The sequence below is a fragment of the Thermobia domestica genome, chromosome 1, assembly GCF_964235325.1.
Source record: "Thermobia domestica chromosome 1, izTheDome1.hap1.1, whole genome shotgun sequence".
NCBI classification, from domain to species: Eukaryota; Metazoa; Arthropoda; class Insecta; order Zygentoma; family Lepismatidae; genus Thermobia; species Thermobia domestica.
This window is the reverse complement of record NC_137454.1, coordinates 147,069,753-147,141,841: the sequence shown is the minus strand read 5'-3', so window position 1 is coordinate 147,141,841 and position 72,089 is coordinate 147,069,753. Positions and strand designations below refer to the sequence as shown.

The 72,089-nt window shown below is 36.3% G+C and overlaps 1 protein-coding gene across 7 annotated transcripts; it reads left to right on the top strand.

Annotated features, from left to right (window-relative positions):
- Window positions 1-21,401: 21,401 nt before the first annotated feature.
- Window positions 21,402-71,269, top strand: LOC145689854 (uncharacterized). 7 transcript variants are annotated; one of them, XM_081764175.1, is made up of 4 exons: window positions 55,241-55,351; window positions 59,468-59,546; window positions 69,624-70,056; window positions 70,853-71,269. In XM_081764175.1, the coding sequence occupies exons 2-4, from the start codon at window positions 59,541-59,543 to the stop codon at window positions 70,876-70,878; spliced, it is 465 nt and encodes a 154-aa protein (XP_081620301.1). In that variant the 5' UTR covers window positions 55,241-55,351; window positions 59,468-59,540; the 3' UTR covers window positions 70,879-71,269. The 7 variants fall into 7 exon arrangements, with proteins under 7 accessions (XP_081620293.1, XP_081620265.1, XP_081620249.1 ...); XM_081764167.1 differs by lacking the exons at window positions 55,241-55,351; window positions 59,468-59,546 and adding an exon at window positions 21,402-21,837; XM_081764139.1 differs by lacking the exon at window positions 59,468-59,546 and having other exon boundaries at window positions 54,929-55,438; window positions 69,624-70,010; window positions 70,537-71,269.
- Window positions 71,270-72,089: the final 820 nt, after the last annotated feature.

The following is a 72,089-nucleotide window of genomic DNA, read 5'->3' as shown; positions in this document are numbered from 1 at the left end:
AGTTTTGTTCCAATTCTTCGTGTAAATTTAGGCACTTCTGGCATACTGTTATTAGCACTTTTGATATTTCATGATCAAAGGTTTGGAGGGGCCTGTGCCCCACCTAACCGTTTTTTCCAGGAAAATACAAAACACGTACTTCCTAATTTTATGTCCGCAATATCTGTTCACAATTTCGTTCACTTTGGCCCACTTGTTTTTGCCTTTCGGGCGTCAACTTTCAAAATTTTGGGTGAGGGCTTTTTCCCCCTAAAACCGTTTTTCAGCAAAAAATAAAGAAGCACTTATTTGTTTATTTTATGTGTAGTATCCACCTGCCAAATTTTATCAAAATCGGAGTGTTACACTTGGGAAGTGTTACTTGTTAGAATTATAACAACAACGTATTGTCCACAGTTTGGACACTGACTCAAAGTAATCTGACATAAAAGAACCTCAAAAGGGAAAAAGTAGGTTTATTAAAAAGTGCTTGAGGTTTGGTAAGGGACAGCTTCCAGGACCTCACGCTGGATACGTCACTGAGTCAATGCATTGTATTTGTTTCTTGCAAAACATGATAATTAGATGCGTAATATGTAAAATTATATCATAGTTTGACTTTTAATAGGTCTTTCCTTAATACATCCATATTATCCGGCGTTCTGCCTGCCTGTTTCATGTCGGATAAGCGAAACTCTACTGTATTTTCAAAGATAGCATATACACAGGGGCTAGAGGTCTGCACGGGCCGGAATTTTTAGAACGGACCCGGCCCGGCCCCTTTAATTTATAATCTATAGGCATTAGCGGATTAAGGGCGGAGCCAATGGAGCCCAGGCTTCGGGGCCCCAAGCTCAGGGGGCCCTTTAAAATCCCTCTGTTTAATACTAAAATATAGTAATCAACTTATTATATTATAGGCTTCAGACCGATGCTACTTTTTTTCCCGCTCGTTACGCTCGCGGTATCGCTAGATTTAAGTCTTTCTATCAGCAGCATTTACCTGTTAATAATGAATGCAATTATTTAATTGTTAATAATGAATTTAACTAAACTAATTATTCTAAACTTGGAGCACATTCAAATATTACAGCATAGTTCTCGGTAGTTCCATAAGCCTATGAGGCTGTGGAAGGCAGAAAAGAAAATTTATGCACTGGAACTATTCTTAACATAGGGCCCCCTTAAAACAGTCGGTTCTAGGTCCCCAAAAGCCTTAATCCGCCCCTGTCTATAAGCAATATTTCACGAAAAGCTGGTATTTTTTAACAAATGTGTTCGTCATCAAGTTTTCATAAAGTAGTCCCTTTCTCCTTTAAGTAATTTCAGAGCCCACGGTGTTTCAGTGGTAGAGCGTTCACCTCTGGTGCATGGAGTCCTTGGTTCGATCTATGCTCGCGCCAAGTGAACCTTGTGCTGGACAAACACTGTGCTTGGTTTTTCTCGAGGTTTTCCCGTTTTATCCCACTTTCTTCACTCGATCATTTCATTCATTTCTTATCATCACTGTCTCCTTTAGCCTATCCGGCATAATCGTGGTACGTAAAACTTAAAGATTTCATTTCAAATCATTTAATCAAAAAACAGTTGCAGGAAGTATGTAATTTCGAATAAAACAAACTACGAGGGCTATCCAGAAAGTAGATTACGTTTTGGAATAAAAAATCAACAAAGTATAGGAAACAAATTTTATTATATACAGATGAAAGCCACACACAAATACTACTTTTCGACATAGTCACCATTCAAATTAAGGCATTTATCGTAGCGATGTACGAGCTTGGAAATTCCTTCGTCGAAAAATTCGGCCGCCTGCGACTTCAACCACTTCGTTACCTCTTCTTGCAGCTGTTCGTCGTCATCAAAACGCTGCATAGCCAGCCACTTCTTCATTGCTGGGAATAGGTGGAAGTCGCTCGGTGCCAGGTCGGGACTGTACGGCGGATGAGGAAACAACTCCCACTGAAAAGATTCAAGAACTTCACGCGTGACATTTGCCGTGTGGGGCCGGGCGTTGTCGTGAATCAACAAGATCTTAGAGCTCAACATTCCTCTGCGCTTGTTTTGAATTGCTCTTCTGAGGTTTTGCAGAGTTTGGCAATACCTTTGAGCGTTTATTGTAGTGCCTCTTTCCAGGAAGTCCACCAAAATCACACCTTTTCTGTCCCAAAAAACAGTCGCCATCATCTTCCTTGCCGACATTGTTTGCATGCATTTCTTGGGTTTTTGGGGAGAACCTGTGTGCCCCCACTGCATTGATTGCAATTTCGTTTCACAGTTCACGTGTTTCACCCATGTTTCGTCACCAGTAACGATGCGATCGAGTAAAGAGTCACCATCCTTATTGTAGGCGTCCAAAAAGTGCAACGCTGCAGCCATTCGCTGATTTTTGTGGTCCTCTGTCAAGATTTTTGGAATCCATCTTGCACAAAACTTGTGGTAACCAAGCTTTTCGCTGATGATTTCGTGCAACAAACTTCGCGAAATTTGTGGAAAACTCAAAGAAAGTTCCGTTATTGTGAACTTTCGATTTTCACGGACTTTAACATCGACTTTTTCGACAAGTTCGGCAGTCACTTTGCTGGGTCTCCCACTTGGATCTTCGTCGTGAACATTGGTTCGGCCATTTTTAAATCTTATGACCCACTGTCGCACTCCACCTTCAGTGATAATGTTGTCCCCATACACTTCACACAGCTGCCGATAGATTTCTATCGGTTTACAGTTTTTTGCTGTCAGAAACCTTATTACTGCACGCACCTCGCAGCTCGCGGGATTTTCAATTAACGCAGACATTTCAAACCGTCACAGTATCTTAACGGAGCACAGCACGAACCTCTCACTAGCACGGCTAGATGCCGACTGAGCTGCGCAACGCTCCCCAAGATGGCCGCGCTAGCCCCGCCCCTAGCGGACACAGACGAAAACGTAATCTACTTTCTGGATAGCCCTCGTACTATATACAATTCTGAGTATATTATTCTTTTATGAAATTCTCGCGAACCTTATTTCTAAATCGAAGGGTAAGAAGACTAAATTCACTCTATTATTATTATAGATCCATTTCAATTGAAGCAGTTGGAATAGTTGGAAAAAAATAATAATAATAAAAACATACCCTATATTCCAGTGTGCCACAATCGGTATAACGCGGCACACTGGTGTGTCCAGCAAAGTGAACTGTGTGACGCAAACTTTTTCCTATTATTTGCAAGAATATTTTTCGAGCTTCTGTTATTATTATTATTATTATTATTATTATTATTATTATTATTATTATTATTATTATTATTATTATTATCAACGATTCTTCCATGGATCAGCTGTCTGTATACGGTTAAGCAACCACAAGTATCACATTGAGGGAATGAGTATAATTATTTACTTTAATAGTAATACAAAATCTATTTGCTTGTATATTCTACGTCAAATCTCTTGGACGAATAACTGCATCCGTCTAGAAAGCTAGGACTAACAACAAAGGGATCCGAAGTTGTGACCACACACCGCCCCAAATCGTGAGTGCCACAAGTTCCCTTCTACGCCTTAGCACAATAAGGGCTGTTGCGTTCAGGGAGAGAGAGAAACAACTTAATTCCATTGCAGTTATATGCTTATTAAATGTTAACTTATATTTATAAATTATGTAAGTGATCGTATCGTTTTCTGTTTATTATTATTATTATTATTATTATTATTATTATTATTAATTCTTATTATTATACATTTCTTATTACGTTGATTGCCATGTGTATGGAATTCCATACACACGGCTCTCCTGTGCAGTAGAGCGTGATTATTTTCCATACGCAAACAATGTAGATATTCCAAGTTTGTTGTGTTCGTTCTATAGCTGTGTATGTAATTTGATACATATGGCGTAGAAATCAAAATTTAATGTCCATGCCACGTATATGCAAAACCATACACAAAGACATTTATGAACAAAGACATTGAGTTTGAGTTTAACGTCTCGCTCAGCAAAGAAGCTATATGAGACGTCGGCCTACTGATTAACGTGGACTCCGAAGCACGTGAGCTCTCGCCGAGAATCGAAGCCGGGTCTTCCACGCCAAAGGCGCGTACGATAACCGCTTAGCCACTAAGGAGCTCATGAACAGAGACATTTAAAACAAAGGCGAAAACAAAGATGTGTGATGTGATTTTGAGTTTAACGTCCCTTTCAGCAGCGAGGCTATATGAGACGTGGACCTACTGATTAACGTAGAATCCGAACCACATGAGCTCCCGCCGGACGAAAACAAAGGCCTTTGGAATTGACAATAATCGTTTGGACATTTCAGTCGCACCTACCTAATATTAACAACGTTTCTACGATAATTTCGTAACAAGGCCCAAAAGTAAAGTACCCATTTGTCATATTTTCGTTAGAAATAACTCGATCCATATATTAGAATTATTAAGGATATAATTGTATGTGAACTATAAGCAAAAGCGTCTGAGTAATTTCTGAGAAAATCATGAAAAAAGTCACCCCCAAGAATAAATTATCCCTTGTGGATCTTTTCAGGACAAACGAGCTATGCTATATTGTTAGTGTTTTCGTAAAACATTTATTTATGAAATACAAACACAATCGCCTGAGTCGTTCTTGAGAAAATAGCAGGGTAAAACTTACTGTCAAAAGTAATATACCATTTCTAGTTTTTCCGGATGAGGGAATTATACCATATAGCTAGGTTATTTATGTCACATGTATTTATAAAATATGAACAACAAACATCTCCTGAGTGTTTTTTAGGAAGGTCATCGGGAAAAGCTTACCCCCAAAGGTAAACCCTTCTATCTGTAATTTTGACAGTATATCGAGTAATTTTTAAGCAAATCGTCGGGAAAAAATCACTGTCAAAGTATCTCTTTTGGATTTTTCTTTTCGGAACAAGCGAGTTATACCATATTGTAAGATTATTACAGAAAATATTTTACTGAAATTAGAACAAGTTTGTCTCAGTTATTACTGAGAAAATTGTCCAAAAAAATTCAACCCTTGAGAAAACCACTTCTTCTGTATGTTATCGGAATAAACGATTTATGCTGTATGTTAGTTTATTAATGAAACATTTCTTTACGAAATATGAACAAAATTGCATGAGGCGTTAATGGGAAAACTATCGGGGTAAAGCTCACCCTAAGATTAAGCTACTCCTTCGAACGAGTTGTTTGTTAGGTTATTAATGATACGTTTATTTATGAAATGTGGTTGAGAAAATTCTGCAAAAAGAACGCATACCATACAGTAAATTACACCATATATATTTTTTCAGAAAAATTATTCATATGCGGTGGAGATTCGTTAATAAAATATATATTTATAAAAAGTAAATAAAATCGTCACAGCTTTTTTACTCGAGAAAATTGAATTGTTTTAAATTGTTATCCTTCAGTAAATTACCCTTACTTTTAGATGTCGGACATAAAATTCGAAAGATAGTATGTTATTAAAACGTTTCGGTCCAGATACGTTGAACAGTATGGCCTCTATTTGAGTGCCTGTAAAAGCGTGACGAACCGAGAGACGAATAGATGGACAGACATCGAAAAATCATTTTTTCGATATGTAGGAGCCATGTAACTTGAATTCATTGAAATCTGGTATTTGGTTTTTATAACTATAACCACACTTTCTTCTTTCGTCGCTCGAATGTGAAAACAAATAGGCCTACACCGACACGTAATGTGATAATTTGTAATCCCAAAAATTTAATTTGTTATGTTTAATGTGTTGTCACGCTAGAAAAAGAAGCTTATGCATGTTAGATCATTTTATTATCAGTTTTTGACGCTACTGTATAATTCGTCGGAAGCATTCGTGTTATTTACAGAGAGAGCTGTAAAATTTAGTTTTGTTTAAAGAAAGCATTCTTGATTTTTTTTACACAGACTTGCATTTATTGCACTTGTTGATATGAAACAAAAGGGGAGAGAGAGAGAGAGAGTCAATACTCTAAAAAGGAACACACACACACAGAAACACTAGAACAGACAACGAGCTATGGCTGTGATTGTGTTCGTCACGCTGTGTGTAAAGCTGCAGGTCGCGCTTGTTTTGTTTTTTACAGACACTCGCAGTGAGTTGAAGTTTGAAGTTACTTCTGCTGTGTTAAAAAAAAAACGGAGAGGGAATGATTAAGCATACCATACCATAAACTAAAAACAATCGTTATTAGTAATAAATAGTAAGCTAATTCTGAATAAATACGTCATCAGAAAAACAAAAAGTTATTTCATTATTATATTGTTTCGGTTCTTATTAACATAAAAATTATATACTTTCTACAATGTTTTGTAAAGAAAAAAATTGAACAGGATCGGGTGGGATTCGATCTGGGGTCAAAACAGTATAAGAATTACTAATCCGTCACTCTACCCACTTGATCACACAGACTTTCTTTTGTTGCTTATCTTTTTCTTAAGAAATAAATGCTCATGGCTATAGAGCATGTCACTTCCAAACTTAAGACAACAGTTTTTCTCTTTGTTTATATATTTCCAGACAACATCTTAGTTACAGAAGCTAATTTATATTTGGCAGACAATTTACACCCTAGATTTAAGCCAATAAATGCAATATTTTATTCCACTTTCCTGTTCCTTGATTCAACTGTTCCCCTGTTCTGTTACCAATTCTGTAATTCCCTCTGCAATCGTGCTGTGCTACTCCAAAAATTCCCTCGAAAACATTATTGCCAGTATACACAAAATCGAACATAATTTTGTTTTTTGCTTATATTTTTATTATTTTATTATATTTTTTGGAAATATCTCCTTAGATGGATTGCTTTCTATTATCTCCACATACTAATAACTGAATTTTACCCATAAACATAAGGAAAATGAAATAATTGCGAAAAATCGTGAGTTACAGTATATGCGCAATTTTTTTTGCGCATGGGAGTACATAGGCCATTAGTTGGAGCATGTATATCCAAGATTGTGTGTGTTTGTTAGCTTTATGGAAAGCAATAGTGTCCAAGGAGATGAAGACATAACCAACTCAAGGCAAAACATCATCAGGAAAAGGAATAGTGGACGGAAACCAACTTTTGATGAGAGTAATCATTGAAATTTAAGATTAATGTCGTGACGATCTTTAGAGTTAACGATACCCAACCGAGTTGGTCATTCAAGCAAGATCTTCGACAACCTACTCGTACAATCACAGTTCAAACGATAATTACATAATCTCAACACTCGAGGTAGATAGAGCTTGTGTATGGGAGATGCAAGGAATATGCCCAAAGAAGACATTCGTACTGCCTACTTTGCCTTTAGCATAGCGGCAGCTCCCTCTTTCTATGAAGCACAATTTCATGATACCCTTATTATTAATCTAAAAGGAACGAATTATTCCCAGTGGTTATGTGGATATTTATTTTCAATGAGGGGCCGCGGTGGCTCAGTGGTAGAGCGTTCACCCCTGGTGCTTGGGGTCCCGAGTTCGATCCAACCCCCGCCAAGTGAACTTTGTGGTGGACGAACACCGTATGCGTGGATTTCCTCGGGGTTCTCCCGTTTCCTCCCACTTTCTTCATTCCACCATTTTCATTCATTACTCATCATCACCGTCTCCTTTAGCCTAACCGGCATAATCGTGGGACGTAAAATCAAAGATTTCATTTCATTTTTATTTTAAATGACCAAATGTATCTTATTGTGCTCATGTTTCCTAACACTTCCTAGATAACTGCGCAAATATATATAGCCAGATATGCTGAAGCATGATTTGAGGAATATCGGAATAAATTTCAATATTCTTTTTCTTTTTCCTCAATCCTCCGACTGGAAAATTATTAAATATCTATTTTCAGTTTAAGAGTAGTGAGTGCAGATCATTTTTTTTCCTCCAACATGGAACACAACTAAATGCTTCACTCGTCTCTGAAAATTATCCACGGATTGTATGCTGCAATTTTGGAAACAATATATACTCGTATATGCGTACAACAGTCTAAATGTAATATAAGGCTGTATTAATCTGCTTGCATAAGTTCCATTTTGTCCATTATTTTGAAAACTATTCGCATAAATATTTCAATTAGTAAGCAAGTAGCCTAACAAAGTATGTCATATAAACGCCACTGGGGTAAAACTGAGTTTTACATGTTCTTTAAAACTTTACTGTCGACAAATAGTTCATACATAGAACTGCAACAGATGCAAACCATTTGAGATCACGCTTGACTTTTTTTATTTCTTTTTCCAATTTGTTTCATTATTTCGTTTTAATAAGAATTCTTGGAGGGAATGTTTCGTTGCAGTTTACCTCCTAACTATAAGTTGGTGTAATGTAGGCTAATGAGGTCTATGAGGTGAAGACCGAGTGCACTTGAAAACTTAACTGTTAATTCGTAATGAAAGTGAGTGAGGTTGAAAGGTAATGAAAGTAAGACGATGTCTGAACTAGTGTTGTGAAGGCCTGAAAAAAACGTAAAATTTGGGAAAAATTAAAATTTTCGAATATTTTACTACATTATGCTTTAAAAATGAAAACTATTGTATATTTAGTAGCTTACAGTTAAGATTATTGAGTACTTATGTATAGGGAAATTTTGTGGCAACAAATATATATGCACCACTCATCCAAAATCTCTGAGGTTAGCACTGTGATAGAATGAGTTATGGCTACAAAAGATACTAAAACATAATCCTAGTTAGCATAAATAATATAGACACATTAAAATTATCTTATTCAATCTTATGAAGTTCTCGCTTTATGACAGGGAAGGTTAAAACAACAGGGCCAGAATCATTTTAGTTAATACCAGTAAAATAAGTATATATTTTATAGAGATACGTATCTCCCTTATACTGTGTAAAATTTCCGGAAATTTTGAACCCATTAAAAATAGTTTTGTTCGGAAATATTGGCATAAATCCGAAAATATAATTTAAAAACTATTTCTTCGTCAGATGCCAATGTTATTTGCTCTAACGTGTCTGCAGCATATGTACAATGTATTTCGCTAATATTTCAAGCAATAGGTTTTAATTCTACTTTTGTTTTCTGACTTCTGGTACAATCTCTCTTTATTAATTGTATATTTTTCGAACAACTCAAAAAGAGAGATGATCCTATTTACACATACAAACATACACCGCACAAGTGTGTAAATTTGAGCAACGAGAAATATATTAAAGAATTTAACATATGAAACTTCCGTTCGGTATTATTAAAGACTAGCAGAATATCTGTTCTTCGCAGGGGAGAACACGTTTCATTTTGGACATAAAGGGCTCCAAAACTGTCACCAATGAACTTAGAGTCCCCAAAAACTATGAACTCGACACTAACATCGGTCATTTCCCATCATATATATATATATATATATATATATATATATATATATATATATATATATATATATATATATATATATCCCTCCCCCTACCCTAAGTTGCGGGGGCAAATTTGGATTTAAACGGCATCGAAAGTGTCACTGTTCACCTCAGCGGCTCGACACTAATACCGGCTATTTTCAATCGTTTATATATATTAGCAAACCCGTACGTCCTGCGTAAGTGCAGGACAGTATTGTTGTCTGAATGAATGAACATGATACAAAATTAAAAATATTTATGGCTAGAAAAGTAGTTTTAACAACACTTTAATAATATCTTTAATTAAGAATTTCTCGATAAGTACTCGAATTTAAGACGCCCTAGAATCTAAGACGCACCCCGATTTCGCTGGGTTAAATTAAGGAAAAATAGTAATATATTACGTTTTACTATTACTAAAGCGTTCTTTGATATTGATCATTTTTGGTGATTTTTACATATCCCTCTCCCCTTCCCATGTTGAGGGGCACGGCATGATGAAAGTTATCCCAGGCCAGAATGTCATGTATGTTGAAAATTTGATCGAGATCTGTTCGGTGGTTCAAGAGGAGTTCTATTTATTTTTATATGTTAATCTCCCCTTCCCCTTCTCCGCCCCTAGGTTCTACGTCAAAGTGAAAATATTAAAAAAAAAAAAAAAAAACTTTCCAGGCTCGACGTCATCTATGTTGAAAATTTGATAGAGATCGGTCAGGTGGTTCAAGAGTTATTAAGTTTTATTTATTTTTATATATCTCTCCCCTCCCCTTCTCCTACCCTAAGTTCTACCGTCAAAGGAATATGATAAAAATCACCCCAGGTCTAAACCTCATCTATGTTGATAATTTGATTAAGATGCGTTCGGTGGTTTAGTCCAGGAAATCTAGAGCAATTATACCCTTAACCTGGGCAAAATTGCAATAGAAGCTTTTAAAACAGTTTTTTTTTTTAAATTCAGGAGTCATTACTGAATAACATATTCAAAATCCGACAAAATCGGACCACGGGAACACTCCCAAAAACGGTTTTCAAAATGGCGGACCATGATTTAAAAACCTTGCGTCTATCTTGCAATTTTTTCTGTATCTCGGTTTCCTGTAATCCGATTTTGACGATGTTTTTTTTTAAATCAAAGGTCATTTTACGTACTATATTTTTTATTAGGAGCACTGATGTCCTATCTCGTACAGTTTCTAGTGAAAATCGACATTTAATTTTAAAAATCATAATTTCTTACATTTACACATTAAACAATTGTCTGTACCTCGGGTATCTGCAATCGGATTTACATGAAACATTTTTTAAATAAGAGCTACATATAAATGCTAAAGTTTTTAATAACAACACTTTTCTCCTATCTTACACCGTTTCGTGTAAAAAACTATTAATTTACAATCAACGTATTTTTTTATTTATTTTTTTAATCATTTGATAAAGCTCAATAAATATTATTACCACTTCACTGTGTTTTATATGTGTGAGAATGCTAACAATGTAATTCATTTAAAAATAGTATAACTCGTTTGCGCTTATCCTTTTGTATGCATAAAGTAAAACTTTTAAACTCAATCCAGCTTTCGTTTGTACCCAATAGTATTTTAAATAAAACTACATATATCAACACTATTCTAAAGTAACTGTTTCAGGTAACAATGATTAACAGAGTTCACTCACATATCAACTTTTAAATTAAATAAAATTACTTCAAATTATGTATGTTTGCGTTAAAAAATTGAAGTTAGTAAAATACAAACACTTTAATGTGAATCATCCTCATCACTGAAATATTTATTATCAGCACGAGTTTGAATATTATCACAACCAGTGACTTGGCAGTCTCCACAAGCAACTGAACATGGCAATCCTTTACGCCTGCATCCACATCGAAAAGTTGCGCATCTACTCGTACAAGAACACCGTATCATGTTAAGTAGATGCTCTGGAGCTGGTGGCATATCACAAAGTATGGGATGGTAGGAATTATTTTTTATATACCAACCCCACTCTTCAGCCTTCATTTCCCCTTCTGTAGATTTCCAGATTCTTATTTGAAAGTATGTACGAAAGCTATGGTACTTTGTAGACGAATCAGTAGGTGGTAAACGTTCAGGTGTAACAAATGATGTAGCTGCAACTACCTTCTCAAGTAACATTCGATGGCGTAGTACATTTGTGTATTCCAATGAATTGCACTCATATAACAGAAGCATTGCTTTTCTTCCAGCAGCCTCAATTTCAGACTGTTGACAAGAGTCAGAACAAAATACATTTGCAACTGAACGGAGGTCACTATTCTTGAGCAGCTTGTTAAATGCTGAGGACTTTCCAATTGAAAAAATTCGGGACGTTGTGTCACAGCCTGTGAAAGCATGCACAAATACCAGGAACTCGCATATATCACGACCCAATAATGATTTAATGAGGACAATATCATACACAGGATTGGAATATTGTCCCCGTCTTATATCACTGCGATAGTATAACTTGAAATCTGTATTATTTGCATGATACGGAAGCAAAATAAGCAAGTCAGTATCTTCCCCGATGACTGTTGTATTTGCTTTTTCAGATGATGAGACTGCAGCACGAACTATATCTACATCAGCATCTCCAATTGCATTGTGCACAGTACATCCGCGATCCTGTAACTTTTCAGTTATTAGGTAAATTATTGCCTGTTTGTTCTTTGCATTACCTAAGAATAGTTCTTTCTTGCCAACAAACTTCATGTGAGGATTCAAATTAATATCCTCACTGGTCTTGGTGCAGCGTCTTCTGTGAGTCATATCCTTGATAGTTGGAGAATCACTATAACCATCGAAAACAATTATAGCTTTCCCATATGTCTTCAGGGTGAAATCTGCATAAGAAGCTGCAATGTTGTCATATGTTTCATTGCTAGGCCATGAAAGCCGATGTAGGAGAGATCCACCGTCCAATACATACTGGTTTGTAAACTGAATGTCTTCAGGTTCTTCCATTTGTACTTTTTTTGTGTGTATTTTAGTATTGCATGAGCTAACTGAGACTTGTCAGCTTTCCTCATCACACTCTGAGATTCAAATAACGCAGGAGGATAAGAACAAAGTTCATAACACATCACATCTTCAAGATTCATATCCCCACCAGCAGCAACAATCATCATTCTCTGAAAGAGAAGTGCTGCATCTATTTGTATATCATCATTAATTCGACTTACAACAGCAGCATCAGATCCTAGAGTTTTCACTTTGTCGGATCTTTTCTCAGAATATTTGAATACATCATTGCCCATCATTTTTTGAACGATGTTTGTACCAATGGAATGCAACTCATCAACATTTACTCCAGGATCAGCTATTACACTTGTGACAATGTTAGAAAGATCTGGGCCAGAATTGAATGGGGATATTGATTCTAGTCGGTCAACAACTTTTTTAATATCATTACTGTCCCTAGTTTGTCTACTTTCCCTAATTTCTTTGTGTTGTTCACTGCTTTCCAACAAACTTTTAGTGTATTCCTGCATTGCTAAGTTATAAGTAGAAGACACAGGCACAGAAAGTAGCCATGTTGCTCTTTGAATCTCTGTAAATCCACTTCCTCGTGTCAGACCTCCTCTACTTTTCAGACAACGCATTAATACTTGCTCTATCACCAGATCTGAACCTAATCCGGCCCATACCCTATCACTTCTTCTTATCACAAACTTGCCTTCCTGGAACATTTTGTGAACAACTGCATTTTCAGACTCTAAACTGAACATTTTCTGCAAATATAAATATAATGACTTGAGGTAATTGTGATGTCCAGCTGCTGCAACTATTGGGAGAATCTCCATCGCATATTGCAAATGTAAATCCCATGAGCCAGTCCTATCTGCTGTTATTAAGTTACGTGCAACGTTGATCATTTGCATATACTTTAGCCAAAGTTTACTTGTTCTTGAGAAAGATTGAAGGTGAATTTTCTTCTCCTCCAAAGCAGTACTGATTTGAGATAATGCCATAGACAGCTCCACGTCCTCAACATGTTGTTTGCCATTTATGACGTTATCAAGTAAGATACAAGCTTCTTTAACTAGATGATGAGGGGATCCATCTTCATTGCGAGGGAAAACATCTGAAACCAATAAGGTACAAAGAGCTACATCTACTATCATATGCCCTCGCATTGTTCGAGAAACAGCTTTTCCAGACATCATATGCAGCACAGCGTTTGATCCATAGATTTCTTGAAGTACTTCAGATAATCCTGAATCACTTATCAAAGTGCCAATTGAACCCAAAAGGTTGATCAGAGTATGAAATGTTCCCATCATTAAAACAATATCTTGGAGATCTTGTTGCTCGTGGATAATTTGGGAAGTTTTCCAAAATAAAGGCTGATCAAAAGTAATGATACAAGGGATACGTTGATCATGTGCTAACTTATTCAGGTATTGCAATGTTGAGAGTATGCATGTCATGTCACTAGCTGCCATATCAATGATAGGAAGAAACGTGATTGATGCCACACCAAACTGTGAAACATTTGTTCCAGAATGAATTGTTTGCATAGCTCCTGACCAACTTGGACCTGATCTTTCGGCTGCACATATTTGCCACAGAAGATTTAACCTACTTATAGGGGCAATGGGCAATATTGGAAGTTTGCTGAATGAAATCTCCCTGAGCATGCTTCTTGAATGTCTGTATTCCACAATATCAACTGCTGCAACATTCTTAATGTCACTTTCAGCAATCTTACAGCGTTGAATAATTAATGAATCTTGTTCTTTGGGGTTGTAGCTGCAATCATACCCATCCCATGAAAGGTGTTCTTTCCATCCAAAGTACAAACATTGTGGTCAACATTATCAGCTGCTAGAAGAACTGCAGTGTTGTTGGCAGTATTTAACGAGATATGGCTACCTGATACTGCAGCATTTCTTTCAAATCTAATTACTTCGGAATATGATGAACAATAACCAAGACTGTGAAGCAAATCAACAAGGTACCTTGATCTAAAGTTATGATGCAGCTGGATAGCTAAACCAATCTGCAATGGACATAGTAATATTCTAGGACGTATACCTTGCATAATGCTCTGACCAATTGAACCAATTTTTATAGAGGGATCCTTTCCCACAAATAGTTTTGATAACAGTAATTTCAAACTCTTAGGCACGTATTGCAAAGTACTTTCTTCAGTAAGGTCACTTGGAGATGGGTACACATCCACGTTACAAACGTTGAGGGATTTCACCTCACTTCTGATTAGTTTGGCTGCTGCTTCTATTAAGTATATCTTCTGTAATTCAATATCACATTCTTTTGATTTTTGGTGATAAATTTGAAGAATTTCAGTGGCTGTATCAAGTAAAGTGACTACATCTGCCTTTCCACTTCCACCAGAAATAATAATTTTCTCTCCATAATACTCCAAAAGTTTCCTCTTTATATGTCTCCGATCATAGGCACAGCTTCGACTCCCTTCAAGATATTCTTCCATTTTTGAAATCAGATCTCCCATCAGCAATTGTTCTTCATCATTATTTTCGAAGTACGAACAGGTATGAAGGAATGCAAGGTACTTTCTTCATTACTTGTCCGACCTTTCTTTATGTACTAATTGGAGGAAGAGTATTCACGGGGAATGTTCCTACCAGTTCGAAAATTGACACTACAAGTGTTATGATAGACGCAGTCCGCTGCATAAAGGTCACTATGGTACTCTAAACGTCATCGTACCTTAAATGACCATTCATCACAACGATTTTCACAGCATTTTTTAACACTTTCAACAAATTCTGACGTACGTAGTTTTACATGCTCTGATGACGGTTTATGCTTCGAAGAAAAGTCCACAAATGTATCGCAAAACAAGCAATGAGTGGCACTACGACTTGGGTCTTCATTTAAACGTGCACTTTTTCTTGGTTTTGTTTCATCACTAGTCTGCCGTTTCTTGACACCAATATCCTTTGAATCTGTAAATCGTCTCCGACATGAAACATGGACACTAATACCAGGAACAGCAACAACATCACTTCCACGCCTATGGCTTGCTTCATTTATGCCATCTGCTCTTTCTGTTTAATTTTAACTACCTCTTGCTTACTGTCCAATTTTTCCTTACATATCACACAATATTCAGACATATCCATTTTTAAATGTGTAATTTAATCTGAAAACAAAATAGAAAAAAAGCAAAATATAAATAGTTGCTTTTTAAAATATTAAAGCTGTAAAAACAAAAATTAATAATAAAACAAATTAAGAAAACAGGCAACTAACATACACAAATTAAACATTATTTAGAAATACAGGGTGGCCCAAACGTAGGTATACACTTCTGCATTGATCAAGTATAACATTCTAGCTTATAGGTTTATTTGCTTCGGCTGTTCCGGGCTTAAGATATAAGTAAAAATACATTAAGAACAAATAATAAAGAAGTTAGGTGATAACAATAAGAAATGGTATGAAATACAGGAGATAAGTACGGAACTGTATACCTACTTTTGGACCACCTTGTATATTAGAACATTTGGAATAAATTTATACTATTTTTGGGAGGATTATAATTGTTTCCCCTTATGATTTAGGAAACCTTATGTATTTATATAATGTCCCCGATGGATGAGTGGTTACGCTCGTCACCTTGTGGTGAAGAGGTCCCGGGTTCGATTCCCGATGAGGTCATGTTGTTCAGATCCCACGTTAAACTGTAGGAACCATCTTCAGACGTCATCATCAACAAAACCGTGAAAATCGGATGAGATGAACCCGAGATACAGAAGAAAATTGCAAGATAGATGCAAGATTCTTTAACCATGGTCCGCCATTTTGAAAACCGTTTTTAGAGGTGTTCCCCTGGTACGATTTTGTCGGATTTTGAATATGTTATTCAGTAATGATTCCTGAATCAAAAACTGTTTAAAAAGCTTCTATTGCAATTTTTGCCCAGGTCCAACTGTAAATTGCCTGGACTAGTTTAAGCGTGATGAAGTCACAAAGACAGTCATTTTTTATTTCATTATTTTGCGTATACGTATGTTTCCCCTTCCCCTCACCTACATTGTGCCGTCAAAGTAAAATGATGAAAACATCCCAGGTCCGAACCTTATCTATGTTGAAATTTGATCGGGATCGGTCAGGTGGTTCAAGAGTTATTAAGTTTTATTCATTTTAAAATATTTACCCTCCTCCCCTGCCCTCTCCTTAAGTTCTACCATCAAAATGGAATAATGAAAACATCGCAGGTTCGAACTTTATCTATGTTGAAAATTTGATTGAGATCGATCGGGTGGTTCAAGAGTTATTAACTCACGAACATGGTCACTTTTATTTTTTTATATTGATTTTTGTATATCTTCTCCTCCTCCCTATCCCCTACATTGTTCCGTCAAAGTGACATGGTAAAATCCATCCCAGGCACGAACGTCATCTATGTTGAAAATTTGATCGAGATTGGTCGTTTGGTTCAAGAGTTATTAAGTTGTATTTATTGTTTTATAATTCTCCATCCTCCCTCTCTCCTAAGTTCTACCGTCAAAGTAAATAGCTAAAAACACTCCCAGGCCAGAACTACATCTACGTCAGAAATTTGTTCGAGATAGTCTGGTGGTTCAAGAGATTAAGAGTCACAAACATAGTCACTTTCAATTTGGATTTGAAGTTTTTTTGTTCACAGACACCGCCATTAATATATAGATATCCCCTTCCGTTCCCCCTAAGTTGTGGGCCTGAATTTTTATTTAAACGGTATCGAAAGTGTCACTGTTCATCTCAGCAACCTCGAAAACTATGGATTCGACACTAATATTGGTCATTTTCAATATATATCCCCCGTTCCTTCCTCCAAGTTACACCTTCAAATTGAAATGATAAAAACCATCAGAGGCCCGAACCTCATGTAGGGCCTATGTTGAAAATTTTATGGAGATTGGTCTGGTGGTTCAAGAATTGTTTAAGTTATAAATATAGTCACTTTCATTTATATATATATACATATATAATTTGTCGCACTAGAAAACATATTTGTTTACACACAAAATTTTGTGCATAAAGTTTATATAAAAGTCTATAAACCCTATTAAAATATTAAATAATAGTAATTATATGTTTTAATGCATGAGTATTGGTTAAATTTGCCCACTACTCTCCCTTTTTAGAAGTAATTTTGTTAAAATTAACGAAACCAGATCAAAAAGCACATTAAGAACTAAGTTTCATTCAAGAGCCTTGTTTGTTGCAAACAGAAACGCTTCATGATGGTAAATGTGTATGTAGCTGTAAAAGTTATCTAATTAATGCACAACCACGAATAGACGACTAAAAAGTACATAAAGGAAATAAGTGCACACTCTTAATTTTCAAGAATAATTACAACAATTTTATTTTCAAATGCTTCTTTTTTAAATATTCGCAATATTGAAATTTCTCAACTTAACATTTTCCACGTGTTCGACAAAATAACGGCTCAATTACTAGTAAAATTAACATAATTCAAAGATTTGTGCTACTCTCTCAATTTTTCCGGAAAGAAACCGGAAAAAACTTTTTTTTACCAACAGGTTCAAAATTTCCGGAAATTTTACAACACTACTCTGAACTAGAGTGAGGAACAGGGGTTTTCGATCATAAACGAATATTACCAGTAATTAAGCGGGTTGAATTTGTTCCTGACAGATTTTCTTTTATTACTCTTAAGGGTCGGTGGATTATTCTCCAGTACCACGAGCTACAAAGAAAACGCGAACATAGGAAAGAGGTCTTCGCGTAAAGAAAGTCAGCACCTCCCGTGTAGTTCATACCTCATGGAACTGAAAGCAAAGAGCGAATCTAAAATTAGACCTGCAGCACAAAGAAGATCGAAAAGAACTATGAAACGTAGGATCTTTATTAATCTTAGTCGTGAGCACGACAAGAGTCTAGTGATTTAGCCAAAGATTTGGAAGCCACCGAAGATGATAACGATGCGCCATGTATCTACTGTAACGAACTTTACAGGATGTCCAAAGCCCGAGAAGGTTGGTTGCTTGTCAGCTTTGTTTTCTCTGGAGTCAAGCTGCAAGTGCTGGATTATCTCCAAGGGTCAAGATGTTTATTTGTGAAGTCTGTGAAGGTTAAATTATACTTAGTGCTTCATTTTCAGTTTTCATCTTGTGTGTTGTCAGAATAATCCTGAAACATATTTTTAGTTTATTTAATATTCTTTAATTTCTTTTAACATGTTCGTAATTTTTACGTTGTTTTGCGAATAAAGTTTAGGCGTACATTGATATGTTTAAATGTATTTGTTCGAAAATGTTCATTCAGCCATTCTGTATGTTTTTCTATTTATCAGTATTCATTTTCCTATACTTCTCTTTATGTGTTTCCCTAATAGACTGCATCCCTAATAGAAGCAAGGTATTGTGCCATTTTGCCCTGTCTACCCGGGCAAAATGGACTTTCGGAATTTTTTTCAAAAATCTAAATAGCCTATAAGAAATTTAACAATAAATAATCTTACTGCTCTCCAGAGCTCCTTCGTGGCTAAGCGGTTAGCGTGCGCGCCTTTGGCGTGGGAGTCCCGGGTTCGATTCCCGGCGGGAGCTCATGTGGTTCGGATTCCACGTTAATCAGTAGGTCCACGTCTCGTATAGCCTCGCTGCTGAACGGGACGTTAAACTCAATCAATCAATCAATCTTACTGCTCTCCACATCAATATTCAAGCAACATTCCAAAGAAGCATTCATAAAAAATGAGAAATTTTTAAACCTATTCTGAGGAGATATTCAAACATAAAGTTTATATATGCAATTTTGGGCCGGTCTCTTGTAAGGAAAATATTTTTCCTGTCCCACAGTGCTTCAAAACAATACCGACATCGTTTAGATGATTCCTGACACCAAGATATGGCAAAAAGTACAGACCAACGTGGATGTAAAAATGCTTTCTTTTTGCGCTATGAGCAACCGAAAATTTGTCGCTAAAATGCAGAAACAGCCGTAATTCAACAACAAAATGTCAGACCCAGTGGCGTATTAAGGGGGATGGCTATCGGGCTTAAGCCTTCCCCGAAATAAATATCGTATACGCACAATTTCATTAAGATTTGTCGGTACCAAAAGGAAAAATGTAAATGCTTATTCACATGTTCTGCATAGCCCCCTCCTCCGAAACAAAATCCTAAATACACCACTGGTCAGACCAATGGCTAGTCTCAGGCATCAGATTTTTACACACAGGGTATTTAGAAGCTTATGCCACTCAACCCTGGTGACTACGCTTATGCCACGGAAGTTCATGGTGACTACATCGAAAAATAACGTAGGTATATTCTTGTATAGTCACAATACATGTCTTTTTATATCATTTTCTTTTTTTAAAAATAACATCGGTCCTTTTTTTGACATGAGACTCATATGTTAGTATAATATGCCTACATAGATTGAATGGTTCCTTCCCCTCCGTTAATATATATATATATATATATATATATATATATATATATATATATATATATATATATATATATATATATATATATATAAGATACAGTGGAGAATGGAAATACTTTCACCTAGAAGCAGTAGCGTAGCCAGGATGTGTGTTGGGGGGGGGGCAAGTGCTGTTATAGGTACACATAGAAAAATTACATACAAAAAATATATAAACATAAAAATATATTAAAAAAAATTACAAACATCAAAATACCAAAGTACATTGCCGGGCGGGGCCGCTGTGGCTCAGTGATAGAGCGTTCACCTCTGGTGCTTGGGGTCCCGGGTTCGATCCCAGCCCCCGCCAAGTGAGCTTTGTGGTGGACAAACACCGTGTGCGTGGGTTTTCTCGGGGTTTTCCCGTTTCCTCCCACTTTCTTCATTCCACCATTTCATTCATCACCCATCATCACCGTCTCCATTAGCCTAACCGGCATAACCGTGGGACGTAAAACTCAAAGATTTCATTTCATTTCATTTTACATTGCCGGGCCTCTTTGGGGGGGCGGCCCCTTTCCCTACGCCACTGCCTAGAAGTTATATGAACCCTTTGGGAATAGATAATAATTGTTTCTTTTCAAGGGCTTTCACGCCGACACTCCCTCTTAAGAAAAACAGGAGATTAGGTTGTCTTCTACTTAGCGGTTCTCAGTAATTTACTTCTTTATTTGATCTTTTCACCGTATCCCATGTAATGTGGTGGCTACCAAGGCTCTAAGTATTCATGCTCCTAGATTATTAATCTCATATGTTTAAAATTTACCCGCAGGAAAAGAAACTTGTTTATTCTGGGGCAAATCACCCTGAGTTCTCTCCTAAATAAATTCCTACTAACCTACGGTAGCCAATTACAAACAATAAAATCAACAGTCCATGAAATATCACTGGTCACAGTTTCTCTGGTTCTACTAATTGGCCCGGAACAGAAATCTTGACTGGAACAGATTCAGTGACAATTTAATTAATATTACAAGTGACAGAAATAATGTAGATTTATACTCAGCTCTTTGATAATTATGTTGTTGTGATGCAGTCAAAAATAACAATTAATACTGAAAGATTCTCTTTCTTTATCACTTCGTTAAAGGTACTGTTGATCACACTTTCTTGACTGAAATCATAAAACCTTAATAATACTTATCGTCTACTATTTAAGAATACGTGATACTGTTTGTAAAATACATTTAATCATAATATTTAAAATCTTTCATTCAATTACACATGTTTACAATTTGAAACAAAAAGAGCAAAAAGAAAACATTTGAAAATGCCGCTCACGCCCTTTATATTTCTTCCCACTCCAAGATCCACAAGACGAGTAGTTCAATATTTTCAGCCACCAATCGCTACACTTCACTGTGCGTTAAATGCCAGTGTCTGCAAAATCATATACCTATCGATCTATGGTATCTCATGTGTGGATACATGATTTGTTATGGAATTTTTCTTTTTAGCAAATTACAATTTAATCAAAATATTAAAAATATTTAACTATTCTGTTGGAAAGAGCTTGTCATGGGGTATTTCTGTGTCTCACTCAAGAATATTTAGAACGGTAAACATTGCGATACTAGCGACATCTGAATTAAGTGAATTTATGTTACTGCTGTAGGTATTTTATCCACGAGACACTGAACAAACAAATGAGAAACGGCTTCTTGTAGTTGGTGTTGCTTCCATGTAGCAGTCAGTGATTTCGTCACATAAACTTTTTAGAGTGAATCACTGGGTGTGACGGAGCAATAGTTATCTGTGACAAATAATTCACGAAAGTAAGTGTGTCTGCTACCTGTTTACATTAAGTGTAAACGTAAATTATTGGGTCAAGATTGAAATGGAGGAAATTGTTGAGACTCGTGAACCTCCTCAACGGAAGAAAACTAGCTCAGTGTGGAGCCATTTTACAGTGTTAGACAAAGAACATGCAATATGCGATCTCTGTCGGAACACTTTTTCATATAAAACTACTACTTCAAATTTGAGACGACACATTCAAAGAAAGCATCCTAATTTAATGGTGGGCGGTAGCTTGGAAGGAGATATTTCTTACGTTGCAGGTGATGAGGTTAGTTCTTTTTTTCTCCGTATTTTTCCAACAGTTAGTATGTCACTTCCAAGGAAGGTAAAATATATTGTGGAATGAGCAAGCGTCTAACAGCCAGTCGCGATAGCGTCCTGAAAATTTTAATGTTCGCGGTAGCAGTGTTGCCATACATTAGATTTAATTGTATTTATTTTAATGATTTCAGCATAGTTTTCCTTTCTGTTTATTTATCAAGTCATCCGGGAAATTATGTTCAGTGAATGCTTTTTTGTCAAAAGGATGGGGAAAATTAAAGTTGCGTGCGTGATAACAAAATGAATTGATTGGTGTGCAGTGTTTTATATCCAGTGGCGTCAATGATATTTAACAATAAAATGTTAGATATGATTCATTGTTCAATTGCTATGTATATTATGTCCCACAAATTAATTCATTCTAGTGTTATTATTTTGTTGTTGTTGTTGTTGGTAATTTGTTCCATTGCTTCATCCTGAAAATCACTATTTCTTCTAGTAAATATTGTCCCGAGGGGCAAAAACAAATGTGAGGGGGTAGCACTGACACTATTTACTAAACGACAAGAGTGACATGTAATCACAAGTTAATTTAGGGTTAATTGACGATAAGCCCCGCTGCACTAAACTATATGCTAAGTAAGCGAATGAAACCAAACTAAACCTATTCATAAGAAATTATTCGGGTTGAGTGCTTTATTACCAGACCAACTTTAGGAATTTAGTTTGGTTTATGAGGAAGAGTGTGAAAGTCAGCTGAGAGGAAAAGTTGAAGTTAATAAGGTGGTTGTGGTTGTTTTTGATGTTGATGTTAGAGGCGAAAGAGACTATTTCCCTTAGAGGTACACTTGTTATAATTTAGTGGCGGAAATTGCACGTATACAGAGCTATCAAGGTTGTGACCTATCGTGTTTTAGTTTTATAGAATTATACAATAACTAACGTGTAGCTTAACCAACCTAACCTGTCGGGTCGCAGCTATGGCAGTATATTTCTGCACATTTAGATTAGCAAAAAAATTGGAACTAATTTTTATGCCATACATCCAGACGGCGTATTAGTAATTTTCAGTTCCAAATTGTAAAAGTTAATACGCCTCAGTTTTGAAGGTAACTGACTTTCTAACTCAACCTAACCTAAAGGGGCCGCGGTGGCTCAGTGGTAGAGCGTTCACCTCTGGTGCTTGGGGTCCCGGGTTCGATCCCAGCCCCCGCCAAGTGAACTTTGTGGCGAACAAACACAGTGTGCGTGGGTTTTCTCGGGGTTCTCCCGTTTCCTCCCACTCTTCATTCCACCATTTCATTCATTACTCATCATCACCGTCTCCTTTAGCCTAACCGGCATAACCGTGGGACGTAAAACTCAAAGATTTCATTTCATTTTTTCAACCTAACCTAATGTAACGTAATGTAATCTAACCAAATGTAGTACTCTTTAGTACTTTTTTCGCTTTTCGTGTAGTCCGGTGATACAGCACAAATGCCTGTTGTTGTAATGTTGAAAAACTGGCGGGGCTTAATTGAATAATTGCTCTAATTTATGTCGTATAGGTTAAGTTTTGGCACACCACTCGAAATAATTGTTGAAAGAAACATAATTCTTTCACTAATTTTCTTCTTATTTTTCTCCAAAAGATTTGGTCTGGGCGATGTAGCATTGCCCCATTTAACATAGATAAAATTCGAGGGGCTCAGTGTTAAAGCGCTTATCTCTAGTGCGTGGGGTTCGTGGTGCAATCCCCGGCCAAGTAAGTTTATGATTGACAGCATTATGTCTGTGGATTTTTTTCGAGGTACTCCCGTTTCCTCCTACATTCGTATTCCATTAATTCTTTCATCATTCACTTGCCTTAATCATTAGTCTCCCATAAACTTAAGGACATAATCGTGGAACATTGAACTGAAAGATTTCATTTTTATTTACAAGTGGGTTTTGGCAATGATAGGAGTTTCAATAGCACTTGTCATGGATTCACATTAGTAATGCTCCAACATAAAATACAGCTTCATTACACCATCGGTGGAAACTAATAACTAATACAGTCATCTTTCACATGCATTCATTTATTTTATCTGTCGTAAAGCACTTGTAATGATTGTATGCTAGTCATCCTACACTTGTAAACCTAAGATATAGAAGTCTTATTTTGTATTTAATTTTGTCGTCTGCAGAAATTTGTTCGTTATAAATATGTCTTTTCATGCAGAGTAGTGAATTTTACCTGTAAATTTTCCAAAATGTGGTTTGTCAAATCTTGATCAGCACCATAAATTTTAGGGGTGCGGTAGCTCATGATGGTATGCTCACCTCTGGCTATAGGATTCCAGTTCCGATCCCAGGGATGAACTTTACAATGTCCACTCCGGTTTGTATCCTTACACAGACACAAGAATGTGCACTTTAATAGTGTTAACAAAACCGAGTTAAAATTCCCTAATCTTAGGCTAACCCAGCCTTACAGTAGTGTAGTTATCCCTACTCTACTGTACTATACTCTTTTAAAGCGGTCCTGCTTATCGATACGCAGTTGAAGCGTTTATTGTAAAGTTTACCCGATTTTAGCTACGTTAAGCCGTCTTTGTGGCGTCTCAGCATAGTGGGAGGACGTTGATTAAAAAAAAAAAAAAGAATTTCGAATTGGAAAAATTCCTCCGAACATACACCTAGAAGAAACACGGCTGAAAATTGTTCCTCTCTCAGGTCTGCAGATAGGGAAGTATGACGAGCCATGTATTCCTAAACTTTATATATGGGCTATAGTAGCTCAGTGGTACAGAGTTTACCTTTGCTGCGAGAGAGCCCTGGCTCGATCACAGCTCGGACCAAAGAGAATTTGTGCTGGACAAACACGGTTCTATTGTTTCCTTCCACTTTCTTCATTACATTATTTCGTTTATTATCATCATCTCCCGTAGCCTCGGAGCATAATTTTGGAACATTTAAAAAATACTATGCCTTTATACCATTTGCTGTGTTCACCTGTTTTTGTGAAGAAAGTGAAATTTAATATTTATTGAAGGCGTTACACTATCCTCGTCACTAGCAGAGCCGAGAATTCAGTCACCGCGGCAAGATGTCTCTTTTGAGTTTCTTGGTAGCTAAATGGTTCGCATTTTCTCTTTAGTGCGAGACACCCGACTTCTATTCTCACTGGGTAGTGTTGCCGATTTAGCCATTTTCATGTTCTAATTTAGCTGGTATTACTGTTGATTACCAAATTGACTTTTGGTCAATTCTGTATTCAAAGTAGCCAGTTTCTAACCATCTTTTCGTATGGTATAGTTGAATATGTTTTCTAATCACTTATTTTAAGTGAAATATATAGATTGAATTAATGCGTAGCTTGCTGTCTTTTAGTCGTTCTTGCAGTAGCACTTATATTTCCACACCACAATGGGAAGTGATAATTTCAAAGGGTAGTGGGATGAAATCGGCTCCCGCACAGTGCGTCGAAGAAGGCGGATGTGGGACAAAATTCAATCCTGTACTCCAGTTTTCCGTGGAAGGTATTTTATAAATTTAAATAGAAAGAAATGACCCTCACTGTCATAACTGAGAGGAAACAACGCAGTTGTGGGCATAATACCTCAAGTAGACTATCCACTCAGAAAGAAAACTGCCGAATCTAGAAAAGGCAATCTGAAAAAAGAGAAATTCTCCCGTTGATAGTGCCCTTTATCGAGAGGGCTGTGTGGTGTTCCTAAGAAAAGACATAAAAAAATACGAAAAGAAAGAAATACTGTATTGTGGTGTTTGTGTTAGACAACTATACATATAAGCTATAAAAAAAATAAAGCATGACTTCCACTCAATATGTCCCTGTTAGACAGCTATACCAAAACAAAGTAATAAAGAACTATCTCTGCTAAATGAAACCTACAGAAATTACGTATTCATTTCCTTAGCATGACAAATAAGTATGAACAAACTTAATGACAATGACTATCTGTTGCTGCAACAGAAGTTTCAAAGCTTGAACACAAACTTTGTATATCTAGGAGATATTCTTTGATATCAACATCACATTTTTTTTTTTAAAAGCTATCCTTCTTTTGAAAGATATAACAGGATTAGACATCAGTAATAAATGTTTCACTAAGTCATGACAAATATTGGATCTAGATAACTTTTCCGTATATGCAACCTGCTATAGAAGAATAGTCTATGCATTGCTTCTAAAGCTTCTTCAGAAAATTGACCGATCGGTATTTTAAAAGACATAATGATATCAATACCGTGAATGAGTAATTCACATACACTGCTTGGCATATAATACTAGCCATAAAGCTCCAAATACAAATCCTTTGTTTCAACAAGGAAGGTATTAAACGTTTCTACTTCACTTTCTTTGCCACTTGCAACCAGTCTCAAAATTGGCGAAAACTTTTCATCAGTCTCTCATGGATGTCACATATTTCGGAACTCAGTTTTTAATTGGCAAAAAAGCGTCGAACTGTGTTGCCATCGTTAGATGACCCGAAGTCTTGCTTTACTGCATCTTCCAATAAACCCACTTTACATTCGAATTGAATACGCTCTTGTTCTGTTTTCAGAAGTTCCTGCTTTTCTTTTCCTCGCACTTGCAATCTTTTAAAAGGTAGTCTATAAATAATGTGTACTAAACATTACAACGTTCTTATCTAACTATGTAATGAAGATAGACCGAAGGTAAAGCGACTTTCATTTGGGGGCTTCTCATACACTTCGGAGTGTTCATTTCTTTAGGGGTCGCACCACAAAGCATTTCGGAGATGTATTTGTTTTCGTTAAAATATCGCACAGAGCACGGAGAGCAAACATGGTTAAGTGTAAGTCAAAAATGACTTTAAGATTGTAGCTGTTCACAGGAAATGTGGCACAAGATCTCTAATTTGAGACTTCACTGCCGATTCTTCACGTAAGACGAGTTCTGGAGTTTCCTCTTCAAAAATAAATTTAATGGTCTGAGGTAGTGTGTTCATGAGGTACGATTTTTTCAAAGTGTTTCATTTGAATCTAAATCAGTTAATTTCAAAGGAGCAAAAGCAACCAAAAACATGTATTGGTCACTGCTTACATTATCGGCAAATATTTGTTTGTACGCGCTGTGGCTCGCACTCCCGTCCAGTTTCCACTTACAAACCAATTTGGCCTGCGTGTGTTTTTGTAGCGTGAGAGATTGACAAATAGTGTCCACAGTCTTATTGAGAACGTCTTGAAGACTGACACTAGCTCATACATCAGTTACTGAGATATGATCGGGCAAAAGTTTATTGCTCGTCCTTTTCGTACATACTCGGAAAACAATCTTCGTGTACTGCATTTACGACAGTTCGAAGAACATTGTATTTAACTTCTGACAGGTCAAGGTTATAGTGTAACGCTGGCGCCTGAGTCGATGACAAGCATTTTTGCTGTTGTGATGCATTTGATGTTGACATCTTCCTCTCTGCTTCCGCTGCAGCAAAACGGAGTTCTTCGGGTGATTTGGTTGCGATCCACGCGCGTTTCCTTCGTTTTTACCGAACACTGGTCCAATGGCTTTTGTGGTCTTCCACGAACACTAGTAGCACTAGCAGTTGTCGTCGGGAGATTAATTAAATTACTTATAGTCCGGCAACGAGCACAGCGAATTAAGCCACTTTTCATATTCCTTTTGAATTTGACTCTACGTTCTGTTGCATCTTCGCTACTTTTTGTTTATGTCCACGCATAATAGCTAACTGTATTTCTTTAGTGCGCGACCAGCATCTTCTAAGCAATTGTTCAACCCAGATTCCGACCATAGTAATCAACATACTTCCGCAGATCGATTTCTTGGGTCACTTGAAGCCGACCTTTCAAATACTATTCTGTTTGTTAGTGACATGCTCTGGCAAAAATATGATATAGCGATCAAACGGGCATGTTGGGGCACGAAATACTTATGCATTATTGTGGAGAATGGTACAACGAACTATTCCCTCCACACACCTCATAACATGTTTCACCTTTTTTGAGAAATGTTTACTTCAAAACACGTATAAAAATATACTGTGAGCGTTACAAGAAGGTATACAACACTCGCAAAACTCAGAGTCGGTAATGAAAATAAAGCACTTGCAGCACAGACACATACACTACATGCCTTCACGAACATAGTGTTGTGCAAACATTGAACAGTTTGTAGACTGAAGCTGCACAAATCTCATCAAGTTCAGAGCCTTCTCACGATAAGTAACCGTACCTCTCACAGATCGTAATGCCACTATCGACACCCTACACCACACTGCTAAGGGGTATTTGCCACGATGTCTGATCGGTAACGTTCATCCCAACTCTCGTGCTTAGTATCATGTCATTTTGCTTTCATAAATACATACTTGTTTTTCTTATTTTTGACCACAGCATAACGCACTGTGCCCCGGGCCAAGTATCTGAGTTGGTTTCCTGTGTTACCAGTATTTTCAGCAGTACTGCTTTTCACTCCGTGTGTATCGAAAATCCCCACAAAAAAAAAAAAAAAAAAAAAAAAAAAAAAAGAAATCTGAAATCATCATTAACAACAGGTAACCTTCTTATACTCCGTTACGTATCTCACAGAAATAGGAGCTTCGAAACGCCTAGTTAGTTTGTTTGTGATTTTGTTTCGAGTGTTTTTTTGGGTTGGACTATAAACTTTTAATATTCTGATGAGTCAATGGTACTACCAAGAAATATATGGAAACGAAGAAAGTAATTCAAGGGTTTGTCACTACTTTTTTAGTGTTCCTCGATTATGTACCAAGGCTAAGGGAGATGGTGATGATGAGATAGATGATAATGGTGAAATGACAGAAGCGAAAGAACTCCGAGAAAACTCACTTACAGGATGTTTGTTCAAGATTGATACCTGTAGTACGAGTCGCCAGTGGAGAAGCAAAATGTATTATTAAGGATGAAAGAAAGTGCGTTTTATTTGAAAGTATTTTAGGAAGAATATTGCAGTGCTGTATGTTAAGTGAGTATATTAAAGTTAGGAAACGTTCCACCTATTTTTTAATTTGGTTATATATTAATTTAGCTATATTTGTACATAAATATAGATATTATTAGCCAGGTTCTGTGGTGCGTCATGTATCTTCTTTCTGATAGCGACACTATCGCTAGCAGTTCGTGTGGATCGGATTAGTGCTGTTAAAATCCGAATAATTCGTTATTCGAACATTGAAAACTGATACTCGGATATTTGAATGCCAGCAGGAAAAAAATATATATATTTGTACAATTTTAGACAGCATTAACTTGGATTCCACGTTCAGCTGAAGGTTTTATGATAATGTAGTCCCGATGCTGAAACGGGACACCAAACTTTAAAACCTAACTGAGGCTGGGCACATGTTGACCAGAATGAAGGTCAGCCAAGCTGAGATAAAGGGAAACAGGAGAGAATGCGGAGGGGAAGACCCGAGTGCGTTGACAGTATGTCTTATTCTCAACGTTGGAGATGCCTTTGTGTAGCACGTCCTGGAATGAATATGTAATGCCAGGCTTTCTTGTATTGCTCACATTACTGAACCTCTGCTCGGGTGTCCTTGTCCTCTGCTCAGTATACGAGTGGCCTTAGTGTGGATAGTCAGTTTCTTAGATATGGTAGACCTACCTACATTCCCCGTGAACCAGTGATTTTTAAACGGTGTGCTGCAACGTCACTATCAATATGCCGGGAAAAAGTTACGACATTGAAACTAATTACAGGCAAGTTTTATTATTTATAACTTCCAAAATTATAACAATATATATATTTGATGATTTCATAGGCAGTTGCAGTTCCATGGGTATTGTTTCTTTATGGTCAAAAATACGAAGTAATTTGACATTTACTAGGCATATCTTTAAAAGAAAAAAAAAAAGTGAAAATGAATTTACATATTTGTGTCGTAGGATTTTAAATTACATAGCTTTGAATACGCAGGATTTTTCGCGTGAGAGAACCAAGTTTGTATTTCTTAGGTTTTTAATGAGAAACGAATAAAAAGGACCTTTGCCATATAAGTTTCAGCTCAGGATAAGGGAAGAATGAGGATATAGAGAGGAATCACCAAAGGACTTGTGGTATCATCCGAACATTTACGGCTTAGTTTTCAGCGAAAAGACAAAGGCTTTTGTATTTTGCTGACCATTTATAGTATCATATACTGTTATTTTTACATCAGAAGTTGTAATTAGAAAGTATTGCTTTGACCTGCAACAACACAATGATTCATTTGGGTTCCAGTTATTCCCCAGAGGCACTGTCTCTGATGAAGCCAAAGTTGATAGTTGGTGAAACTGTTACAAGTTAATAATTTTTATAATAAACGTATTGTTTTGCTCAGCGAGTAGGTTAAATCAAATTTAAGTTCATAAAAAGCAAAGCTTTTTATAATAGAAAACATTGCAATTGAATTCCAGAGAAAAAACATTCTTCTCTTTTCTGCTTCCATTGCAGAGTGTGTGTCTGTGACAATGTGCCAGATACTGATAAATGTTGAAAACGCTTGACCATTATTTAGATTTTTTTAAATTTATTATTAGACTTAGCCTTGAAGGAAATCTTAGGAGTACGAAAGTTATTTCTATACAAAGTATGGTAATAGTATGTTTACAATGATATAGTGTACCTTGGACCTCCCTTGACTATTCTTTCCTAAAGATTTAGAGATTAGTTGAATGTAACTGCATCATAATTCGTTTCGTTGAATAGCAGTTAGAATCAGTAACCCAACTGACGCGCACTAAAACTGAATTGTGTAGTATATGTAAAAACTGTTGATGTGGGTCATTTTAATATGGATAATGTTGATGTGGATAATTTTAATATATTGAAATATTGGGAATTTCCGTTAACATGGTGTCTGAAATTTAGAAGGAAATCCATTAAATGACTTGACACTTGCAAGTTTCAGTTAAATACAAAATCATTACTTAGGTTCACGGAGGCTGTTTTTCGTCTAATTCACCCATTAGTTCCAACTTTGTGTATTAGAATGCTATAAAAATCACAAAATTAGCCTTGGGTATCCGTAAGAAAGTTGCAGCATGGTCCCAATAATACCTCTGTAAAACAATTAAGGCTGTTGAATATTTTCAGTGAAGAGAAGTTTTCTGATCCATGTTCAGGTAGATTTGTTTCTTGTGTTTGATGGAGAACGAAGACCATATAATATTTCATCCTTTGTTTTAAGTTTTCAAATTCAAACTAACAATTACATTTTTCACCTAACTTAAAAAAAAAAAAAAAAAAAAAGTACTTGCTTAGCTGGTTGATGGATTTCCAGTGACAAGAAGTTCACTGGAATCACAACTTTCCAGTGTAACGTAGTTTGGATAAGAGGTAGTCGAGATAGTGATTTTTGAGATAGTGCGTGCTCGGTTGTTTAGCACTTCATGTTAAAAAGTTTTGGTCAACAGACTCAGTTTCGGAAATCTTCAGCTTAATCTTGTAGGACAGATGAAGTATTACTGTCGTGTATTCGTAAACATGGAAAGTTACCTCTGTGTATGTTTGATTTTGAAATCCTCGTTGTCCGCAGAAAATTGTCAGGTTTAAAGAGAAATACAGTGTCTTTCAAAACAACACCGACAACGTTTAGGAGGTGATTCCTGACAGCAAGATAAGAGAAAAAGTATAGACATACTGAGTGCACAAATACTTCCTTTCGGAGTTGTAGGCTGCCGAAAACATGAAAAGATGAACTTTAAAGCTCCATATCTCTAAAACTATCGGACTTACCATAGTCGGGTCAAGACTTCACTTAGGAACTAGTATGTGCCCTACCCAAATATCCATGTTTCAGAATCCTGCAGTACTCCCGCAACAATTTTTATGGAGGTAGTTGGAGAGTAGTTCAAATTATATGCCCGTACCCAAACTCCCTCTATAAAAATTGTTGTGGAAGCACCTCAGGATTCTGAAACACACATTTTTGGATAGGGCACATAATAGTTCCTGAGTGAAGTCTTGACCCGACTACGGTGAGTCCCATAGTTTTGGAGCTACAAATCTTTAAAATTCATTTTTTCATGTTTTCAGCAGCCTATATCTCTGAAAGGAAGTGTTTGTGCACCCAGGATGGTCTATACTTTTTGTCTTACGTTGGTGTCAGGAATCACCTCCCAAACTTTGTCGGTGTTGTTTCGAAACACCCTGTATAATCGTAAGTGTTATGTAACGTATGATATTTCTTACGAATTGATACCTACACAGTTATATTCGTGTGATTTGACATAAATAACATAATTCACATTTGTAAACAATATCGTATGCTTGTCTGCTTCAGCCTGGCTCCAGATGGAAAAGCAAAACAACATGACGTAAAATAACCAAAGTGAATAAACATATACATATACATATACATATGTTTCTGTTTATGATTTTAAACATTGTATCACTACAATGGTACATGGGCACCAGAAATTAGTGGTATATTTTCTCAAAATGAGATAAATAATATTTTCTCGTTGTAAACTTTCATGACGAATGCTTTAAATTCGAAGCTCAAGTGGTAGAGCGTTGGCTTCGCATTCGGGAGGTTGTGGGTTCGATACCCGCTGCCAACCATCCTGACGGGTTTTCCAGGGTTTTCCTCAGTCCTACGTGGCAAATGCTGGGATGGTACCAATTAAACAGGCCCTGGCCGATACCTTCCCAAATCCTTTCCATTGTTGTTGTTGTTAGATATCCAGTATAAAATGGTCATTGAGCTGTATCTGGTGATTGTTAAATAAATAAAAAAATACCATTCCATATTCTTCGAAACTTTATTTTTAAAAAAATATTCTGTTAATTTTCATTTTAGATTTCGCTGCATAGGACACACCATCTACAAAACAAATATATATTTAATCCTTCTACCGAAACACTTCACTAATCATAGATGGTGAGTAATGGTGAAGAACAACACACTTGTTGCTTTATTATAGAATATTTCGTGGAACCTGCTTTCAACCTACCTTAAGCGCTTAAAATACCCGGATATAACATATACATATTAAGTTCATTAAAACTTCGAAAAGAGAATTGTTTTGTCCATGTTACGGAATAAAATATATATAAAATAGTTCTCATTTATTAAAGATTGTGATGATTCTGTTGGATAAGAAAATAAGTAAATAATAAAAAGCAGCATAAAACCATTAGTTCAATATCATGTGGGGGAAACTGTACTTTTAATACCGAATATATCTTATTTAAGCCGAAACAAATAAAGAAACTGAGACGAATCAGTTTGAGTTTGAGAACAGAAGGACCATAAATGTTACTAGATTATTTGGTGTGATGGATGAAAGGTTTACAGAAAAGGAAATGGAAATTAATTTTAGAGATAGCTTTTGAAAGAGTGAAACGAGATATTTTACTGCGAATACCAAAACAAGATTACAAAGGCTAGAGTAGAACAAATGACAAAATAAAGTGTAATTGGAAACTAATTTCTTTACCATTGCTCAATATCTATGATTAGTGAAGAGTTTAAATAGAAAGATTATATTCGCTTTGTAGATAGTATGACTTCTTTGCAGCGAAATCTAAAGTGAATATTAAGTACAACCGGTAGTTAGTATAAACTTGCTAATATCCCTAAGTGTTATTGCGACAGGTTATATTTTGCACTGCCTCTGAAATTGTCATCCTTTTGTGCAACAATGAAGAGAGATGTAAGCCTTCTGTGGCCTGTGGCAGATGTAGAAGGACACGTGTCCTCTCAAGAAAAATTATGTCTCTTCCAGCGAGACGAGATAACGAAGGTATTTTTATATGAATATATTGGACCAATAATTTGCTCTCAGCCTATTGAGAATACAAACTAGCTAATATTCCCAAATGTTACAACTAGTAATATTTTGCACCTCCTCCGAATGTACTATCTTTTCGTGTAAGAATGTAAAGGCAAAATATACGAATATGGAATAATTCTTCGAGAAGGTTTTTTTTTTTTTGGGGGGGGGGGGTGATACGCGCTATCATTCTCCGCACCAAAATGAACATGAATTTTTCCCAAGAGATTAGAGATACATGTTTTTAAAAATAATAGCCAACAACTTCAAATTGAACAATAGAGAGATTTTTAAAAAGAAGTAGAACGAAAGTTATAATACAGTAAGTTGTGAAAATAATGTTATTTAGTGCAGTTACCTTCTTTCAAAATTTCTTGCGCTACTACTGTTTGAGCAGAAACATGTAGCTAAGAACAGTTTCTCCATACAGCTGAAAGGATTTCTTTCTGAATTTTTCTGGGGAGGGGAAATGAGAGTATGAGGGTAATGTGCTGAGATACTATTTGTTAAAAGACATATCCTGACAAATGTGACATGTAATCGGAGTTAGATTTATCTTAGTTCCGAAAGGGAGGGGGGTCAACTCCAGAGCATCTGATATATCTTCCAGATATACCTGGAAGAAACACTGCAGCTGAATTATTATGATGATCTTTTTTTTTTATAGAGCAGGAACATATCATTCATTCATTCATTTATAGAGCAGGAACAAAAATCATGTGAAATGCGCGTACTTCCTTTTATATTCTTGATATATGTAAGTACTACTTATTTTCACTCCATTGCTTCTTTTCACTTTTGGAACGTTAAAAAACGGTTCTATATGTGTACTCTCCCTTCCCCTCCCCGTTCCAGTGTATAGCAAAACTAAGCAAGTTTTTAAATAAAGGGTAAATTAAAAGAAGACCAAACAAATGGATTTATTATTATTATTATTATTATTATTATTATTATTATTATTATTATTATTATTATGTAGAAATATCAAATATGGAGGATACCGGAACTTCAAAGTTGATATTTCAAGTTGGACTTATCAGTACACACATGAACAGTATATATTACATAAAAATGAAAAGGATCTCGAATTTTGTTTTTATCGTATTTGATTAAAATCCGTATCAGAATGGGAGGAGAAGGGGGCCAAAATTTATGGGTAAAACTGAGTTTCTCACGATGCTTTCAAGTTACGAAGATGATACTTGGTATATAAACTCATTAAAAATAAGCGGACACGCGTCCCAGCGTTTCTGAAAATTTCCGCTTTAGTGGGAGGGGGAGCACATTTTCTTTCTTCACATTGAAAGCGATGTTGCCTGTTGTTCGTGATCGCATCACGGGGAAATTATTGAACAGTTTGGAATGAATTTCGGAACATACTACCTAGCTTGAACTGGATTTTTATCATGTTTGATTGAAGCGCGCATACTAAGGAGGTAGAGGAGGTTGAAATTTATTTAAAAAAAAAAAAAAAAATTGCAGTATCTCACGAACCCATCAAAGAGAAGATGAAAGTCAGTGTATAAATTCCTCATAACTAACTTCCGGTTCTCACTGACTCACAGAATGGTAAAGATTGCTTAACGCAGCGTTTCCCAACCTTTTTCAACTTGCGGCACACTACGACTGTAACTTGAATGCTCGCGGCACACTCATATATATTATTATTTGTAAATTGGAAATACCGTGGTATTTTTTTCTGTGATTACTGATCTTCTCACAGAGGAGAAAGCTCGATCACTGGTTTTCCTCCGTGGTAAATCAGTATGCTTATTTTACATTCTAATTTAAAAATAGAAAACAATTGCAATGAAATATTGGACTCAGGTTCTTAAAACTATGCTTTCTTTTTCGAAAACTGTATCCAACCTTCACTAACAAGAAAGATCACTAAATAACGAACGAACAAACAAATCTCTTTCAGTTTTAAAACACAAATGTAGATAATTTGTATGCATGTTTGCTTTGTCGAAATAATTGAATGATATTTTAAAATTTCAAGTTACGAAATAGTCTGCAACAATGAAGAAGCAATAATAGTCATAACAATGATAAATACTTTTTTTCAACATTAAAAATATACAGAAAAGTAATATGGTACGAAACTTACAGTTGTAGATTCATAGTAGAGATTCATAGTAAATGTGAAATACAAATATACATTTTTCTTATGTCTTGCAATTTGATTCCTATAGAATTAATAATTTGTTTTGATTTCCTCGCGGCACACCAGCGGCCCATTCACGGCACACCAGTGTGCCGCGGCACACCGGTTGGGAAACGCTGGCTTAACGATTCAGCACACCTTAACCATTATTTGGTATGGTTAAAGGAGGTCATGGAATCTGCTAAACGGACTGACTAGTCTGGTGATGCTAACGTCTTAAGCGCTCCATAAGCACTGCTAATAGCAGAGTGCGTAAGTATTGCCCATAGGAGACAAGAGTTTTTAACAACGATGGAGCTAACTGTTATTTCTATTGCATCAGTTGGTATCATTCACACGAGCGACTTGTCTGCTGAGTTGAATAAACATGTGACGAGTTTTGTTCTTTGTTTCAGTCCCGAGTTCTAGTGTTTTGTTTATCGTTAAAGTTATTTCCGTAAGTAAAGATGGGTAAGCTAGATGTGGATAGAATAGATATAGAAACAGTGGTGTACGCAAAAGTTCGTCAAGGGAGGGCTTAATGTCTTAAATTCGTATAATTTCAAATATTTGAATATCTGTCTTAATACGAGGGTTGGGGCAAAAGTCATGGCAACTATTTTTTTTCTTGAAGATACTAGTCCGGTTGGAAAATCTGACATATACATACGAAAGGACAAGGTGTTACCTACATGTGTGGACAATGAATACTATTGAAATATCGTAACATACTAATTTATTACGGTAGTATACAGGGCTATATGGCCTTCACGGTGCAAAAGAATGACAACACAGTACGCATACAGTTGACATGACAAACCTGAGCATAGAGACCCTCAAAGTAGTTCCTTGCTACTTGCACCATGCGCTGCCAACGATGTGGGAGGCGTTGAATACCACCCGCCTCAGCATTTGCCACACCATGTGTGAATCGGGTCACCTGTTCGCGCACAGCATTAGCAGTGTTCTCGCGTGTTGTAAACCGCCTACCACATAGTGGTTCCTTAATCTTTCGAATGAAATCAAAGTCACGGGACGATATGTCAGGAGAGTACGGTGGGTAGATGACACGTGCCATGTCGGTCCGCACACTGGCAGGTCGTCCCGAACGTTGCTCATCACTGATTGACACACGTCCTTGCTGAAACTTTCCTACCCACTGTGCTACTGTCCGGTATGGTAGGGCATTATTACCAAGCGCTTCCACTAATTCACTGTGACATTCCATCGCATTTCACCCTCGGAGAATGGCTATTTTGATGTAAGCGCGATGCTCAACACGGGTTACTTCCATCTCGCACGACACTCACCAACTGACTGATTTCACAGGCCTCGCTGTGCTACTACCAGCTATCACAGAGCCATCTGTTGTTCTGCATACACACTATGCCTGCAGAACTTCCACACGACACATAGAAGTTTGTGATCCGCTCACATATCTGCAAGAAAAAAAATGGTTGCCATGACTTTTGCCCCAACCCTCGTATGATAAATGCTTATTTTTGCATATCATCTTGTTCAAGGAAAGGGGAATAAAATTCCTAATCCTCCCCTGTGTACGTCATTACAAAGAAGACTACTAGTTTTGGAGGTGGAAAAGAGGCCCTGTGAGATATTCGGTGTGAGGAATATAAAGACAAAAACAGATGAAATGTCACTAAACAGATTCAGCATGGAATGAAATTACTGTACTTTGTTTTCAAACTTTTCAGAGCTTTGTTGCTGAGGGCTACGTATTTGTATTAAATCCTTACTGATGTTTTGTTAAGTGATATCTAACAAACCTAAATCCTCTCGAAAGTTATATGGATATTGTGGGTTTAACTTGCAAAATTTTTTGAAAAGATATATTTTTATAAATGTTAACATTCCACAGCTGAATACAATTCGTTGTCACTGTATTTCAATAATAGTTATTTTGTTTTTGTTGCGGGAAATACGAATTTAGTATATAAAAACAAATTGATCTTGCGTGTGATCGAATCACAAGAAAATGGCTAAACCGTCTAAACTGAACTTTTGAAAGTAGTTGCCACCTACCTCGAACTGGGTTTTTATCATGCTGCTTTGATTAAAATTATGTATCCTGAAGGGATAGCGTGCAGGTTTATGCGAAAAGTGAGTATCTCACAATCTTGTCAAGTTAGGATGATTAAACTTGGTATATAAACTCCTTATTAAAAATTAGTGAACCTTATTCTAGGGCTTTAGAAAATTTTCGGTTTTAAGGAGGAAGAGATGAGGGGCATTTTGTATAATTTCTTTCTCCAAATAATGTTGCCTATTGTTCGTTAGTTGATTGATGTTTAGCGTTTCATTCAGCAGTGAGGCTAATATGAGACGGACCTACAGCTTAACGTGGGATCCGAACCCGAGAATCGAACCCGGATATCGCACAACGAAGGCCTGGATCCTAACCATATAGCTATGAGGGAGCTCGCGTGTTGTTTATGATCATATCACAGGGAAACGGTTGAACAGTTTGAAAGGAATTTCTTTGGTTAAAGGGCATATTCTAAAAAGATAAAAGGGGTTGAAAGTTTATGTCAAAAGTACGAAGATGAAACTTGGTGTATAAACTCGTTAAGAAAGGGGACACGTGTTCCAGTACTTTTCTTTTTTTTGGGGGGGGGGATCAAAAGATGCAATATATTTCAATCAAAAATTTTCTTCTGGAGAACTACATATAGTGTAACCAAACACAAACTATCACTTAACTCAGTATGATGTGCTTATTCCGTAGAAAATACGAAGACTCGATTTAGGGGCCGTTCAATTTTTTTTTTTTTTGGCCCCAAATCCAAAAACTAATTATTGACAAAATCGCAATCTTTTCATCCATTTTTAAAAATCATTCCTAAAATTCTTGTTAAAGATTTCGTTTTAAGATGGAGACGACAAATTTTCTATATATTTATCATCATGCTGATGTTGTCTGTTGTGACCTAATCATCGGCAAATGGCTGAACCGTTCGCACTGAATTTTGGAACGTGGTTAGTATCTGCCCTCCAGGCGAACTTTTATCTTGTCCACTTGATTAAAGAGCTCATCCTAAGGGAATAGAGGGATTCAAAATTTATGTCTAAAATAGAACATTTTATTGGTGTTCATCATTAAACTTTCTATACCCAATACTTTCTACTTTTCCTGCGTTTCTTTAGTACGCTATGGCTGCACGATGACCATCGTCCATGTTTATTTGATTTGATGTGAAGCGTCCTTTCAGCACCGAGGCTAATATGAGACGGGGATCTACAGCTTAACGTGGGATTCGAACCACATGAGCTCCGACTGGAAGTCGATCCCGATCGGGACATTAGACGTACAACTTTTCCACCTGAGTGTCCACAGTTTCTCCGCATTGCATTGCGGACAGAATGCTTAAAGAGTGTTTAAGACGTTAAACACTCTTTGACAGTATGTCAGTCCGTATGAATCAGTGCCGATTTCTCTATGCTGCTGCGTTTACCGCCAGTACGCAAATAGGAAATTCCTCAAAATAAAATTTAAAATATTCCTTTTGCTTGCATCAGCACGGCGTGCATTCATCTTATACTTATCAATGGTACAAATTGTGGAAGAGCGTTCAGGAGATGCAATACGTCCCAAGTAACAGAAAAGATGACCGCCAAGTCATACAAAAGGGGAAACTTCTTTTCCTGCAGAGGGGTAAGCGATTTTGATGGTCGCCTTGAAAACATTTGAAGGAAAACAAGCAGACGACATAAAATGTATTGCTTCGGTCAACAACATTAATTGTATTTAGTATATTTTATCGTATTCAGTAGCGAAATTTCTTCAGTGTCTGTTTTCAAAATGTAAAGGAAAGAATACTATAGTTGCAATATATTCCGTTTTCCGTATGTTTATATATATATATATATATATATATATATATATATATATATATATATATATATATATATATATATAATGTTCCTTTATGGATATTAAGCCTATCCTCCAAAATAGAACAAATGAGATGCAGGAGGCGAAATGAAACATGATTGATTGATTTATCTTACGTCCTGTATCAACAACAAAGCTATATAAGATCAGACTTGCAGTTTAAACTGGATCTGACCAGTGGGGTATTTAGGGGGCTCAATATTTCCTTGAAATAACTTTGTTATATGCAGAACTTGGTTAAAATTTGTCGGCACCAAAAGGAAAAATATGAGTGCTTACTCACGTGTTGTATGTTGTAGAGAGCCTCCGAAACAAAATTCTAAATACGCCACTGAATCTGACCAGTGTAATGCATTGGTTCAGGGATCCGATTAACCTTTTCCGGATCCTGGCTTTTTGGGCTATTTTTTAGACTTTCAGTCAAGCAGCTACTGTATCGTCACTATTTATCCTAGGATCATGGTTCATACCTCGTTCTCTTCAGAATAGAGCTGGCTTTCAAATGATACCACTTGCATGCTCATACCATATACCAGAAGCGGGATAAAAATGTCAAAGTGAAAATTTCGGAGGGAAATTTTTTTCTCGAAATATGGCCCCCCTTGGACCCCCCGTGTGTGATCGTAGCCATCTAAAAAAAATCTGATAAATAGTACTTGGTGTACTGAATGTGTGTGCCAAATTTCAAGTGTCTATCTTGAATAGTAAGGGCGGGAGAATTTTTATCAAAAATTCCCACAATGCCCCAAAGTACCATAAAACACTATGATCTGAGGGAAAAAATTCCTGAGACATCCATAATTACCCTAGGACTATAATGCGCCAATCATTCTCTTCAGAATAGAACTGTCTTTCAGACGGTACCATTCACATGTCTCCATCATGTATCTAAGGTGGGGAATTCCTCAAAAAATGGATTTTTGGGGCAAAATTTCCCGTTTTTCAACTTTTGCCCATCTGGACCCCCCTGTTTTTACGCAGAAATCGGAAAAAAACTTCTGGTAAATACTACTCGGTGGACTGAATGTTTGTGCAAAATTTCCATCTTCTACGTGAAAAAATAGGCCCGCCAGAAAAAATTTCCCTACTTTGCCCCACTTTTACCCTATACAGAAGTATATTTGGATAAAAATTCACTGAGACGGCCCTAATTACCCTAGAATAATAATTCGACCGTCATTCTCTTCAGAATGGAACTGCCTTTCAGACGGTATGACTCACGTGGTCCTATCATGTATGTGAGGCGGGAAAATGACCAAAAACGGGATTTTTTGGGGCAAAATTTCCCTTTTTTAACCTTTTGCCCCTCTGGTTCCCCCCCTGTTTTAACACTGACATCGGAACAAAAAATCTGGTAAATACTACTCGGTGGACTGAATGTTTGTGCAAAATTTCAATCTTCTACGTGAAAAAATAGGCCCGCCAAAAAAATTTCCCTACTTTGCCCCACTTTTACCCTATACAGAAGTATATTTGGATAAAAATTCACTGAGACGGCCCTAATTACCCTAGAATAATAATTCGACCGTCATTCTCTTCAGAATGGAACTGCCTTTCAGACGGTATGACTCACGTGGTCCTATCATGTATGTGAGGCGGGAAAATGACCAAAAACGGGATTTTTTTGGGCAAAATTTCCCTTTTTTAACCTTTTGCCCCTCTGGATCCCACCTGTTTTAGCACTGACATCTGAACAAAAAATCTGGTAAATACTACTCGGTGGACTGAATGTTTGTGCAAAATTTCAGTCTTCTACGTAGAAAAATAAGCCCGCCAAAAAATATTGAACATAGGCTTAGAAAATGAGAAATTTTTGACTTATGACGTCATCACCTCCTATGTCTGGACGCAGGACGGTCTGAAACCATACGTAATGTCTTCTACAAGGCCTCTGGACTTGAAAAAAAAAACGGACGAAAAAGCTCAAATAGAAGAGAAATAACGCAATGTGCCATGAAAAGTGCATATGGTACAAATTGTACCATAGGATCCCCAAAGGGTTAACCAACTGTACACATTCTGGGAATAGTAGAAGAAACGTTAAATTTCTTCTACGTGTAAATTACAACTAAAACTTTTTACTATCCCCATTTCTAACGTTTCCTCTAGCTGCGAATCAATCTAATATGTTAGGATTCAGAGCCACTATTATTACATGATGACTTACGAGGAAGATCCATAGAGTTGAATTTTGATGAAAATTAGTGACAAGATTCAGTTCGAGTTGCTAAGTAACGTAGTAATAGTCACTCGATGCGCAAACGCTTCGTTGAGCTGCTACACCGACGCCATCTTGAAATCCAGTAGGCAATGTCCAAGAATAGACTACCCTTTTGGCACAAAAATGAAAAAGCTATTGATAGATCTGACTTCAGTATTGTAAACGAAGTTAGAGCATCTATATGTTCCAGTGCACGATCGCCGTCTTGAAAGGCGCCATATTGAATCGCAGTCAAATATGATAAATGGCAAGGGGGTTATATGGGGTATGAAATAGCACTGGAATTTACTTCTGAATCCATTTCCGTAACCAAAGTTTACATATCTGTTTTCACTTCAGAGTTAAAAGCTCTCTCGCTCACAGGAAGATATAAAAACTGAGCAAGTAAAATTTGTGTTATGAAATGCGGTCGTGCGAGCATTTGCAGGATTTTAACTAATGCAGTAGTAGTCACTTGATCTACAATAGCCACTATACCAATCAGATCTTGAGACTAGTGAGAGAAATCGTTAATTAAATTGAAATGCCTGTAGTGAAAAATGGAATAGCAGCACTGTAACAAATTATACCTATTTCAAAGTGCGCCATATATATGAGTCTGTGTGTGTTGTGATTATGCATAGCATTTAAATGTTGTAATATAAGTTAGGTGCAACGGCACATATGACTTTACAAGAATATGTCTTGAAGTTATTAGAAAATTGATAGAAAAATAATATAAACTGGTGCACATAAGCAAATATTAATCTACTAACCTTTTGCTCTTAAGTTGTGATGACGTAGATCCAAAACGAAGTGATTAGCACACAGCATCATGGAGCAGTGCAAACACTTAACAAATGCACTTTCGTCACAATCTTCATGACCACAGACACTATTTTCTACTAGTCTCCAGAACATTTGTAAATGAACCAACTATTGCTCCTGTTATGTACCCACATTTCTGCCATGCATATGCAAGCATGTCCTTTAGGACTGGCGCACAAAATTGATGATACACAACAGAATGTATTTTCTTTATGAAAATTATACCATACTAGCAGCGTTCACCCCGCTTCGCTGCGGTCACCCCGGAACGCAATAAACTTTGTTACTTAGATAATTTTTACTTTTTCGCTTTCAAATTGCAGTAAATGTTAACATTATAGCGCCTGTCATTTATGTTAACCCGCCGAGTGACACGGTCATGCGGGTTGCATATAAATACGTTTATTTTTATACCTATGATGAACTAACAAAGGATTTGTACGTTATGGACACTTGAATGGTCAATTATCTCAAGACACTGGTAATTAAAAATTAAAGTGATATGATAAAAACCATCTAGGGTCCAAATCCTAATAACCCCCCAAAAATAAAAGAAATTGGTTCAGCCGTATTAGCGTGATGAGGGAACAAAGGATTTGTACGTTCTCTTTTATAATATAGATAACATGTACACCGAAGAAGTGAACACCTGCTACAATTAGTTATTTATCACAGTTTTGATATTAAAACTAGTCTTGCCTTTATTATAAGCAAGTGTTTTATCGTTAAAAGTGGAAATATGCAGATATTTAATTATTTAATATTGTAAGAAAAAGCAAGAAAGAGGCTTGTTTTATGGATTGCAACTTGGTATTGAATCTTGTAATAATCTTTATTGCCATCTATTCTTAGCAGGTCTGTATGCATTCTCTTATCACGAATAGCAGAGCAGACACAAGAAACGTGAATTCTAAGTTTCTAGGTATATCTTCTCAGAATTGGCTGTGAACTAATAATTTAAATCCCCTTCATTGTTCAATGCGGCAACAATAAATCGATTGTATTTGGACAAACTGGCAATAAATACATTAAAGTATTTTAACTTTGTAATATACACAGTAAATTATAGGTTGTCAAGTATGAGTATTGGGAAAGAATGTAATATTCTGCCATAATGATGGTCTTTGCGTAAGGTTTCAAGATTGCAGAAGAAAACTTAACACAATATAATGGACCACGTAAAATTGCCTAAAATAGATTTTTGGTTTGATACATGCCTGCTACGCCAAAGGAGACGTGGACCTACTGATTATAGTGGAATCCGAACCATTTTGGTCGTTCAACTAATGTACACCAGTTTATATAATTTTTCTAATATATATCCGAACAACCCCTTTGGTATTCTCTGCTCGTCAGTACTATTAGGCATGTGTTTCATCGACCAGCAGTCTATTCCATCACACTTTGAAATAGGTATAACTTATTACAGTCCTGCTATTCCATTTTTCACTACAGGCATTTCAATTTAATTAACGATTTCTCTTACTAGTCTCAAGATCTGATTTGTATAGTGGCTATTGTACTGCATTAACTACTGCATTAGTTAAAATCCTGCAAGTGCTCGCACGACCGTGTTTCATAACAAGTCTAACTCGCACAGTTTTTATATGTTCCTATGGGTAAGCTCTTAACTCTGAAGTGAAAACAGATATGTAAACTTTGGTTACGGAAATGGATTCAGAAGTAAATTCCAGTGCTATTTCATACCCCACATAACCCCCTTGCCATTTATCATATTTGACTGCGATTCAATATGGCGCCTTTCAAGACGGCGATCGTGCACTGGAACATATAGATGCTCTAACTTCGTTTACAATACTGAAGTCAGATCTATCAATAGCTTTTTCATTTTTGTGCCAAAAGGGTAGTCTATTCTTGGACATTGCCTATTGGATTTCAAGATGGCGTCGGTGTAGCAGCTCAACGAAGCGTTTGCGCATCGAGTGACTATTACTACGTTACTTAGCAACTCGAACTGAATCTTGTCACTAATTTTCATCAAAATTCAACTTTCACGGTTTATGGTCCTTCCTCGTTAGTGGCCCTACTAGCAGATCTATGGTTGGATGGATGGATTCAACTTTATTGTCCCTTTCAACAGCAAGGCTCTATGAGATATGGACCTACAGCTTAACGAGCGATCCGAACTATATGAACTCTCTCCGAAAATTAACCGCGGGTCTCCCGCCCGATGACGCATACGCGAATCACATGGCCACAAAGGAGTTAATTATAAGATCTAGAAACATGTACAGTTGTACCCACCACTTCCATTCAAAATTGAGTTTTTGAGGGGCCGCGGTGGCTCAATGGTAGAGCGTTCACCTCTGGTATATGGGTCCCTGGTTTGATTCCACCTCGCACCAAATGAACTTACCGTGTGCGTAGGTTTCTCGGGGTTCTTCCGTTTCCTTTAGCCTAGCCGACATAAGAGTGGGACGTAAAACTCAAAATTTCATTTCAAAATTGATCGTCTTGTACGTTTCCAGTACAGACGAGCAAGTGTTTGGAACAAGCAATTATTCATTTTTCAAGAACTCGAAAACTACTGAGTTATTTATTGAATAGAAAATTTATTTTATTTCCTTTGTTATACGTAATGAAATACCTATAAAATATATATTTTGAATTTTTGTGACTTATTTTTTCATTTGATATCTAACAGAAAAGTTACACCAAAAACAAATATCAGTCATGAGAGTATGAAGATTCTATCGACATCTTATTCGACAAATTCCAAGAAACTTTTTAGATTCTACATAGGAATAAAGACACATTATTTAACATGCATAGAGTGCCTCCTCTTAATTTCGCTGCAGTCAGAAAAAAAAAAATAAGACTCAAAAGTTATGAACATCCCTATCCAATATTATAAAGTTCTTAAATGTTGAAGATTCCTTTGTACAGTTTGTTACTCGTGGCACCCAATATTCAGTTTTTGCATCTTTTAAATGGTCATTTAATCTGATCGCATTTTAAAAAGGTGTTATACGAATTATAACTAAAAAAAACAAAAAAAAAACCTTGAATCAGTAAAACAGTTTTTATCCTCTTTGACCTCTCTATTCCCCGTCCTCACTCTTTCCTTTTTCTTTTTTTTTTTTTAATTTGACTATTTCCTCATCCCTAATGAAAGGTCAAACAATGATCTGAAATATATAAGGAACTTAATATCTTCAGTAAGAACAGCGAGTGCACCTAATTTCTCTCCTTTTTTTTCTTAGCCCATTTTCATGAACTGATAACTGTTTGACAACGATTCCTTGTGAAAAACTGAAAAATAACTGTAATAAGTTAGCAACACTGAAAATGAGACTAATGACAGTTAATTCTTCCATAAGCAAATAGTACACAACAAATGCAATACAAATAGTACAAATAGTACACCACTGTTTGCCTAACAAAAGTGTTTCAGAAGCTACGGGAACGGCGTCCAAGAACTGGATTGCGTGGGATCCTGCTTCATCATGACAACGCGTCCGCACACACGGCCATCACAATTCAGTTTTGGAAAGCCAAACCACTTATGGAAGCAGTGTTCCCTGTCTTTTTCTTCAAGTGTTGAAAGTTCATTCTCGTAAGCCACTACAGCTTCTTCAGGGCTGCAAAATCTCTTCCCACGCATGCGATCTTTAATCCTGGGGAACATAATAAAATCATACGGGGCCAGGTTAGGGCTATACGGCGGATGAGTCATAAGTTTGACCTCCGTAGATTCTAAAAACTGACTTAAGATGTTGGCCGTGTGTGTAGACGCGTTGTCATGATGAAGCAGGATCCCACGCAATCCAGTTCTTGGTCGCCGTTCCCGAAGTTTCTGGAACACTTTTGTTAGGCAAACAGTGGTGTACCACTGAGCAGTAACAGTCCTTTGTTCTTCAAGTGGAAAAGTTGCAACATGGCCAGATTTGGAGAAGAAGGTTGCGACCATCTTCTTCCCCACACTTCGCGGTCGCTTCACTGTCGTGGGTTAATTTTCGTCTGGAAAGATCCAAACTGTAGACTGGTGTTTATTTTCAGGGTCAAATTGATGGATCCAAGTCTCATAACCAGTGACGCGTCGAAAATTGCCTCCATCAAATCTTGCAAGCATTTCTACAAATCATTCCACACGCATGCGCTTCTGCTGTTCAGTCCAATTGTGAGACACCCAACGAGATGAAACCTTCCTGAGCCGAAGATGATCATGAAGAATTTTTGTTACTGCTGGCGATCCAGTATTCACTGTAGATTCAATGTCCTTGAAAGATGTTCGAGGATTTTCTCGAATCATTTGTTCCACAGCGGCAATGTTTTCATCTGACACAGCTGTTGCCGGAGGTCCAGATCTCTCTTCATTTTTAAGCGATGTCCGTCCTCTTCTGAATTCACCAAACCACCGAAAAATTGTAGCACGGGAAGGAGCAAGGTCCCCAAATGCCCTCTGCAAACGGTCAAGTCTTTGTGTCTCGTACAAATCACTTTTGAAATCGTAAAGGATCATTGCCCGAAAATGTTCCCTTTCGAGCTCCATTCTCGTACTGGTTCTTCTCTAAGAGTTCCAATATAGAGTCGGCAATAACCTTGCCAGTGCCTGACTTAGGTTTGGCATGACCCAAGTATTCTGAAACAGGCTCCGATAGAACTGATATGCTTTTCTGTAACCTCTCGTCTTCATAGTTTGCCGTTAATTTTTTCTTGCACAAGAGTTGCATCATTTTTTCCGTCAAAGTAGATACTTGTAATCACCCGGCCTAGGTGAGCCTTTTCTTTCTGAATCTTCACACCCAGTTTATCTTTTCCTCTTCGTACCTTTGATCTGTCAACAACAAGACTTTTGTCCTCTGGTGTTATGAGTCGCGTCCTGAAGTACGGCAGAAGCGATCAAAGCAAAGCCTGTCTGTCAAGCTCCAGTTCTAAACGCTGCCTCCGCTGTATTTTGAAGACAGGTGTGCTTTAGGCTATGTTTCCTTCTTGGTCGCACCTCGAAGTCAGATCCCGACGTGCTTCCCGATTCAACAGCTTCGCTGGATTCCCCTCACGACGCCAGTATCTTTGACCTATACCTATGCCTAATCCCACTAGTTGATGGATTTGCTTCAACACTTCCAGCGTCTTTCTTGGTTGTCTGCCCCTTAAATATGCTCACTTTACGGGAAAACATTTTTGACAGAAATTTGCTTGTTCGGACGTCAATGTTACCAATACTAATTTTCCGTTATGTTCTCTGGTCCAAAATAAACTTGAATTCTCGTTTTGGAATCTTGCGTGTCCTCTCACAGTCGCAGTCTTCGGCGGTTTTACATTTGCAAGACGCAATATCAAAAAGAGACTTCTGCATGTGCAACAAAACCTGCACGAAGTGTTGCTTCTTGTCCTTGTCGACTGGAATGTTTTTCCTTTGGTGCGACACTTATTATAAAATGTTTTCAGCATGTCAAGAACTCTCTTTTCTGAAACCACAGGAATGCTTGCTTTAGTCCAAATATGTACAACTCTTTGTCCAACTAATTTACAAATGTCAGTCACTGGTAATTTAGTTACATTTTCGTCACAACTTAAACCACTTCGAAACCAATGATAATGTCACATAACGTGAGCGTACGTGGGTAACTGCACTTCACTCATTTCACTTGAGTGCCAAATAAGCCTCGTTTCACACTTTTCCGCGTTAATCTGCTATGAGGCTTTTTCTTCATCTTGTTTTCCATTGCTTCCGAACTTGGAAACCAAAGTATACAAAATGTCTCTGAATCGTATGGAACTAAGACGACTGTAACTTTAGGTACAATGCACAAATGCTCTGTCTTAACAGAAACAGTAGCGAACTAAAACCGTTAAAGCTTAAACTGCAATAAACTGCCCTGTTGGATTGGTTGGCCAAAGTTCGCAATATTTATACCACCGCCGAACTTCGAGCGAGAATATTCTAGAAACGTCGGCGTAGGTTCTGGAGCCAACGAGACGAGCGGGAGGTGCGCGAATCTTCTGGACGGAGCCGGACGTTGCGACGACGCTCGGAAGAGCGTGGCCAAAGTAAGCAGCAACCTCGAAGTTGTGTAGCCTGCCGCTAGATGGCATTTGCTGTCTGTACATAACAAGCGAAGAGTTGCCAAAAACAAATCGTGTTATATCAAGAGCTATGCCTATAATCATCGTTAACGTGGCATTCCAAACAAAATCTGGACATTAATTCCAACAACTGAGCTAATATGGCTGTACTTTGACTCGTAAATATTTTAAAATTATTTACTGGCATTACTACAAGTTTCTTTTAATAAAATAATTGTACCATAGCCATCAGGTAACTAAAAACGACCACAAGTAGCTTTTCTGTCATTGGTGTTGTGCGTGTTGCCTAACCAAACACTTAAAAAACTTTAAGTCCGTTGGGGCAGGGTAAGGGGTTGTCCAAAAAAAAAAAAAATCAGTAAGGTCAGTGCCACTAATGACACCTTTTCCGCACTAGCCGTCATTGAATTTCCAACAAAAGTGCAAAACGCTCCATCCTAATGAATAGCTCATTTTTTTGTCAATAAGTTGGGGCAGTACCCACCATAGCTCCGCCCATGCCTTTGTCTCCGCTCAAGAAAGTTACGTGAAACCAAGACTTTTGGAACCAACTTCAAGCAATGCAATGGATTCTTTGGATCAGAAGAATATTATTTTGGATTCAGTTTATGAATAGTATTCTGCACTTAAAAAAAAATATATATATATATATATATTAAGATATGTTCGTGTGTTTAGGAGAAAATTGTTAACTTTAAATACTGTAATAAGACATTGTTTTTGAATTTGTTTATTATTCACATTTTCTGAAATGCAATTTATTATTGAGAAATAGTAAGTAATATAGTAAAAGTAAAGTAAATCCTCCCTCTAATGCTGCCTATTTGGAACAACCAATGTAGTCCACGAGAAGTGATATTCTATACTTCCATGACATCAGCACTTTGTACAGTAAATGATGCGGTCGGAACACTGCAGCCGCTTTTAACTCGAGGTTTTCCCAAGTATCAATTTTACAGAAACTCCAAGCTGTATTCGGACGTGAGCAAAAAAGAATACATCCCGCTAACAAGGAAATTAGATATAATGTAATATAATGATAAACTGTCAACAGTTACGTTGATCAACAATTTATTATTAACAATAAATGGGAACATTAGACTACACTACTGCTTAGTTTTAACGTCAATTAAGAGACTAGAAAAAAACATTCATTCACTTTTTAGATGTTCAATTTTCTTTAGTGGACATTTTGCATAGGCGCGTGGGCCTATTTTGCACTTTACAAAGGCTTGCGATAAATGCTGTAGCTTCGTTACTTTTGAAGATATTGAATTCAAATAAAATACATATAATTCATTCAAATAAAAGATAATTCAAATGTGCATTTTATATGTAATGCACTTTTAAACTTACTATACTGGAGAGTGTTCCAAAAGAAATGCAACCCAAACTTTGATCAAGTATGCTCAGAGGCGGATTGGGAATACAAAGGCCCACCCGGATGTTGATAGTTAAGGGCCGTGATGAATACCGAGTTGGTCTGGAGTCTGGACTGCCTTTTTATGAATGAACCCTGACTTGGATGGCTACCCCCGCCATCATGAAACGTGAAGTTGTGAATGGGTACCTATAGCCAAGTATTATTCCACTTTCTTTATTTTCTACAGTCCAGGGCTGATGGCGAGTCACTCTTTTAACTAAAAATTACTTTTTTTTTTTAAGTTGGTCACTAAAAGTTACTTTTTAAAAATATTTTCACTAAAAGTTACTTTTTGGGGAAGTAAAGTGACTTTTCGTGTTATTTATGTTTTGCATTGGCAGTTTTCTAAGAAAAATATAAAAATAAATGGAAAAAAGGCAGAAACTTGTTACTTATTACTCTTCTGAAAGCTTCAGTACTTGTTGCCACATGTGAAACAGTCAGCTTTATTCTCACTTCAGCTTTTATTCTTTCTAAAGCACAGTGGATAAAGCCTACTACTACTACGTCTAGTACTACTATTACTACTTATCTACACAAAAGTAAGTAAATCGCTTTTCTGATTATTATTTTCGTCTTATTTTCACGAAAAAAAAAGTGTTATGGGAATTTAAAAAAAATCTTTCCTTGGGCCGGGTTTGAACCCATGCCAAAAGCGATGTCCGTTACTAATTTCTGCTATGTATGCTACGTGACAAGAAACGAATAACGCCAACCAATGAGAACCGTATATTTAGTTCCTACTTCCGGGAGTATTTGGAGTATTACTCTCTCCCGAGCAGTGTTGGGTAAGTTACTTGCAAAAATGTACCGCGTTACAAGTTACTTTACTTTCTCTTAAAATGTAACGCGTTACTTGCCCCAAAAGAGTAACTGTTATTTTACTTCGAAAGTAACGCGTTACTTTTAGGTATGTGAATATGTGAAAAACTTTAAATATGTGAAAAAATTATAACTTCAATTTTCCGTACTACTATTACTACCGCTTATTATTATTATTATTATTATTATTATTGCACGCTCTGAATCGCTTTATGTAAATGCAAGGACAAATTTTTACTTGATATATGAACATTTTCATATAATGTAACATTGATAAATGCCATACTGCGTTACTCGTAGGAATGGGCACGAGCGAGTTTTCTTTGAAACTCGATTCGACTAGGAACAGACATCATTGGGGTCGAGTCGAGCTAAATCCGGTGTGTAATTTCGAGTACATTCTTCAAGTATATTACATATACAATGACACTACTACTACTACAACTTATTATTATAACACTATATAAACATGAAAGATATGCAGTTTGTATTTGAATACTAAAAAACTAGTTAATTGCCAACCTCGGTAGTCGTGAAGTCTAGGAGTCAAGGACAATTTTAACAAGCTTCTGAATTTGGGTTGAGGGTCTAGGTTGAGTATTTGGGCTCGAGCCAAACACTGTTAAAAGTTATAGGGCACTGGCCAAATATCTTCAAAACTGCTCGGCCGGGTTTAGAATTGTCAACGACTCGAGCAGCTCTGTTCTCAGTTCATTCACTATCAACGCGAACCGAGAAGTGAACCGAGCCAACAGCTCACCCAATTGACTCGGCTAGAGCCCTCGGCTCAGTTGAGCCGAACTGAGCAAATGGCTCATCCCTACCAAGCCAGCTCGAGCCGATGTTTCACCCCAATCGAGCCATCTTCTCAGTTGAGCCGAGCCGAGCTGAGCTTGTTATATATATATATATATATATATATATAAAAGCTTTTGTGGCCTCGTTATCGAGACGAAACGAGATGCGCGCAGTGTTCCCTCTTGTGAGTAACACTAAAAGTATTCCATATTACTGTTTAGCTTACATTTCTCGTGGCTTTCTCTTTCCAGTGTAATTAGGCCATGATTTCAAGACGGGTTAAAACGAACGAGCCATTTATCAAACTCGACTGGACTTGAAACTCGACGCGAAAAACTGAATCGGCTCGGAACTCGACTCGAGAATATTACCTTTGACTTGATTCGAAACTCCACTTGAATTCGAGTGGAGTCGAGTTTTAGCTTGACTCGTGCTCATCCCTATGCGCTAGAAAAAATGGTTGCTTATTATTATTCTGCTAAACTAATTATATAATAATAACAATATTGTTATGTAAAATTAAAAATACAGAATATAGAGAAACATTACACTACAAATAACAAAATGAGAACACATGAACTGGGGGTGAATCAAAACTTACCAGTAACTCTAAAATCGATACATGCTTTTTAAAGCTAGTTTCAAACTCTATAATCAACGGGACTCTAGGATAATCAAACTGATCTGAAAGAACTCTAATATTACATACCATCAGCAAACTATTTTCTAGTAATAAAGTAGGCCTGCTCATCAGAACACAGTTTATTCATATTAACCCTTTACTGTATATCGTTAATTATGGCACCCTAGTTGTTGATAAATATTTTCCGCCGAGGCACTTCAGACACTTTGGGCCTTATGCAGAGTCGTTCTGAAGCGTGATTAGTGCCATACTAAAGAGTTCGACTTACATGTTTCCTGCAGTAGTCAGACTTTTAGTATGACGCTAATCATACTTTGAAACAACTCTGCATAAGGCAGTTTACTCTGTCCACCATCATTCTCAGCTCTTAAGAAAAAAAAAATATTCTTTCAAATGTTCGAACGGTAAAATATTTTCGTTCTCCATCTTTATAAAAACAACACCAATCAAAGTAAAATAGACTACCGGTATCATTGCACTCCTAGTTCACTCACTGAATGTATTGATTTGGAGCTGTTAAAATCTACGACAAAACCTTCCAGGTGCTTGCAATCAATGCACGTGATTTCCCAAAGGCAGTCCGCATCTTCCGAAAACAGCAAGTGACACTACGAACTTATCTGTTTCTCTGTGTGTTGCTGACTGTCGATCACTGACATACGTAGTTCATGCTCGAATGTTTGATTCTGAGAAATTCACTTACAGGAAATAAACATTTGTTTCCGAAAAAAATATACATATATTGTAGTTACTCATCCGAAATGTAACGCGAAAAAAGTAACGCAAACTAGGTACGTTACTTAAAAATTTATAACGCGTTACCGTTACAGTTACTTTGGAAAAAATGTAACGCGTTACTAGGAAACGTTACTTAAAAGTAACGCGTTACAAGTAACGCATTACTTGCGTTACGTTACTTCCCAAGACTGCTTCCGAGCTTGTCCTCTTTAAAAAGTAGGCTCAGGTAGCGCGTGAAAAAAAAAATTATACGGCGCCAACAGTATGAAGGTATGTATCCGTCGTGCATGTTGCGTAATGACAGGCAGTTGGGGGGGGGGGCATCTGTATGGTTTGGGGATGCTTCTGTTGGTATGGGCTAGGACCATTGGTTCGTATTGAGCACAGCGAGGCATCCGTTGTGTACTTGCAGGTGTTAGAGGATCATACACCCTACAATGACACTTCTGTTCCCACGAAGACGGCATTTTCCAGGACGACAATGCACAGTGCTACCAAGCCAAGACTCTACTTGCTTCGATTTAAGAACTTTCCATGAAGCTGCAGCGTATGAATTGGCCACCTTACTGTACCTTAGTTCCTATAGAACCTTTATGGAATGCTGTCGAACCAGCTTTTCGCACCATAACTCTTGTACCCACACCTGCATTGTGGGATGCCATCAGGAATATGTGCCGCCTTATGCAGAGTAGTTTTGAAGTATGATTAGCGTCATAATAAAGGCTCACTACTGGAGGAATGTTAGTCGAACTCTTTAGTATGGCACTAATTATATCTCAGAACAACTCTGCATGAGGCACTGGCGCAAATCCTGAGGGATTAGGGGTACAGGTACCCTCCAATTGTAGAAGTACAGGGGACTGTCTCCGCCAATATTGAAATGCGTTGTTTAGCGGAGAAATGTGATTTGTATCCGACTGTCACAAAGTGAGATATGAAATTGATGTTCCCTCGAGAATAAGCCTCAAATCTGCCCGCCTCCCATCATTGAAGGCAACTCTGCTCGCCTGATCCTACACAGCATTGTCTTTCAACTTCATAAATACTTTGAGCATCGCTAAAGAAAGAAAGAAAGAAAAAAAAAAAAACGGAACGGTCTTACACGCCCTCCCCAATGTTGAAGACAGACTTGCGCCGCTGGCATGAGGCCCATAGTGTAAACATATCAGCAACTATAAGATATCAGAATTCATGCTACACTCTGTCCAGCCCGTCATCTTAGCAAAAGTTGAACAAAGTGGATGTACGTATATGAAATCACAATTGTAATAATAGTTACAATAGTCGGAACCATTAATGTTGAATGATTTTGTTCTCTACTTATTGCTATTCTTGGCTTGGACAGAGAAATCATACTATTTATAGTACAAATATAATTTATTCATTGGAATAGGACTCATTTTATTTTATTTATTTATTTTTCTTAATTTATTTTGATTAAGGACAATTAACATAACACCTTCGAGAAGTTGGTGGACTTGACAGTTTAAAGCTATGTCCCAAGCTAAGTTTTGAAATGGCGGATTGTAGAAAATGGTAGGGAAAATAAACCATTTCTGGATTTATTCGTAATGTCTATGATTAATAGGTGAGTTATTAACTTTCAAATCATAAAAATTGATACTTGTAATGTAATTGATGACAAGTAAGAGATATTAGTGATACTACAAAAGAAGTAATTCTCTAATATAGATCAATATATTAACTATCGGTCGACAATCGATTCGTTTCTTTGAACGAACCGTTCGATGTTCGATGATTCGATTCTCACGTTTTATATTTTATCTGAGTTAATCCGCCATCTTAGTCGTCTTGGTTCGTTGATTCGGACATTTTGAACGAATCTATAAGTACTGAGCAGTGACTATTAATATTTTTGAGTTAATTAATTTGTTATTCCTCGGAATAAACAGTAATTTAGTTGTGAAAATACAGAAACTAAATTGAGTTCAACAGAAGATGGAAGGTGAAAAGAAAGGAAGTAGGAAGAGAAGTATAATATGGAATTATTACACGGAACTAATACCTGGTAGAGCGCAGTGTCATATATGTTCGAATTCGATATCATATCACGGTGGATCGACAGCAAACTTATCACGACATGTGAGAAATAGGCATCCAGAGGTTGATTTGAAACAGCCACTAGCTGATACTACAAACCTACAAGAAGAAGATGTGCATATAATCGAAGTACAAGCGGAACCGCAGGTAACTCAACCACGTACCTCTGGTTCTGAACAATCCGATGACGGGGATATTACAGACGACGTTATTGTTTACCTAGGCTTAACCCTTGTACGTAGAAACTTCTTTATACCCCAAATAATGGTACCGCAGAGTCTGTTTTATAAACATGTAATTATGAAGTGGTAGTCAGAGTTGTTTACTCAGTGTATTAATTGTGTTGGTAGTCGAGTTGTTTATCCAGTTCATTATTTACCGTATTTACCCGACTATAAGACGGAGTTTCTTGGTGTACCGACAAGCCTCACCAGGCCAAACCGTAATGTTGAAAAGGTCGCGGAACTTAACTGAATACTTTTTTTCGACATAATTATTCGAAAACTAAGGGATGAAGTCAATGTTGTTAGATCGTGAAGTAGCTCATACGGAACATTAGAATAAACTAACCTGTAATATTCCCATTCTTGTACTCATTGGTTTTTTTTTTTTTTTTCACGAAAAAAGAAAAGGTCAAAGTAAAAATGTATCTAATGTAAACTACTGTTCATTTATTCCGAAGTTGGTCATCCGCCTAGTTTTTGGCTAAAAGTGTAATAATTGGTTCCTTTTGTACCGAAGTTTAATATTTAATTCAAATAGTATTGCCGAGCGAGTGAAGGCGGGTTAGAGCCCCGCAGGGCACATTGTTTTCTGTCTTTATTACAGCTAAATGGGAAGAGAGACCTGTGTTCTAGAATCTTGCCGCAATGTTGGTTATGTTGCCATTACATTGACAAGTATAACTTTCTCCACGTTTCTTTACAGTGTGTTTACCGCATTTTCTACAATTTATTTTTATATTTATTAAGCCATGACTTTTACTTACTTTAATAGATTTTCCTGATTATGACCAGAAATGTTTACAAAACAAATGCTCATTACATTTCCATAATCCTACCATGAAGTACCCTTGCGCCAAGTAGTTCCCTCCGCTTGCTAAATAATTCCATGTTTAGAACCGTTTACATAAGAAAATAAACGAAACTTTCACCCTCCTTATACATTATCAAGCTCACAAACAAGCAAATTATTCCTTTCTCCCCGGTAAATTTTCAAAATTTTGCTATAAACGGATGACCAACTTTGGAACTTAACCCGACTACTGTATTTACGGTATTATATTTTATCGTTATTTGTTCTTTTATTTCTGTAGTTGATGCAACTAATAATTGGCATGAGTTTACATCAGTTAACTTTTTGATGTACAGTAACTTAAGGCTTAACTTTAGAGGTGTCCCTCCAGTGTGAAACCCCAAAAAATTAGTTAAAACATTAAAAATTGATAGGTAAGGCTGGTTTGTTAGCTTTGCTTACCCGGTAAGACTTTAGAGACTAGAACAGTGGCTAGACCCAGTTCTCATAAAAGCTTAATTTATTACTTAAATTCAGTAATCTGTGGTTCTGATAAACATTTAATAGAATCTCTTCATTATTGTTGTATAATTCTGTAAAACTCAATGCGGAAATATCACTGGTAAAGATTTAGCAGAAGGGGTCCAGAAACATGAAAAATACAAAATTTACGGAAGAAATGGAAGATACAAATACATGGATCTAACATAACCTAACCTAAACTAAAGTAACATGAACTAACCTAATATTAATAGAAATAAGCGAGATTGTATATTTTTTTCGAAGATTATGCTGGACCTCTACACTAATATAATCTAACATAACTAACCTAACCTCACCGAAACTACCCTAATGTGAACAGAAACTACCGAAATTGTAACATTAAAAAAAAAAAAAAAAAAAAATTGCTGGATTCCTTCTGCTAAACATTGTCCATATCACGTTCAACACACCGATTCGCCATCCACTATGACTACGATGCTGTTAAAGCATCGAAACCTTCCGCGTCTTGCAAATAGTACCCACTTCTACATATCTTTTTCTCGTATTAAACAACTTTACTGCCAAACTTACACACCTAAACATCACATAAGAACTCCAAATCATCATTTCTTACCTCATTTCTCCTGTAAATTTTCCTAATTTTTATAAAAAAACTGAGGGGCATCTTTAAACTTAACCCTAACTTAACCTCCTCTGTGGATTTGTACAGTATGTTATACATCAAACTTTGATATGCTTTAGGGATACTTATTGATTTATTTGAGATAAAATTATTATACGTTATAACATTTATTGGGACCCTTAAATACTTTATAATGAAACTTTTAAAAATATATACATCTACATATACTTTTCAAAATGTACTCATGTCCAGAATGATTGTCGCATATCTATAATAGATTTGTTGTGCGAATATAATTGGATAATGATATCGCATTGTACTTTTAACGCTCCTACTATGTGTATAAACGGCAGAGATATATATATGTGACAACTTTTATGTCAAAAGAGCTGTAAATACCAACAATATAACGAAAAAAACTTTTATTGTCCATTTAGCTATATTTTGCTATACTTATTCTAATTTTCGTATTTATATTTTTTTCTATGAAATTTACCACAAATATACATTTCCCGATTATACACATACTAACTATTAAAAGTACCATGCGATATAATTATTCAATTATGTTCGCGCAACAAGACTGTTATGGATATGCGATAATCATTTTGGACATGAGTGTACATTTTTCTTCAATGAGTGTAAAAAGAAAACGTAAATTTGCCACGGAGGAGGTTAAGATATTTTTTATCAGTAAAACAAATCGTAAACTCGATGGTTCAGAATTTGTTAAAAGTGAGAAAATTCTTAAGAAACTTCTTCAAAATAGGGGTGTCGTCTTATCATCTGGTAAATACGGTAGGCCTATATGTTGAGTTAATTAGTAGGGTTTGCTCTTAGCATTGATTTTTGTTCAGATTTTGGGCCTGCTCGTACTTCAGTGGTATAAATCTTTTGGAACTACTGATGTTTATACTCATTCTGAATACGCATTTTAAGTAGTTATGTTTAAAGACACAATAACATGGAAGATTTACTGGTAAAATTAAATGAGTACTTGACATGTTTGCTTCTGTTCGTCTTCATGTGCATCGAAAAGTAGGACTGGTTTATAAGTATTTTGCTACAGATGGCGTTTTATCTTTACTGATAAGGCATGTTTGATGCAAGAACCTTTGTGCCGCAAAGTACGCTCAAAATATTTATGTTAGGTTTCGTGTCTGGACTTACTAACCAGCATTTAACTCTGTGCGAGTGTGTCTACAAATGCGAAAAAAACACGATTGTGCTAGGTGGTCAGTGCAAACTAGTATTGCATCAGAGCAAATATAAGCAGAAGGGCTATGTGATCTTATGGCACATTAAATTAGTGTGCACGTTTGATATGGGTTGTTTAACGTCCCTTTAAACAGCATGCCTATATGAGACCTGGACTTACAGCTCAACGTGTGGGATCCGAACCACATGAGCTCCCTCGAAGTGTGCGCATAAAGAAAGATTTGTTTTCGTTTTCGAATATGATGGTTTGTTCTTGTAGTTGATGATAGTGATATTTTTGGTGTTCGCATACCGTAAGTGCGTGGTGTGTAGCCAGTTAAATATTCTACATCAAAAGACATTTAATTAAATAATTAAATGGTAATGTAACTTTCATGATCTTTCTGACAGCAATAGGTAGTATCCATTAACCTGATGTTCAAAAAGAAAACTTTTGTCTGTGCAAATTAAGAATTCTCGGGTCACTTTTTCGAAAATTACAGGTAAAAGTCATTAATTTGCAGAATAACAGTAGTGTCTTAGAAACTTACGTGCAGATGAAGATTTCAGGGGGCACAAAATAATAGGTTTTCTTGGTATGCTATGACATTCTAAGACTCTGTTTCTTGACATCTGTCCACCAACTGCATACATATTCACGTTAAGATGTAATTTGTGTTAAATTAACTGTAATGAATTAAGGTAAATTTTTGTGTGTGTAGTGAATTCGTAGGCTACACCGTACTATTTGGATCAGGACGTGAACTTTTCAGAGCTGAACGCAGTAACTAGATCAGAGTTGGCTGCCTAAAAACGGAAAATACAGCAAATGCTTTTCGCCAAACTAACAGATGTTAAACCTTGTTATTTGATGAGTCCCCAGATTTTTAATTTCAGCTGTTCTTTCTCTAATTTTATTTTTCTAGAAAATGATTGTACTGGTCCACATAAAATCACCTCCATCTAGTCTAAGTGAAGTACTGGGGAATTACAACAAAAATGCCTGTAAATATATATTTCTTTTTGTTATTTGAAAAATCTAATGCTGAGGTTTCCATTTTTTTCACCTTCTTTCTTCTCACAGTGACTACGTTTTGCTGAACGCCCACAACATTACAACACACTTACGTACTTGATTTTTTTTTTTTTTTTTTTTGTTTTGTTTTGTTAATGTAAAGTATATTAGTGTGAAACCATAGTGGCCTTTTCATACAGGGATTGCAGCCCGGGTTCACCAGAGGCAGCATACATTTGTCAGGGTCATACCAATGCTTCCTGAGTCAAACCATGTTTTGTCTCCATGACTCTAACTAGTTCTATGGCCTGTGGAACCCGGAGGTTCAGTGCTGGGTTTACAAAAGCTCTCCACTGACTTCTATCCTTAGCCAACTGGATCCAGTTTTTACTTTGTATTTCTATTTCTGCGAGATCCATTTTAATATTGTCCTCCCATCTGCGCCTAAGTCTTCCTAATGGACGTTTTCCGATTGGATTTCCAGTTAAAACTTTGAAAACGTTCCTACCTTCTTCCATTCTGGCTGCATGACCTGCCCACCTGAGCCTCCCAGACTTGATGACCGTAACGATGTTTGCTAAACCGTATAAATTATGCAGTTCTTCGTTACGAAGTTTCCCTCATTCCCGTTCCTCTTGGGTTCGAATATTCGTCTCAGGATTTGATTTTCAAATACTTTCAGTCTGCGTTCTTCCCTCAAGCGACCATTTTTCACAACCATAAAACACAACAGGCATGATTATCGTTTTTATATTTTAAGCTTCAAATTCCTCGACAGAATTCGGGACGACAAGAGATTTTTAACTGAATAATGACATGAATTCCCTGCTTTTAGCCGACATTTAATTTCTCCGTGAATATGATTTTCCTCTGTTAATATTGATCCTAGATATTTGAAACTATCCACTTTATCAAAAGTATTATTTAATATTTTAACGCATCCATAATTTGCTGTATTCCGGTCCCGACGCACTTCCATGTATTTAGTTTTCTCTGCATTTACTTCTAAACCAATGTTGCTGCAAGCGTTTAATAAGGACTCTGCATTTCTTTCTATTGTTCTCCTATCACCCCCTATTAAATTTACATCATCAGCATATGCCGTAACGTGGTGAATACAATTGAGTTGTAGGGCCTGGTTGCAATCTTTAATTCTCCTTATAGCGTACTCCGGAACAAAGCTGAACAATAATGACGATAACGCATCTCCTTGTTTCAGGCATTCTCGACGTGGAAGGTCATGGACAAGAATTTTTCTGCTCGGACTTTACTTTGGGATTCATTTAAACACATTTTAATTAATCTAACTAGCTTTTTCGGTATTCCGAATTCTGTAAGAATTTTTACTGTTTCCCTCCTATCCGAGTCGTAAGCCTTTTTAAACCCAATAAACAGCTGGTGTACTGGGTAATATATTCCCATTTCTTTTCCAGTATTTATCGAATAGTAAATATCTGGTCGGTAGTTGATCGGTTTCCCAAAATCCACATTGATAATCTCCAATAATTTTATCTACGTATGGAATCAGTCCTGTTAATAGAATGTTAAGTGAAATGCCTCGATAATTATTACATTCAGTTTTGTCGCCTTTCTTGTGAATTGGAACAGTGATTGATTCTTTCCACTCTTCTTAAATGTATTCCATAGTTTTTATTTTTATTTTATTTTATTTATTCTTTTTATGAAAGTCAAAACTTAAAAATTTCAAAATTGTACAGAACCACCCGAAACCAAGCTCTTGATGTGCAGCTTTTAAGATTATCATATAAATGTATTTCTCTCGTGTTTTATTTTTTGTTTCAAAAAGAGGGTGTGTGATATTTTGAAGTAAAAATACTACAAACAATTTTGCTAGGTATTTATTTTTTTATGTTTGAATTCATAATGTAAATATGTTAAGAATTTAAAAAGAATCTTTTCGAAAATAATGGTTTATTTTAGAGGTTCTATATTATTATCTACATCAACCACTACTGAAATGAATTCTTGTGCTGTAGAGAAGCGAAACAAAGTATGCTTTATCAATTTAAAGCAAAATTTTGAAAAAAGTCCAAAATTTCCCAAGAAAAAAAGCGAAGCAGAAAAAAAAACGATTTTTTCTTTCAAAAAAGCCGCCGAGCCCTTGCATCTCCTTTGGCGCACGTAGATGATTGTATAAGCACAAAAGAAGTTGTACACACCATATGATCTAAGTGAATGAACACTGATTTTGAGAGAAAGGGAGTGTATAACGTCAAGGAGCGGACAGGGTAGCGGAGTGGTTAACGCTAGTATGCCGAAGATTCCAGATTCAAGTCTCGGTCCAGTCGGGTATTTTTTGACTTTGTGTAGACATCGTGCAGGCTAATTTTGAAGTCGTTACCTTCCGAGTGAGTCAGACAAAATAGAGATCTTTGAATACTACGCATGCGCAAGTGTATTGCCAACCGCGATTATTTAAACTTGTCAGTAGTAAGTCGTTTATATGCCTGCCGTCGAAAGAACAAAACCTCTTGTGTTCAGTTTCCCTTTCGAAGTTCGTGGCTAGTGATGTCACGTTTGTCTTAACTAGGCGAAATACACGGTTCATTTCGTTTTCTTCAACACACAGAGAGAGAGAGAGAGGGGGGGGGGAAGGAAAAGTATTCCGTAACTACAAATATGCTATCGCATAGAATATATATATATATATATATATATATATATATATTACAATAATCATATGGAATTATGATCATCGTTTTACTATGATCAAAATACTTTATCTGCCGGACAAGTGCAATAGAATTTGAAATCAGTTATTAAAATAGAAGAATTACTGAATGCATCATGTATCTGAACGTACCGGCATAAAACGAAAATAAGTAAAGATGTATTCATACAATCCCAGATACATAAATACGTTAAAAAAAAAATAGCATCTAGTCACTCATTCTCTTCCAACCGATGCGGCACGGCACATTTTAACACTTTGACTTTAAATAAAGATCACAACTGGTTAAAGACGATATACTTTTGATTGATTTCTAATTGTGGATAACAGTTCAGGACTTTTACAGAAGCGAGGAGGCATGTTTTATTAAACGAAACCGTACAACTGATTGATTGCCGTTCATTCTAGCTTTGGAACTTCTTTGCTTTAATTAAAACCGAAATCTGACCAATGCAAATCACTGTTATATATTAAAAGCGATTTGCATTAATCAGATTTGCTTTAATCAAAGTGTATATCTGATATGTTTAAGCTATAGACACCTTGTGCTTTCAGACTAAACTCAGTCCCTCAGTCAGTCAACAAATGCCATTAAAAATATGTTCAATTGAAAAGCTGGTTACCGTTATTATACCTATAAAGACCAACGCAAAGATAACACTAGGCTCCCAAGTTTCGAAATTACATCGTGTCAGAACGGGTAATAGAGTTAATTGTTTGTCACTTGATTGCTAGAACCAGAGATAAATTCAGAAGGTGCCCATGGTGAATTTCTGTTCTCATAAACAAAAGTTGTGAATTGTAATATGATAAAACAAGGATTGTTACGCTTACACCACTCGTACGCTCATGTTCTAGTTAATCGAACTCCACATGAAACGACTGAATTTCGTTAATGATTTTAAAAGAAAGATAAACTCCAATCAAATTTTAGAAGTTAATCGCGGAAGGCAAGCTTTCCAATTCCAGAATACTTTAAAAAATGCACTGAGAGTTTCTTCACTTCCCTTTCTCCCCAAAGGATTCACATTCCTCAAAAACAAAAATAAATGTTTTTTAGTTTCACATCCCACCTATATATCCTTTATGCTATGGGAGGCGGATGATTAATGAAAGTAAATGATTGCAAAATTAATTTTTTATGCTTTCCCATCGAGAATCGAACCCGGGATCACGTGTACCAAAGATATACATGGTAGCCACTACGTCAGTGGCAGGGTGGAAAAAAATCATTTTTGTTGATTTTTTTTATTATTTAAATCAATTTTTTGATTTAAATCAAACCTTTCTCGTAAATTACAAGTCCGAACTGAAGAAAAAGCATTAGGAATTAGAATTAAATGCTAATTATGCCATTTAAGTGAAAGTATTAGGTTTGAATTTTGAATGAATCCCCAATTGTTAACCTCTGTTAATCCCAAACCATGTTTCTTAACCCTTTTAAATTGTGGCTTTTTTTTTAAAGGAAAATTTTGGACTTTCAATCAAACAGCTACATCATCATCTGTATTTATCCTAGGATCATGGTTCATACTCATTCTCTTCAGAATAGAACAGCCTTTGAAACAGTAACATTCACATTTCCCTATCATGTCCCTGAAGCGGGAAATTTCGAGAGAAAATGGGATTTTTCCGATTTTTTCAAATATTTGATTCCCTCCGGACTCCGCACATATCTCAAAATCAACTGGGAAATACTAAGGGGTGTACTAAATGTGTGTATAAGATTTCAAGCTATCTTGAATAGTAAGGGCGGGGAAAATTTTAACAATGAGCTAAGAATATCCCCACAATGCCCCAATAACCCGCATGTAGTATAAAAATTTCCTCAGACATCTCTATTTATCCTAGGGTCGTGATTTGTACATTATTCTCTTCAGAATAAAAAAGATTTTCAATCGTACCATTCAAATGTCTCCATCGTGTATCTGGGGTGGAAAAATCACGAAAAAAGGGATTTTCTGTTAAAAATATTCTTCTTTTTACTTTTTACCTCTCTGGACCAACCCCCTGTTTTAAGGTAGAGATCTGAAACACTGAAAAATACTAAGGGGTGCATTGAATAAATCTGCAAAATTTCAATCTTCTAGGTGCAAAAGTAAGCCCGCGAAAAATAATATCCCCCAAATACCCCGGATTCCCGTATAAAACAGGATCTCAGGTAACAGTTTCCTGAAACATCCCTATTTATCCTAGGAGCATGCTTCGTACGTCATTCTCTTCAGAATAGAACAGCCTTTCAAACGGTATCATTCATATGTCTCCATCTGAATTGCGGAGAAAGCTGTTTCGTTAAAAATATCCTTTTTTTTAATTTTCCCCTCTGGACCCCCCCCCCCCTGTTTTCACGCAGAGATCTGAAAACATCTGAAAAATACTAAGGGGTGCACTGAACGAGTGTGCAAAACTTCAGTCTTTTGAATACAAAATGTAAGCCTGCCAAAAAATAAGAATAATAGGCATAACAAAAATATATTTTTTAAATTTATGATGTCATTACACACTATGTCTCGATGCAGAAGGGCGTGAAAGCATATGTAACATGTTCTACAAATCCTTCAGTCTTGGGGGAAAAAAAACTAAGTAAAAAGTTTTATTGGTACTTTTTTAATCGAGTGATGAAGATTCGATTTTTAATAAAATAAAAATAGATAATATAATTCTAAAGGTTAAGCATTAAGGAAAAAGTATAGCAACGTTTATCAAAATGTCACTTTTTTTTCACAAAAGTTACTGATATTTGGTAGGGGCATATTTTTAAAAAAATTGGAACTAGCTTGAGGCACGAAATACATAAATTTAGCCTAAAGTTATAAATCTTTAAAAAAAAAAATCGGAGAGCAGATCCTCTGAATACGCCCTATTATCTGGGAACAAACAAGCAGACTCACACGCGAAAGAATTATCGTCTTAAATGTTGATGGTGATTTCCGCGTTGGAATAGTTAACGATTTAAAAACCCAAACCCATTGTTACGAAGAGAAGAAAGCACTATTGCTCCGTTACCCGTTCAAAACGGGATTTTCCCTAATCATCCTATAGATGACACTTGTTTTCATACCATGCTGTACATACTGTACATTTGAGTCTCATTGTTGTATTATGATTATTAACTTCCGTAACCGAAATAACAGAACAGAAACTGGATTCTACTTATTTTCACTTTAAATTATTTTATTTCAGAATTTGATTTAAATCAACGATTTTTATTTAAAAAATCAAGTGATTTAAATCAATCCACCCCGTTCAGTGGTGAGGATTTTGTATGTTTCTTGAGTGATCACATATGTGAATTCTCTCCCAGCTCAAACTCGAGAAAATATTTTGTCTCAACCGATAAATATATCATACATTTGAAACACTAACGCAATTATCGTACTTTTGAGCCTTACTTACAAGGTACTGCGCATTTCTCTAAACCAATGCTTTACAACCTTTCCCTTATGATGACACCCTAACTTGGGAGGAAGCATTAATATTCCCCCCCTTCCCTAGTATTTAAAGCCTTAATAAATAATTTTATTACTTCTAGTAATAAATAATTTTATTACTACCTTCCTATTAAACTATCCTTCTCCAAAATACTAGATTGATTCATTGCCACGTGTGTATAGTCAAGAGCTCCGATAGCATTCGGAAATGTATATTGTTCTTGCCACTTTGCCTTTGCTGTTTGCATATTACGCACACTTGCTGAAAACAATCCAGTTTTCAGATTTCGCAATAATCAAATCCATTACATTTGTATAGTCATAGACACAGTACTTTGAGCCACACCAGAATCTTCTGACACTCCGATCTGGAATTCCGGATCACTCACGTAACGCAAGAAAACCTGCTCTTTTCCTCATTACGTAGTGCGCCACTCCGTCTTTCGGTTGATTGTCCTAAAAAATGTTGTGCTAATCACTCTACATTTTCTTTCATGAACCTATGATGTTTTTTGTAATCAACATTTGTGTGCAATTTCTAAGTTTTTCTACGCTGAAAAACAATCATATACTCTGCAATATTTCGCACGGAGTCACCTACTGAGCTTGCTCCACATATTTGGAGATGTTACTCGCACTACAGAGCAGTCTCAGAATTTTATTGATACCAAACGTGGAGTAGTCACTCAGCTCGAGAATAAAGGTGTGATTGCTCTCAAAGGGAGGGGCTTCTCCGAGGTCAGCCGAGACAAGTAGTGCTCAGTTCTCCTTTTATTGATACCAATGCAAGTAACTGCTACGAAATTGGGAATAATGAGCAATCCGTTTGAAATGAATCTTCGGATGTAGATACCATGTATCTCGAACTGGATTTTTATCATGTAACTGTGATTTAAATGCGTATTCTAAGGGAAGGGGAAGCAGAGGATCAAAATTATGTGAAAAATTTAGTATCTCATGAAGCTGTCAAATTAGGAAAATAAGGGTTGGTATATAAACTCTTCATTAATAATAAGTGGACTTGTGGCCCAGCATTTTTTGAGAATTCACGTTTTACAAGAGGAAGGGGGAATTTGTTTCTTTTGTTACATTGAAAGCGATGTTGCCTGTTGTTTGTGATCGCATCACGAGGCACAGTTTGAAATGAATTTTGGAACATAAGGTTAGTACCTATCTGGAGCTGAGATTTTATAACATTATTTTGATTCAAAGGCGCATCGAATGAAGTAAAGGGGGGTTTAACATTTCAGCCAGAAATACAGTATCTCATGAGCTGGTTAAGTTCAGAAGATGAAACTCAGTATTTAAACTCCTTGTTAAAAATAAACGGACGCGTCTCGCCCCGTTTCTAAGAATTTCCCTGTTAAGGGAGAAGGGGGGAATTTGCCGTTATTTGTTTCTTCACATGTAAGTTTATATTGGTTGATGTTGGAGATCGCATCATGGAGAAATGGTTGAATAATTTGAAACGAGTTTTTGAACATAGTACCTATCTCGAACTAGGTTTGTATAATTTTACTTTACTTAAAGGGTGTGTCCCAGGAGAGAAGCGGATTTAAAATTTATGGCGTGGTTTTCATTATTGCACTTTCATCAATATGCGTATCGTAAGGGAGAGAGGAGGCTCAAATATTTTTCATGAACCAAATTCTTCCCATGTAAAGAACGGACTATTTCAGTTAGTCTGGAATGAAAATCAATGCGACTACATTCTTTTTGTTTTTGTGGTATATACTCACGTATTAGTACAAACAAATTATAAAATGTCTTTCTCCATGTCAGTTAATTACAAATCGAAAACGCTTCACTTACTTTGAAAAAAGAAATTATTAAAGATATACCTCTGTCTTCTTAACACTAACTGCAAAGAGATCGTGAAACTCCTGAATTCTGCGTGCGTATCAGGTAGAGTATGGGACTTTATTACAATTGTCGTATGTTACAGAAGGCCATTTAATTGGCAATTGAAAATTCATTTTTAAAAAGCTATTTCCAACATTTCAGTTCTTCCAGAAAGTCTGAGAGTTTCATGTAATAAAGCCATTTTATATATATATATATATATATATATATATATATATATATATATATATATATATATATATATATATATATATATATATATATATATATAATACTTCTGAACTTGAGGTACTATCCCAATATAGAGAAACTAAAGGAATCTTCAGTCAGGATGGCTGGCTTAGAAATTTGAATTCTGAGTGCAATAGATTTTATTCTTACTCTCTATTGTAGAGAATTACCTCCTCTTTGTTACTGTACAAAACCATTTTACTTCCTTCTTTTTAGATATTGAAATGGAAATTAGTGTCAATGGTGCATTATGTCCCAGGAAACGCAGATGGGGCTTCAAGAATTCCCGTGTGCGACTTTTTTCTTTTCTTTTTTTATAAAGTTCAATGTCTTATTGGTATTGCATCGAGGCTAAAGGAGATTGTGGTGATGAGATGGATGATAATTGTGACATGTCGAAAGTGGGACGAAATTGGAGAGCGTGAGGTGGGATCAAACCAGAAACCCGCGCCAGAGGTGTCCAATCGCCACTCCACAACGAAATTCCATAGTTTCATGTGTACAATAAAACATGAGTGCTTAAAAGTATAGGTACAAAATTTAATGAAACCCAGTTTTGCCCAATAAAACCATTGGACTGATTTTTTAACTAGGTTATTCACAACATTGGTAATCCTACCACCTAGCAATAATTACTTCGTAGATGGAATGCCAAATTACTTAGTATTAAACGATCTGAAAAGCACTGCCTTCGTAAAAATTATTAACCATATTGATAATTATATTGTAATTGCGTAGTAGAAATGTAAATCCGACACTTTTTTTTTTTTTTTTTTATTCAGACCCATTATTAAGGATCTTCACTACAGCAAAATTAAACTACCACTAATTTTAGAGTTTTTCTGTAATATATTCAAAACAAAAATATTTGAAAACCAGAAACGTAGTGAACTAAACAATATTATTTTGCATGTGATACCGTTATTACAATTCGTCTATCTGCTTTCTATTTGCTACTGTAGATAGAGGTACACCAAAAACAGATAGGTGAATTGTGGTGAAGATATCACATGCAAAATCGTATTGTCTAGTTCACTACTTTTCTGCTTTTCAAATATTTTTATTTGTTTTGAAGATATTACAGAAAAATCTAAATTTAGCAGTAGTTTAATTTCGCTGTACTGAGGACCCTTAATAACATACTTCATATGCAAATTAGTGTTAATTACTGTAAAAAGTTGAGCATGTGTTTGAAATGTGAATACTGTCTATATATGCCTTCCCCGCTAGTCCAGTGGACAGCGGGCGCACCTTTGTTGCACGGGGTCGTGGATTCGATTCTCTGTGGGAAACGTTTGAAATTTGAACGCATTACGATGGTCCGGATTCCACCTTAAATTGTAGGTACGCGTTTCATATTGCCTCGGTGTCTGAAAAGGGCACTAAACTCTTAATCAACCAACTGTTTATCACTGTACTTCATATACCCGAGTAAGCGTTTAAAGGACCGAAAAGCCTAGTTTATAGGTGTTAAGTATTTAAAATCCCTGGCTCTCTCCTTAAGATTAAATCCACTAGAACAAATGCACAGTAAAGTCTTTACTCGTAAGTGTGCTTGACTGTTTTCGTCCATGCTGTTAGTGAAGGGACACGTCGAATTCACAGTACTTATGTCGTTGTCGTTGTCTTTGTCTTTGATAATAATTTGTCTTTGTAGATACAAGACAATGTGATTAGTGAAGGCAATGCTAATTGGTTAACTGAAGAGTAACTTCTGTTATGTATATTTTATAAATTACTGCATTTATTTTGTGTGATAATAATTGATTTTATTTTTGTAAAGTCTATATAAGGAATACAAAATAAGTTTATTATTAAAATGAGTTTTACTTTTGTTTCTTTTTTGGCAGAACCAGGAAGAAACATCAGCACCAGCGCCGCAGCCACCAGTTCCGAAGCAAGAGAAAAAGTATATTCCGATTCCGAAACCGAAAAAGAGATTTATACAAGAAATTCCTACGTATGAAACAAGCAAAATAATTCATATGGCAGACACAATGGATCCTTGTGATACGTTTGGCAAGACTGTAACCTTTAAATTACGTGAAATGGAAAAAATGCAACGATTGTATGCTGAAAATTTGATACACCAAGTGTTGTATAAAGGACTTCTTAATCAACTCCTTCCGTCGACGATGATTGTGGATCCACAGACGCAGTGTATGCAACAGAATACAAACCCGTGCTCTCAGATGCAGCAAGTACCTCAACACAATCAGCATCAACAGAACAACGTAGTATGTGCAGATGATCATAATTGTGCTTATATTAAAGTTGTCACTTGTGAGTGAGAAAGTTGTAGTGCAGCCTTACGTTTTCTTAATTTTTGGCCCATTTTCATAAGAAAAAAAAAATCGCTATCGACTCTCACATGTGCTGTTTGATCATATTATTTTGTTGTTTAAATTTTGTAGGGTGTGCAAACATGCATGAGCCCTACTCTACATATTTCTAGTTGAATATTTTGATATTGCATGGCAAATGATTCCTCCCCAAATATATTTTTTACGTCTTTTTTCATTAGTAGATAGATATATTAGCTTGCATCTCGAGAAGTTTTTAAGTGAATCCAACACAGCAGTGTGGCATTAATTATTACTGTAAATAATATATATTACATAAAGTTTCTCGATACGTATGTCAGAAACGATGAGAGAACCATAGCTCTCTTATCATTTACAGTGAATGTAGATGTCAGACGTTTTGTGTGTATATAGTATTTTTGTAAGACTATCATTTTGTTTCATTCTCTTTTCCTTGCAGGAATTATTAGGAACGCAGAGCTACTAAAAGCATACAAGCACTGCAAGAACATTAAAAAGTAACAGTTTTTTAAAAATTAAATATCAAGTTGTGAAGAGAAAAATGTTCTTGAGTTGCTGATTTAGAAAATTAAAGTAAAATAAAATCTCGTATGAAAAGGTATCCCAAAAAGTAAATTTTTAGAAAACGCTTACTAAAAATAATTAAGTCGTCAAAGTGTGTTTTCGAGACAGGTAGGGGTTTTGTTAAGGTGATTTCGCAATAATTATAAAAGTTTCATAGATTGCCAATTCTTTTCAATTTTGAATTTTTGTAGGTTCTGCAGATATTGTGAGTTCTTAACGACACCGATCGTATATTGTGTGCTACAAATATTAAGAAGCGGCCTGAAGACCCGTGGCGTTGCTTTGACTGGAGCTGTTGGAGGACAGAGTTTGCCATAGTGATAATATTAATAGTACAGAGACAAACTAATATAAAAACTAGTTCTGACATGATGAGTTGACAATGTAAACCTAATAAAGGACTCATTGTTTTTAGTAAATGAAATTGGATTGAAGTGAGTATTTTGCAGTGAACTGTTTGCGTGTGTGTGTATGTGTGTGTATATACATAGGTATGTATGTGTGTGTGTTTGCGTTTAGAGTGGTGATGACAGATAAGTGCGAGAGAAGATAACACATCTTCGAAGTGTAATTTTTCTATATTTAAATAAATTCAGTTATGAAGCGGACTTCTTACTTACAATCCCGCAAATGGATATACATATTTTTAAATACCCTATTTTTTTTTGTTTGAAGACAATATTGAATTGGTATATTAAAATTATGTATAAGCTCCACTTCAAAACATAAAATTTTCCTTAGTGTAAATTATTGTACATATTCTGTATTACATCAGCTTATTTTACATAAAAATGTTAAGTGTACCTTATTACCACCTTTAAAATGTTAATTCACTCGTTCTTCCTTTTTACTCTTCATAACCAAAACATTTGGTGTTGGATATTCAGGTAGAATACATAGGTGTAAAGTATATTAAGCTGAGGCTATATATCTACATTTGTTTACAATAGTTCATACGATAGTTCAAGTAAAATTGGTTTTTTCATTAGGAAGTAGAGAGTGCATTGCTTGAAAACAGTGGTTTGATTGTCGGCTTGATACACTATAATAGTGGTTCTTAACCTAATTCCTGTCACGACACCCATTTTATCACATCCTCTTGCTAGCGACCCCCTTACAATATTTGGTTGGTAATAAGCTTGTGTGGGATTTTTAATATACTTATTACGGAGATTTTGCAATATCCATCTATTTCTATTAAATAGTAGAATTCACTTCTTTTAAATAGTGGATGCAGTAACTTCCCTAAAAGCGAATGGATTTAAACCAAATTTGGTCAGTTAATTCATATTACAAATATCGAATCCGATTCGTCATAGTGTTTCAAAATGGAGCCCGTTTGAAAATTTTAAAACTTGATAACTCCCTTAATTTTGGGGTCATATGATAAAAAAAAAAAAAAAAAAAAAAATTAAATAAAATGATTTC

Bases quoted from the DNA above. Each gene is read 5' to 3' on its own strand.
- LOC145689854 (XM_081764123.1), top strand. From the start codon at position 55,103: ATGGAAGGTGAAAAGAAAGGAAGTAGGAAGAGAAGTATAATATGGAAT. The intron at 55,439-69,623 runs GTACGTAGAAAC...CTTTTTTGGCAG, and splicing joins TTTACCTAGGCTTAACCCTT to AACCAGGAAGAAACATCAGC. The intron at 70,057-70,852 runs GTGAGTGAGAAA...GAATTTTTGTAG, and splicing joins TTATATTAAAGTTGTCACTT to GTTCTGCAGATATTGTGAGT.